The following is a 71,818-nucleotide window of genomic DNA, read 5'->3' as shown; positions in this document are numbered from 1 at the left end:
AAGACATACATCAAGTGTTCTCAAATCCTTAAAGACTCAATCCGATAGGATAACTTCAAAGGGAAAACTCAATCCATTACAAGAGAGTAGAGGGGGAGAAACACCATAAGATCCAACTATAATAGCAAAGCTCGTGGTACATCAAGATCGTGCCAAATCAAGAACACGAGAGAGAGAGAGAGAGAGAGAGAGAGAGATCAAACACATGGCTACTGGTACATACCCTCAGCCCCGAGGGTGAACTACTCCCTCCTCGTCATGGAGAGCGCCGGGATAATGAAGATGGCCACCGGTGATGGATCCACCCTCTGGCAAGGTGCCGGGACAGTGTCCCGATTGGTTTTGGTGGCTACAGAGGCTTGCGGCGGCGAAACTCCCGATCTAGGTTATTTTCTGGAGGTTTGGGGATTTATAGGAAAGGTTGGCATCGAGAACAACTCAGGGGGGCCCATGGAGAGTCCATGAGGCACAGAGGCACCCCCCAGGGGGTGGGGGCGCCCTCCACCCTCGTGGGCCCCACGGGATTCCCCTCCAATAACTTTTCGTTCCAGTATTTTTTTATATTTTCCAAAAAAAATCTCCGTTGATTTTCAGCGCATTCCAAGAACTTTTATTTCTGCACAAAAATAACACCACGGTAGTTCTGCTGAAAACAGCATCAGTCCGGGTTAGTTCTAACCAAATCATACCAAAAGCATGTAAACATATTATAAACATGGCATGAGTACATCAAAAATTATAGATACGTTGGAGACGTATCATGGCACCGGTGGGCCTGGCTCCGGCACCGTCCACGCTGAGGCCTGGCTCTGACGCCATCCATGCTGAGTCAGAGTCCTCCTCCTCCTTGATGGGGGCACGGCAGCGTGGCAACTTGACGTCCTCCTGGGCAGGGGCTCGGCAGCGTGGCGCCGCACTCTCCTCCTTGGTCTGGGCACGGCGACGTGGCGGTGCGTCATAGTCATCGTCGCTCATGCTTCCCTCGGAGGAGGCGTCGCTGCTGTCGGAGATGTCGTAGTCGTTGCCAAGGGCAAGTTCACCGCAGAGGGCGCCATCGTCGTCGGAGAGGTGGTTGTTGTCGCTGCCGTTTCCCTTTGGGTAGCATCTCAAGTGCCTGTCGTCTTCCCCGAAGATCTTAACGAAGAGCGTCGCCACCCCGACATGCTTGAAGTGGATGGTGTGGCTACCCTGCAGGCCGCGGGCGTGAGCAAATGTTTGCCACCCGTGGTTCAGGAACACATTACCCGCGGGGGGGTAACCTTGACCTCCACCCACGAGGCCTCACCACAACAGCCATTGGTGTGCAGGCCCTTCGGCAGGCAACGCCTCCGCCAAGACGCACGGGAGTTGGAGCCAGGTGACTGTCGGCCTCTCCGCCCACACCACAAACTCTTGGGTCGCATCGGCCGAGTGGGATTGCGGGCGGGGCGGCCGAACTGCCGCCACAAGCTTCCCCCCTTGGCCACGGCCACCACGGCTACTACAATCGCCTATGTGGGAGGGAGGCTTCCCACAGCTACCGGAGGCAGTGCCAACCTCCACGGGGGTGTGCCCGCGCCCTCGGGGGACCACCGTCGGTGTCGCGGTGTACTTGCAGGGTCGGCCGCGGCCCCTCTTGGGCGGTTGTCGGTGTCAAAACCGGCAGATCTCGGGTAGGGGATCCCGAACTGTGCGTCTAAAGCTAATGTTTACCCAGGTTCGGGCCCTCTTGATGGAGGTAATACCCTACTTCCTGCTTGATTGATCTTGATGATATGAGTATTACAAGAGTTGATCTACCACGAGATCGTAGAGGCTAAACCCTAGAAGCTAGCCTATGATTATGATTGTTCTTGTCCTACGGACTAAACCCTCTGGTTTATATAGACACCGGAGGGGGCTAGGGTTACACAGAGTCAGTTACAGAGAAGGATATCTACACATCCGAATCACCAAGCTTGCCTTCCAAGCAAAGGAGAGTCCCACCCGGACACGGGACGAAGTCTCCAATCTTGTATCTTCATAGTCCAACAGCCCGGCATAAGCATATAGTCCGGCAGTCCGAGGACCCCCTAATCCAGGACTCCCTCAGTAGCCCCTGAACCAGGCTTCAATGATGATGAGTCCGGCGCGTAGATTGTCTTCGGCATTCCAAGGCGGGTTCCATCTCCGAATACTTCATAGAAGATCTTGAATACGAGGATCGTGTCCGGCTCTGTAAAATAATTTCCACTTACCATTTTAGAGAGCATAATATTCCACAAATCTGATTTGCTGACAACTCTTCATGGCGTGACATCACGCTGCGACGGGGTTTACTACGAACCGTTTTTTCCCAGCCTGCCACTACGTATCGCGAGGCGGTTTAATTGGCACATCTTGTCGAAGCAGAGATCCTGCTCCCCTTATTACGGGATTCTCATCAATACGGGTGTGGGCAACCCAACCGCGGTTGTTAGTACGATACCTCGATTTTAGACAAGTTCCAAACGGTCACGCGGAGGACGCTTGATATTCGCCCCTTTATAAAGGAACCAAGGCCCGTCCCTTTCTTCCCATGCCCAATCCTTCCTTCACCTCGAGTTCCAACACCCAAAGCTCAGGCCTAAGCACTTTCAGACCTTCAATCATGTCCGGATCCAACCTTCAAGGTCGGTGGATGGCCTCCTTTGTCACAAAGGAGTCACAAAGGAGGACATCAAGAAGCTTAGGGAGGCCAGGTATCTAACTGCCGAAATCCCGCATAGGCTGCCTGCTCAAGGGCAGGTCATCCCCACTCCCGAACCCAACGAGAGCGTTGTATTTGTTTCCCACTTCCTCCGGGGCTTAGGCTTTAGTCTTGATCCCTTTGTGAGAGGGCTCATGTTCTATTACGAGCTAGATTTTCACGATCTAGCTCCGGATTCCATCCTCCACATCTCGTTGTTTATCATCGTATGTGAAGCCTTCCTCCACATCACCCCACACTTCAGCCTATGGCTCAAGACCTTCATTATAAAGCCGAAGGTGATCAACGGGCGACACGCAGAGTGCGGAGGCGCTACCATAAGCAAAAGCATCGATGCCCTATGGCCAAAGGGTTTCTTCTCGGAGGTGTCCGACTTATGGCAGCGGAGGTGGGTTCTATATCACAGCTCCAGAGGCACAAAGTGGGCGGCCGCCCTTGCCTTCCACTCGGGCCCTCCGCCTCAACTGGCATCATGGGTCAACAAGGGACTGGACTGGGGGCGAGCTAATGACGTACTGACATTGCAAAGCCACATTCGGGATCTTCTCAAGAGGGATGTCAGTCTTGTCAAGGTAATGCAAGTAATGCTAGTTTGTCGGGTCCTGCGTGCCAACGTCGATCTCTCCGTATGTGGGAGTTCAACCCGGAAGGACCACGAACTATTCAACAATTCTTTGGCATGACGCTCGAAGGGATGTACAGGTTGTTCTTCGGATCACGAATAAAGTGTCCAGACACCACTGAGGATGCGGGTCTCAACTGCAACCATCCGGATACCCAAGTAAGTAATTCCGCGACTGAACATGCCGTCTTTATATTTGACACAACACCAATCTGAAAAATTGCTCTCGGCCAGGACTGGATACAAAAGGCGGAGAGGATCAGGTGTTCGGCCCCTCTTCCCGAAGGCTCGCCGGATCTTGTACTAGCCAGGATGCTTGAGCGTGCACCCTATCAAGTGCCATCGGGAGAGGATGAAGGGAGGAATAGAGGAGATGAAAGCGGGATTCATACAATGCACATCCAAACTGGGGAATTAATGTCTCCACAAAGAAGGATAATCGGGGAGGCGAATCTAAAATTCCCTCCCCCACGGGAAGAAAAGGGCCGCCTCCGAAGACTGGAAGCGGAGGTGTCCAAACAAGGGAAGAAACCCTCGCTAGGGGGCCTTGCCCCAGAGGGCGTCCTTGCCGCACAGCGCCCACAAACGGGCCAGCCCTCCACCGAGTTGTAAGTGAATTAAAAGTACTTTGATAAATATATCCTGCTTTACCTCTAAGAATAATAACCGAGACCTATCTTGCAGTCCGAATCATAGCCCTTCAACAGAGTTCGTCTTCAGGAGATCTTCTTCCGGAGATGATGGAGAGCGAAACGCCTCCTCCTGCCTCCCCTCCCCATGGGGCGGACGACCCTGAAGTGTCGTCACGGAGGATTTCTCCTGATCCACTAAGGCCAGAAGTTAATGCTTCAGCCGCCCGAAGCCCGGAGTATTCGGCTCCCAGGGAGAGCAACGAGAAGAGTTCGGGATTGTCCAGCACACAGCCGGACACACTGACGGGCCTTCTGGAGCGAGCGGCTATCTCAGAGGCGCATCATACTTTAATGGGTACGGTGTTTGAGAGAATTTCATCCGCCAAAAGCGGGTTGAATGAAGCTTTTATGAGCCTACTCAAAGGCTTTGAGGTACGCAAAGTAATATGGATACTTTCGGCTGTACCGCACATGCTAGGTGTGCTCCGTATAGATAGTAGCCCCTGAGACTCTGGTTGCCAGCCCGAGGCAGCCAACGGAGGATCATACTCCCAAGTAATGATAGCGCTGCGTTATGTGCAAACGGCTGAGGGTCCGGCGGTTGACCGGACTGCTGAATTTGCTGAACTGAGGCGACAGCTTGATGTGGCGGATGCCGACATCGCGCTTGTGAACAAGCGGCTTGACGAGGCACAGGGTATGTATGTGTTTTTTCGGATTGTCAGCAAATATTAAGAGGATCATGATGCTAGTATCTATAATATGTTGTGGCTGCAGATGGAGTTGCTTCCGTGGAGGCCCTTCGAGCAGAACTTGCCCTAACCAAGGAACAAACTAGGATAAGTGATGCGGCCGCCCTAAAGGCGGCCGGAGAGTTAAGAGCCGAGCAGGCTACTCATCGTCGGAGCGAAGATAAAATAGCCAAGATGGCTGTTGAGCTGAAAGATGTCGCCGGCCAATATGAGCTCCTTGAAAAGGAGAGCTAAGCGAAAGCGGCTGACCTTAAGAAGGCCTTGGAAGAAGCCAAGGAAACGCGCTCTGAAATCAGAGCTGCACGGGAGGAGCTTCGACAAGCCGGAGATATCACGTATAAGAGGCCCTTTTTGTTGTGGATGAAGTTCGGAGATCCAAAGTATGCTCCTCTGGATCAGTTATGGAGTGCTGCAGACGTGTATGCGGACCTGGCAAAAAGTACTGCTGATGCGACCAAGTTTTTCAAAGATTAGAAAGACCATGAGGTGGAAAGGTTGTTCTGGTCGCAGTTCAGTTCCCCGACGCGTCCGCTGCCGTTGAATGAAAAGATGGCTGCATGGGTCGAGCTCCATAGGTTGTCTGGACTTGCTATGAGGTCTATCATAGATCATCTTTGGCCGAAGGGACCAAAGCCAGACAATTATTTTGGTTTAGTGCAACAATTCCTTGGTGCTGTGTCGCATATCGACGCTATGAAAAGGTCGGCGTGCATAGAGGGTGCATGAATGGCTCTTGCCCGTGTCAAAACATATTGGGCGGGTATGGAGACCACCAGTATTGCAACCCGGGGTCCGACGGGAGGGCAGGACCCACCCGAGCACTATTTTGAAGAAGTCCTAGAAGGCGCCCGTTTGATAGAGGCTCAGTGCTTGAAGAGTACCATGTTCGAGTGACATGTATCTCAGTTGTAAAAACAATGCTATTTTCATTATAAAGACTATGTTTATACTTTTGCCCGAAAGTATTATAGTGCCTCCTGTGCGGCCGTTTATGTATGTATATAACCTGAAAGTTTGCAGTCGTCGGCTTCAGCCCCCACGTATATAATGCGGGGGTGTTCGAAAAAGGCGCATAATCACACTTTATCCAACGTCTTGGTCCATTAAGGAGGTGATAGCGCGACGAACTAGGCAATCAAACTATATAGCTTTAACACTTTCACTTAGCCATAGGAGTTTGACGGTGGGGCTACGATATAGCCACTGGTACTTCCGCGTTCATCCGAGTACAGTGCGCCTATGTACATGACCGGGAAACCGGTCCTTCGTTAATGCGGAGGAATCGCAAAGATTCCGCAGAGTCATCAAGTGGTTGACCAGTCTCTCACTGTATCATGACAGTCTGTTTTCGGCTTTCTCTACTGAGGTGCTCATCCGGAATAACCAGGGCACAATCGCAGTAGTTCTCCTTTGGCTGCCTTAGCCGATAAAACAGAATGTAAGGTAGCAAAACCCAGGAGCCGGGCAAACCCAACATTTGACCAAAGACATGATTCGGAGCTGATGCATATAAGGCCAAACTCGCGATGCCGAACACTCCCTAAGGTATTCAGACTTTACAACATATAGTGGGTTGAGTAACGCCCTCGATAATGAGCCCTGAATTTCCAGATACGTGCATAGGTCTGTCGTGGCGAAATGCCAATAACGCCAGCATCCCTTTCGGGTCTGTTAAGTGCCCGGAGGGTGTCAAGCAACAAGAGACATTAAAGAAGGTTTACGCAGGGGCTTAATCTAAAGAGAAACCTTTGAGCGGGGCCCTGCTGCACATCTACGCGTTTGTCTCTGTTGTGCCGTATCCTGGAAGGGTGCAGCACGATGATCATCTGTAAAAACGAAAAACCCAGGTAAAAGAGTCTGGTGTAATCTTGCGAAAAGTTGGTTATTCTCAGTGAACCATGAAAATGCAATCTATTATTGTATGAATATTGTCAAGCCGAACTGTGGGCTTTTTTACATGCGCGCAGCCCCTAGCACCACCTATGGGAGTATATCCATAGACCTAAGCTCAGGTTTATCTGGGCTATCACCCCTGGCGGTGCACCGGACTCGTCTAACCGTGTCCGTGGTCTTGACGACCGATCATCTATTCTGGTTGGAGAGGTCGCTCAGTGTTCGGCTGCTAGAGCCGCCACATATTCTTCCGCTCGTAGGGAACGCTCTGTGTTTCCGCTAACTGTGATGACGCCACGTGGACCGGGCATCTTGAGTTTAAGGTAGGCGTAGTGCAGTACTACGCTGAAACGAGCGAAGGTCGCCCTTCCGAGTAGTGCGTGATAGCCGCTTCAGAATGGAGCGATGTCGAAGATTAATTCTTCGCTTCTGAAGTTGTCGGGAGAACTGAATATAACCTCTAATACGAGAGAGCCCATGCAGCGGGCCTCGACGCCTAGAATTACTCCTTTAAAGGTAGTGTTACTTTGGCTGATTCTTGACGGGTCTATCCCCATCCTGCGGACAGTGTCCTGATATATCAGATTAAGACTACTGCCACCGTCCATAAGGACTCGGGTAAGATGGTATACATCGATTATTGGGTTGAGCACCAAGGCAGCCGATCCTCCGTGTCGGATACTAGTCATATGATCCCTGCGATCAAAAGTGATCGGGCAGGCCGACCAAGGGTTGAATTTGGGGGCGACAGGCTCTACAGTGTATATGTCTCTGAGTGTGCGTTTGCACCTTCTCTTCGGTATGTGAGTTGCATAAATCATATTCACTGTTTTGACTTCTGGTGGGAATTTTTTCTGTCCTCCAGTGTTCGGCTGGCGAGGCTCATCCTCGTCTTCACTTGGCGTCTCCCTTCCTTTGTGTTCGGTGTTTAGCTTGCCGGCCTGCTTGAAGACCCAGCATTCTCTGTGGGTGTGGTTTGCAGGTTTTTCGGGGGTGCCATGAATTTGACATAATCTGTCTAGAACCTTATTTAGATTGGACGGTCCATCTCTGCTGCCTTTAAATAGATTTTTTCCGTTGATCGGGTCGAGAGCCCCTGAATCCAACATTGACCACCGTGTTATCTGGACTGTCTCCATTGCTTCGATGTTTGTTTTTATTTTGTCGCGGCTTCCCGTTGACATCCCTGATTTTGGATGTGCTTGGGTCGCTGGTGCCGCTACGGGCCAACCAACTGTCCTCTCCCGCACAAAAGGGGTCATAAGGCTTGTTAGGGCTGCCATTGTCCTCGACTTTTCTTGGCCGAGGTGTCTGGCGAGCCATTCGTCTCGGATACTGTGCTTGAAAGCCGCTAAGGCTTCGGCATCCGGACAATCGATGATTTGATTCTTCTTAGTGAGAAATCTGTTCCAAAGCTTACGGGCTGACTCTCCGGGTTGTTGGATTATGTGACTTAAATCGTCTGCATCCGGAGGTCGGACATAGGTCCCTTGAAAATTGGCCCTGAAAGCGTCCTCAAGTTCCTCCCAACTTCCAATTGAGTTTTCGGGGAGGCTTTTCAACCAATGTCGAGCTGGTCCTTTCAACTTGAGGGGCAGATATTTAATGGCATGGAGATCATCTCTGCGAGCCATGTGGATATGAAGGATAAAGTCCTCAATCAAGACCACAGGGTCTGTTGTTCCGTCGTATGCCTCTATATTCACGGGTTTAAATCCCTCGAGAAATTCATGTTCCAGCACTTTATCAGTGAAGCACAAGGTGCGCGTAGCACCCCTGTAATTGGATGTGTCGTGGCATGCTGTCGACGGTTGTTGTGTTCGGGGTTGATTCCGAGTTGGTATTTGATCAATATGATCATTTTGGTGGCTATGATCTTGCGCCGGAGCACGTTTTCTAGATCCATAGATGGACCTGGTCGCACTGGCCTTTTTGTCCAGGAGCTCACGTAAATCATGTGCTGACCTGTGTGCGGCATCATTAGCCGCCCTGTCGCGGCCACAAGGCGGTCGGTCCGGCTGATCGGCCATATTATTCTTCGGCCGAATGGGCCCTATGGCTTCGTCGTCAAATTCGGGCAGTAGCTTGCGCTTTGGGTAGCTCTTTGTGTGGCGATCGTCACCGTATTTTTCTTCAGTGTCTGGCACTTTGTTCCATCTACGGTTGAGTGTATCCTACGCGGCTTTAAGCCTTTGCTTCTGCTTCTTCAGGCTCCTCGCGGTGGCAATAAGCCTTTTATGGAGGTTCTCTTGTTCCGAGTGTTTTTCCGGGATGATGAATGTATTGTCGTGCGGACTGTCCTCCTCCCCGAAGGTGGGTTGATGAGTTTTACCCTCGGGATCGCCGTCATTGGACATCTACTTCGGACTATGTTCAGCGTCCCCTGGTTCATCCTAGTCCATCGATGGGTCCATGGGGTCGTCGTTTCCTTTGGAGTCGACCGGGGTGTTATTTTTTCTTGCGTTGTTATCGCTATTTTTGCTGTGGCGGGATTTGGAGTGGCGCCTGCGCCATTGCTTTGGTTTGTGCCCGACAGGATTATCCTCCGTTGCATCCTTTTTGTCGCCGTTGTTTTTCTTGGGTGTGTCCACCATGTATATATCATATGATGAGGTGGCTATCCATCGCCCCATGGGAGGTGGTTCCCGTTCATCTCCGGCATCTTCGTCCATACCGTCGATGTCTTCGGAGTCGAAGTCAAGCGTGTCGGTTAAGTCATCGACAGTGGCTATTAAGTGGGTGGTGGGTGGGGAACGAACTTCTTCGTCGTCCGCTTCCTACTCAAGCCGGACATAGTTCGGCCAAGAGTCTCCTGATAGAGAGAGAGACCTCAATGAATTTAGCACGTCGCCTAGGGGTGAGTGCTGAATCCGCGGAGGTAAACTCCATGGTCGGTGCCCAATCAGATTCGATAGGCACGGACACGCGCGGTACGGAACCCGTGACCAGAAACGAGTCCGAGGGCCCAATGACATAGATCTATTTGGAGGTGAAGTCTGTGTTCGGCTCCAGATCTGATGAATGTGCGGCCTCCGTGGCAGGGTCCATCCACCCGTCCTTGGATGGCGTGATCTGCTCCAGATCGAAGGTCGAGGCAGCCGCAGGTGCGATATCCCGAACACCGTCCGATACCAGATCTAAGTCATGCCCGTCGTGACTGTTTGGCGCTCCTGACGTGGGCTCGAGTCCATCGAAGATCAAGTCCCCGCGGATGTCGGCTGTGTAGTTCAAGTTTCCAAACCTGACCTGATGGCCAGGGGCGTAGCTATCGATCTGCTCTAGATGGCCAAGTGAGTTGGCCCGCAGTGCGAAGCCGCCGAATACGAAGATCTGTCTAGGGAGGAAGACCTCACCCTGGACCGCATCGTTGTAGATGGTTGAAGGAGCCATCAATCCTTATCGCGATGACACAATGGAACTCTCAATGAAAGCACCAATGTCGGTGTCAAAACCGGCGGCTCTCGGGTAGGGGGTATCGAACTGTGCGTCTAAGGCTAATGGTAATAGGAGGCGGGGGACACGATGTTTGCCCAGGTTCGGGCCCTCTCGATGGAGGTAATACCCTACTTCCTTCTTGATTAATCTTGATGATATGAGTATTACAAGAGTTGATCTACCACGAGATCATAGAGGCTAAACCCTAGAAGCTAGCCTATGATTATGATTGTTCTTGTCCTACAGACTAAACCCTCTGGTTTATATAGACACCGGAGGGGGCTAGGGTTACACAAAGTCGGTTACAGAGAAGGAGATCTACACATCCGAATAGCCAAGCTTGCCTTCCACGCAAAGTCTCACACCCGGACACGGGACGAAGTCTTCAATCTTGTATCTTCATACTCCAACAATCCGGCATAAGCATATAGTCCGGCAGTCCGAGGACCCCCTAATCCAGGACTCCCTCAGCGGCGGCGAGCCTGGACCCACCAGGGGGGCATTCACTTTCTTGGCGGCAGAGAACCTCCTCACTGGCGCCATGACTGCTAAAGTGGCGGCTTGGAGTGGGGAGACAAGAAGATGAAGATGGGCTAGGTGCTTCGTCTTCCTCGCCCACTTATAGTCGATTGGAGGCCAACCGGCGTCCCTCCGCATTCTGGGCAATGATGGCCCCGCATCACGCGCTAGCCTTTGTCAGCCAGGGCTGTTGCCGAGGCAACATGGGGAAGTGGAGGCGTCTACATCTCGTCATGCGTTATGCGTAAAGCCTAGCCCGCAGGTGATTGGGCCCCGTGGCACTTCGGCCTCCCTTCCATGGCTTCGCCTCGAAGCCTGCTCGAGCGCGCCTTGATCCCGGGGGCTACTGTCGGTGTTCTGGAATCGGGGGTACCCAGACTTGCCTGACTATGGCCCAGCGCGTGGGCTCATTGACGGCCCGAGATGGACCAACTACAACAACTCCAAGACAAGACACCCGCGAGGACCCCAGCTCCCCAAGGGGAACGGCGCCAAGACCTCCAGAGGAGAGGCCTTCCCAGGCTGCCTCCTGAGGGCTGAGACTTCTATCCAGGTACCCAGCTTCATGAGGCTGCGACGACGTGAGCCATGATGACCAAGGCCATGCGGCCGCAGAAGGGATTGTTTCCTCTTTGGTGCTAAGGGGACAAGGACGTACGCAGGTTCCCAAGGAATCCCCCAAAGGTTTCCATTTCAGTGCAACAAGACCAAGACAACGAGCTCGGCAGGACGGATGTCATCGCCGAGACCACCTCTGCGTCACGTCCAGAAGCTTTGCAGGTGAAGACCACCTTTCATCAGGATAAGATGTACTCCTTGTCCCCTTTAAAAATAAGCCGTTGTGGGATCCCTTCCTGCCTGTGCGATGAGGGAAGAGGACCACGGCCACTATAAATAGGGACTAGCCTACACCTTATAGGGGGATCAAGTCATTCTCTCATGAGAGCCCTCACGAGGTTGCTCTACCACTTTACTAATTCATCCCTAAACCTCCTCACGAGGCCAGTCCACCAAAAGCAGGAGTACACCGCAAGGTGGCCCGAACCTGAGTAAAACTGTCGTGTTCATCTTCTTCCCCGCTCGCGCGAACCCGACGAGGCTAGGCCGTGGGGTGGTGAGCTTGAGATCAGAGTTGGTCGAGATCTTCGCACACGTCCCAGAGTTCGAACCTTCTTGGGTCCGCGGACCCTCGATTCCGACAATTGTAAGATCCAAACATATGGGATTTGATTATGGCAAATCGAACATTTTCGATAGCAATTTAAGTGACATGAGAATGACAAATTTAATTGACATGCACGGTAATCTTTTGGCAAAAAATACACTATACACAAATATGTCATGCTTGTCAACTAAAGTTGTCATCCTTGTGTCACTAAAATTGTCATCGAAATGTTTAACTTACCATGGTCAAATCCCAAACATTCAGATGTTATAGTGTCCTTTTTCTTTTAATTCTTCACCAATTGGGCCGGCCTTTGTTCACGTTCTTACTATGGTCATTCTCGCCCAGCTCCCTACTACTCATATTGCTTTCTTATAGTTGTATGTTGTTTTTTCTTCTCAGTTGCATGTTGTTTTTGTCCCAAAAGAATAAGTTGCATGTTCTTTTATTTCGATATTGATAGTAGATCACAGGCTGATGTCCAATAGAAAAGTACACCAAACGCCATTTTGTGTGCACGACTAAAAGCATATTTCGTACTATAAAAATGTTCATTGATTATAAAACTATTCATAAATTTTTAAAAAGGTTATGAAATATAAAATGTTTGCAAATTATAAAGAAGACAAATGTACGTAAAAAAACTTGTTAATTTAATGATTGTTGTGTATTTAGAAAATGTTCGTTGTGCATATAAATTTGTTCGAGAGTGGATGGTGGACTTGCAACTTATGAAAAAAGGTCAGACCCAATTAAATGTTGAGGGTGGACATTCAACTAGGACAGAAAAAAGGGTATGTCCCAGTTGAAAGTTGAGGGTGACTTTGTAACTAAGGCAAACAATGGATAGGCCCGGTTCGAGCCCATTTACGAGTTGATGGTGAACTTGCAACTAGGACAAAAAATGGTCCAGTTGCGAGTCGAGGGTGAACTTGCAACCAAGGCAAAAGAAAAGGTGAACTAGTTGTGAGACTAGGATGGGCTTGCACTGATGTATAAAAAAAGGCCAAGCCCACTTGCTAGTCGATGGTGGACTTGCTATTGAGGAAAAAGCTTCGGGCCTGTTGTGGTTCGAGGATGAACTTGCAACTATGACAAAAAAATTATCGAGAAAGAAAAGGTCGGGCCTATCTCCCTTCGTCCCTGATCGTTGTAGCATGGGTGAAATGAACACCACTTTTAAGGTGCATCCACGAGGGAAGACCCCTTAATTATCATTTAGTAACCGGAGCGAGGATGAATGGTAGTGGTCTATGTGATACTCTTATTTCAAAAAAGCTACAACCAAACCATGTGCACTTGCAAACCATCAACTCTCTGTGAGCTCTCTCCATTTTCTCGACCATGTCGCCATTGCCGTCTCTATATCTGATGTGTTTATCTTTCATTTACACTCCACTTTGGGGGCAATGACCATGTCACTTCCTCCACATAGCCTTTTCTCATCACTTTCATGAGCAGACTTCCCTTCCGGCGGCACGGCAGAACGACGTTTCTCCTTCGGGAATGCTCGCCGAGCAGAGCCTCCCGTATCCATTCACACTTTGTACAGTGCAATGACCCCTCTTGTTTTGAATGCTCGATACCACGAGCATGTGTAATGGCACAACAACTTGATGTGACCACCCAAGGTTCCCCTCTCGGTTGTTGCAGCATTGTCTTGTGGACCTATCATGTCTGTTCTTCAAAGTTTACCCGTCTGCTCTCTCCTGGCATGATGTGTTGCCTAATAACATCCTCTCTGCTGCTAGTGGAACGTAATGTGTAGTTTATGTCAGTACACTATATCATTGCAACCATGCGCCTAGATGCATCTGCCCTTTAGGTGGATGTCCTTTCGCATGTTGTTGTAACCATGTACCTATTTTTTTAATGTTCTTGATGTATTGCCCTTCTGGCTGTTAAAGTTTTGATCCGCTTTGCCGTATACGCTAGTAGGTCTATCTCTTTTTGAAGCGAGATCATATTCGGTGGGATCCTTCATTGTTTGGAAGGAAAAAATCTCAACAGAAAGTTTGATTATAATACTAATCTCCCTTTGTTAGGAGGCACTTTGTATTCTGCGAATCGGTACCCTCGTGTCACAACCGCGGGGGCACGCCAGGGGAGCCAAACCCTACCGCTGCCAGCCCCTACTCACCGATAGATTCCTATTGCCATTGCTGCCAATGTTGGCCGCTGCGGGCCCGACGCCAAAGGTGCTAGGGCAAGAGGGCTGCGACAATTCCCCAATGAGGCGGCCAGGGCGGCTGTGCGCAACTGTCAGGGCATAGGAATTGGCTGTGCGGGGTGGTTGTGCGCAAGGTTTAGGGCATATCATCAAGCTTGTAGATATGGCAACAGTGCTCAGGTGGCTTTGGCTGTTTCATGTATTTATTTGGTAAGGCTTTGTTAGACATCTACCTATAAAAACATGTCAATCCCGCGCACCCTCTCACCACTAGGAAAAAGAAGCACCAACATGTGATACTAGAGCATCAATATAGTACACTAGTGGACCCGTTGCGCCAAATGGCGCAGAGACCCACTAAAGGCATATGTCCGGATTGAAAAGAAAACCCATGGTTTAACTATAACAACAACAACAACAACAACAAAGTCTAGTAGAGAAACATAGCCTGGGCAAATGTTTCAGCAATAGGTGATTCCCTAAAGTTCAATAGAGAAACATAGACCCACCAAAATATATCAAGATTGTCTTAGCAGACGTGGTCATCATTTCACAGCTTTTGAGTTGGTTTACAAAGAATATATTGGATAGTTATAGGTTGTACAACAAAGATTAAAGAACCAGAAGATAATATATTGTTTGGCAGGGAGATCACAAGAGAACACAATTTCAAAGTTGTATTCCAAAGTTTTACTTACAGAATGTGCATACAGAATCAAGCAACCGGATCCCTCTTCTAGCACACATATAACAGATGCATCATCTGCTACCATGCCTCAATCAAAGAAGAGATTCCTATATAACACAGATTGGATCGCCGACCTTGATGCTTTTCCAGGTGGAAAGTGCCATCCTGGAGAAACTTATAAAGAAAAACAATAAGAAAAAATGGCCTTCAGAAGAGTTCAAATAGTTTCCAAAATAATAATTTGAACAACAAAGTAGCAAGATAAATGTACAACAGCGGAGACCTGACGATGGACTAAAATAAATGCACTGTGACAACTAACCAGTATACAACAGAAACATACTTAAGAGAGTGAGGGCCCCAACTGGAAAAAATGTATTATGTGTAATATTACTAACCGATCTCACTAGCACAGAGCATAATAAATAATAAACCATATGTTAAAATGTTTTCGGTCATACAAACCGCATTTCTGATCCTTTTTCCATTATAACATAAACTCTCACTGATCACAGCTACATAATTGTGTGTCATAAAAATAAATAATCTCTAGTGGAATTTGAAGTTTTCTAAAACATGTCGCCAAATGGTGTATCATTATCAAGAAAATTTGGACGAAGGACTGCAATTCGGCACAACATGTGTGAAAGGATCGATATGGTTGACTAGAGGGGGGTAAATAGGCAACTAACAATTTTTAAGATTTTCTTTAACAATTTAAACCTTGCGACAAAATAGGTTGTCTAGATATGCAACTAAGTGGACAACCTATATGATGCAATGACAACTAGCACACAAGCAAGCAATAGATACAACACAAGTAAGCTTGCAAAAGTAAAGGCACGAAATAACCAAGAGTGAAGCTGGTGAAGACGAGGATGTGTTACCGAAGTTCCTTCTTTTTAAGGGAAAGTACGTCTCCGTTAGAGCGGTGTGGAGGCACAATGCTCCCCAAGAAGCCACTAGGGCCACTGTAATCTCCTCACTCCCTCACACAATGCGAGATGCCGTGATTCCACTATTGGTGCCCTTTTAGGCGGCGACCGAACCTTTACAAACAAGGTTGGGGCAATCTCCACAACACTTGGAGGCTCCCAACAACACAACGAAGCTTCACCACAATGGACTATGGCTTCGAGGTGACCTCAACCGTCTAGGGTGCTCAAACACCCAAGAGTAACAAGATCCGCTAGGGATTAGTGGGGGGAATCGAATATCTCTTGGTGGAAGTGTAGATCATGCCCTTGTCACCCAATCCCGAGCAAATCAACAAGTTTGATTGGCTAGGGAGAGAGATTGGGCGAAAATGGAGCTTAGAGCAACAATGGAGCTTAGAGGTGGAAGAGGTGGTCAACTAGAGGTAGGAGACGCCCCTTTTATAGTCATGAAGCGATCCAACCGTTATCCACATGTTCAGCTTGCGACATGCGGTACTACCGCTCCAGGAGCGCGGTACTACCGCAAGGCAACGCGGTACTACCATGGAGGACCATGGTACTTCCGCGGCAGCAGTAGAGGCCGGGACTTGCCTGACTGAGTGCAGTACTACCGCTTGCGCGGTACAACCGCTCCCCCTTGCGGTACTACCACAAGGCAGGAAAGTCCAAGCCTACGAAGAGCGCGGATGAAATAAAATACATCCGTGCCTACTTCCGCTGAAAATGAAACAGTGCAAAAATCCGACGCGGTACTACCGCTATGACGCGGTACTACCGCTATGACGCGGTACTACCGTAAGCTAGCTGAGCCAGGCCACGTGCGATACTACCGCGCACGAGGTGCGGTACTACTGTAGAGGCGCGGATGTAAAAAATTACATCCGCTCCTACTACCGCGATGCAGCGGTACTAGGTATGAGGGCCACGGTACTACGACTCCAGGGGAGCAGTACTACCGTGGCCACCCGCGGTACTCCCGCGCTGGACGTGTGGTACTACCGTGTGGGCGCAGATGTAAAAAATTACATCCGCCCCTACTACCGTACCGGAGCAACACTAGGCCTGGGAGCCACGGTACTAAGGCTCCAGAGGAGCGGTACTACCGTGAACCCCAGCGGTACTACCGCAGATGCTTGCGGTACTACCGCTCCATGGAGCAGTACTACCACAAGTACAGTAGTAGCCGTCAGAGCAAGCACAAAGAGGATAACAGAGAAACGCTCCAAAGTGCAAGGGAAAGGTGGAGGCAAGGAAGGAAATGTGTACGTGATGATTCTACCCGAACCTTTCCGACGCGGACCCCCTCTTAATAGTACGGCTCTCCTACGACTCAAATCCACCAAAGAGAAACGTAGAACAACGTTGTCTTCAATAGTCTTTGAGGGGCACCGAATCGTCTCGTCCCTAGTGATGAAGCGTCTGAGAAACTCAAGGCACATGATTAGTCCGCAAAGGCATTGTCATCAATCATCAAAACACCTAAGGGATAAATATGCCCTTACAATCTCCCCCTTTTTGGTGGATTCATGACAATACGGGATTTGCACAAAGATGAGATAATATAGGGCAAAGGCAAACCCCTCCTCTCTAGAATATAGACGGGCTCCCCCTAGATGTGTGCAATCTAGATAGATGCTTTGGACTGCATAGCACACAAACTAGGATCAACACTCCCCCTATATTTTAGAGACAAAGGCAAGAAAGCTAACATCTAAGCAGAGCATAGCACAAAGGTAGCACAATATATCACAAGCCTGCTAAGATAGATAGAGTGCATATGTCTTACACCATATGAAGTAAAGCAACCCAAAGCAACTGAAACGAGGAACAAACGAGGTTCAAATGAGAAAGCAGCAAACACACCGAACACGAACGACGACACACGACACGCAAATCCCTACACTCTCTCCCCCTTTGGCATCGAGACACCAAAAAGGCAGAGAGGACACCTACACACAAGGGATGGCTCAAGCAGGGAACTCATCCCAACCCTCCCCGTCGGACTCCTTGGCAGCAGGGATGGTCTCCTCGATGTCCTCCTCAGAATCAGTCCACCTGTAGCCTTGCTTCTCCATCCACTCGGCCTCTGGAGTGATGCAATCCTCAGAACCGCCAGACACATCCTCGCCATATAGCTGCAAGATCTTCTTGTCCCGGCGACGACTCTCCTTGGATGCCACGTGAGTCCTGTACTGGTCCTTAGCTTCCATGCAGAAAAGAGTCTTCATCTTGTCCTTCAGCTTCTTGGCCCATGAGGGCATAGAGGAACTATGGGAAGGCCTGGCAGCATGGTCCTCAGAAACATCCTCTGCGCCAGCATCCTCCTCATCAACAGCAGCCCTAGCAGCAGACGCCTCAGCACGAGTAGTAGTGTTGCCCCAGTTGGATTTGACACGGAGACAGATGGGATCATGTCGAATCCAGTCTGGAGCAAGGAACTCCTCACTAGGGAACATCTTCTCCCAAGTCTTCAAGATCAGCAGAAACAGATAGGGCCCATAGATAGGCACCTTGCGGTTGAACACTACAAACCGAAGCTCACACCACATGATGTGTGAGACATCAAGTGGCTGAGTTTGAGACACATTAGCCTCCTCGCATAGGAGCATCATATCCACCATATAGGCATGAACCTCGTCCTTCTCACCAATGCGAGGGAACAAAGAGTTGCGGAAGATGCGATACATGATATCCAGAAAGGAGTTGAGCACCCACCCTGTCTTGCCATTGGGAAGCGCCTTCTCAACATAGAATGGTTGAAGCTTGTCCTTGTTAGCAGACTCAGGATTAGCATGGGGGTGAACACCCACGGGAGTGTCGAGCCCGTCATCAGGAACATGTAGCAAATCCATGAACTCCTTCCAGGTAGCAGTCAACTTACGTCCATTGGTTATCCAGGTCATCCTCCGCTCCTCATCAGGGTGAAAGTAAACTGAGGCAAAGAACTGACAAACAAGCTCAGGGTCATAGTCAAGGTGAAAGGAGATCACATGTTCAATACCAAACTGCTCCACCAAATCCAGAGCTTCTCCAAAGTACTGACGGAACTTGTCCTTCCTCAGGTGATGCATTTCTATCCATTTGACATCCACGTAGGTATTCTGCTTGTTCTTGATGACATCCAGATAAGTGAGAGTCTGTTGCTTGTTCCAAAACAGTTCACAGCCTCTGACGGTAGCACGAGGATGCACATACGGGTTGAGCTTCCTGAGACGGACGAACTCAGATAGGGGTATCTCGTCCATGCCCTTGCTGGGTTCCTTGTGCTTACTAGCGGATGTCTTGACGTGGCGCTTGGGGGCAGAGGAGCCCTCTGGTGCTTCATCTGGATTGCGCAGACGCTTGGAACCAGTGTCACGACTGGGATTGGAACGGCGAGAGCCACCACCTGAGACACAAACGCAAAAACACCCACGACAAGCAAAAAGGATCAATGCAAAGACCACGACAAAGCACAAGAAACACATAAAAAGTATACTTGAAAGTTGCCATGAGATAGAGGAGAACCACGGTAGTACTGCCAGGGCCTGCGGTACTAAACTTTTAGTACCGCTCCAAGTCGCGGTAGTACCGTGCGAGTCACGGTAGTACCATGGTGGGGGCGGTAGTAAAACTTTAGTGCTGCAGCGAGTGCGGTAGTACCGCGCAAGACGGGCGGTAGTACCGGACAAGCGGTAGTACCGCGCCAGACGGGCGGTAGTACCGCACCGCGTCAGATCCAAACGACGGTTTGAATCTGAAAAGAACCGTGAAACCACGGCGGTGCTACGGTGATCAAATCTAGCACGGGACAAAAGACAAGTATAATTCCTACGCAATACTACGCTCCTTCATCCTACTCTTGCATAGATTTACCCTAAGAATCTCTAGAACACACAAGTCTCCCCCAAAAACCTAGAGACAACAAACACAACAAAAACAAGGAGTTGGGGAAAGACCTTGGTCCATAGCAAGAGCACGTGGTGGGAAGCTATCCCACCGGACGGAATCACGGGAGGGCAGCCGGAGGCGGAGATCCGGCGATGGACGCCGGCCCCGTTCTTGAGCGAGGGAGAGAGAGAGACGAGGTGGGGAACTGGCGAATGGGTATGGGGGAGTTAGAACTCCCCCTGCTCGTCCTTATCCCCACGCGTCTGTGACGTTGTGGTAGTACCGCATGTCATCGCGGTAGTACCGCTTGGGCGGAAGTACCGCACCGAAGCGGTAGTACCGCTCTCCCAGGCGGCAGTAAAAAATTACTGCCGCGTGTGGGCGGTAGTACCGTGCTCCCCTCACGCGGTAGTACCGTAGCTGGCTGCGGTAGTACCGTGAGCTCAAGAAAAAGCAGGTTTCAAACAAAAGAAGAAGGTGTTTGCAAGGAAACTTTTAGCACAAAGGACACCACAAAAACACGCACAACCCAAAGGCAGAAAGACAACAAGAAGCAACCACGCAACACTAACTCTCAAAAGGAGAGGGCGGTGGCCGGAGCCACCTATGTATGAGTTAGTTGGTATGGCACCGCGAAGAATTATCCTTGGGCCCATGACCAAAACTCGTCTTTGAAGCACAAGTACCATCAAAAATGGCTAATGTGAAAGAGTTGATCAATTTATGCATAATGGGGGGAGGGAGAGTTCATTGAGAGAACAACACTCCCCCTATGTCCATGCCTGCACCTAAACTAGACAACAAGTTGAGTGTGGTGGGGGTGCAAGGGTTCAAGTCATATTGCTCGAATCAATGATATTTAGCTCATGCCTTAACTCGCGAAATCTTGCTTCATCCAAGGGCTTCGTGAAAATATCTGCAAGATTATCATGAGTGTTGACATACTTGAGCTCGATCTCCCCTCGCCTAATGTGATCCCGGATGAAGTGATACCGAATCTCAATATGCTTCGTCTTCAAGTGTTGCACCGGGTTGAGAGAAATCTTGATGGCACTTTCATTATCACACCAAAGAGGCACTTTGTCACAAATGACACCGTACTCCTTTAAAGTTTGCCTCATCCATAAGAGTTGTGCACAAGAACTACCGGCCGCCACATATTCCGCTTCGGTGGACGAGAGAGACACACAACTTTGCTTCTTGGAAGACCAACTCACCAAAGAGCAACCAAGAAATTGGCACCCTCCGGAAGTGGACTTCCTATCCACCTTGTCTCCCGCCCAATCAGAATCTGTAAATCCTTCAAGCTTGAAGTTAGCTCCTCTTGGGTACCATAGGCCAAAGTTTGGGGTATGATCCAAATATCGAAAGATTCGCTTGACCGCCACAAAGTGGCTTTTCTTTGGTGCGGCTTGGAACCGTGCACACATTCCACACTCAACATGATATCCGGTCTAGATGCACAAAGGTAAAGCAAGGAACCAATCATAGAGCGATATACCTTTTGATCAACCGCTTTACCATTGGGATCAATGTCAAGTTGGCACTTGGTGGGCATCAGAGTAGAGGCCGGCTTGACATCACTTAGCTTGAATCTCTTAAGCATGTCTTGAGTGTATTTGGCTTGGTTGATGAAGGTACCTTCTCTTCTTTGTTTGATATCAAAACCAAGGAAGAACTTCAACTCTCCCATCGAAGACATCTTGAACTTAGAGGTCATGAGAGCGGTAAATTCTTCATTGAAAGCATTGTTAGGGGAACCAAAGATAATGTCATCAACATATAGTTGGCACACAAACAACTCCCCTTTGACCTTCTTAGTAAAAAGAGTGGGGTCAATTTGCCCAACTTCAAATCCACGATCTTGTAACAACTCGGTAAGGTGGTCATATCACGCACGTGGGGCTTGTTTAAGGCCATAGAGTGCCTTATCGAGTTGATACACATGATCCGGGAAGTAAGGATCCTCGAACCCGGGGGGTTGCTTGACATAAACCAACTCATTAATAGGACCATTAAGAAAAGCACTTTTCACATCCATTTGTTGTAACTTAAAGTTGTGATGGGAAGCATAAGCAATCAATAAACGAATGGATTCAAGGCGAGCAACGGGAGCAAAGGTTTCACCGTAGTCGATACCCTCGACTTGGGAGTAGCCTTGTGCTACCAATCTTGCCTTGTTGCGAATGATATTCCCATGAGCATCTTGATTGTTCTTGAAAATACACTTGGTTCCAATGACGTTATGGTTCCCCGAAGGCCTTGGCACCAACCTCCACACCTTGTTGTACTCAAAGTTGTTGAGTTCTTCATGCATGGCATTGAGCCAATCCGAGTCTTCGAGCGCCTCATAGACCTTTTGGGGTTCAACACAAGAGACAAACGCATGATGTTCACAATAGTTTGCTAATTGTCTACGAGTGCTTACCCCCTTTCTTAGGCTTCCAACCACATTCTCCATGAGATGGCCTTTGGTGGTGAGTTTGGAAGCAATCTTCGCGGCACGACGCTCTAATTCCTCCTCGGATGTGGAAGGAGGAGGGTTAACTTGATCATCTTGAGCACCGTCTTGAGCTTGTTCTTGATCTTGAACTTGCTCGAGGGGGAGAACTTTGACCTTGGGCATCATTTGGAGGTTCACCACCATCTTGAGATTGATCTTTCCTTTGGTCTTGTTCACGAGGTTGAGGGCCTACACTTTGTTCTTCGGAAGCATGTCGGTCTTGAGTAGGTGAAGGCTCCACTTGAGTGGAGCATTGTCCTTCTCCTTCGGCCACAAGGGGTTCCTCAATGGGTAGAGTATGACCAATACCCATTCTTCTTATGGGTTGGGGAGGAATTTCATCACCTACATCACAAGTACCACTTTGCTCCACTTGGGAGCCGTTATTTTCGTCAAACTCCACGTTACACGTCTCCTCAATGAGTCTGGTGGACTTGTTGAGAACACGGTAAGCATGAGAGTTTGTAGCATAACCAAAAAATATGCCCTAATAAGCTCTAGCCTCAAATTTAGACAAACGAACACCTTTCTTGAGAATGAAACACTTACACCCGAACACCCGGAAGTACTTGAGATTGGGTTTGTTTCTGGTGAGTATCTCATAAGGAGTCTTGTTCAAGCCTTTGAGGACATAGAGCCGATTGGATGCATGACATGCGGTGTTGATGGCTTCGGCCCAAAATTTGTATGGAGACTTGAACTCCGCCATCATGGTCCTTGCCGCATCCATCAACGTCCGGTTCTTCCTCTCCGCAACACCATTTTGTTGAGGGGTATATGGTGCATAATATTGATGCTTGATCCCCTCATCACTAAGAAACTCATCCAAGGTGTAGTTCTTGAACTCGGTGCCGTTATCACTTCTTATTGTCAAGATCTTTGCATTATGTTGATGTTGAGCTTCATTTGCAAAGTCGATAACGGTTTGTTGAGTCTCACTCTTCTTCTTGAAGAAGTATACCCAAGTGTATCTTGAATAATCATCCACAATCACCAAGCAATACTTTCTACCCCCAAGACTATCAAAGGATGAAGACCCAAAGAGGTCCATGTGAAGGATCTCCAAGGGTCTCTTCGAGTAGATGATAGTCGTGGGAGGGTGAGCCGTCTCATGAAGCTTTCCTTCGATACAAGCACTGCAAGCACGATCTTTGGCAAAACTAACATTTGTTAGTCCACAGACATGGTCCCCCTTGAGAAGACTTTGCAAAGATCTCATATTGACGTGGGCTAAATGGTGATGCCAAAGCCATCCCACATCAGCTTTAGCCATTAGGCATGTCGCGGTCTTAGTGGGTTGCTCCGAAAAGTTAATCACATAGAGACCGTTCTTGACATGCCCAACAAAGGCTACTTTAATAGTCTTGCTCCACAAGAGGGCCACGGTATCAATATCAAAGAAGGTGGCAAAGCCCATGAGTGCAAGTTGACGAACGGAAAGTAAATTGAACGCAAGGGACTCAACAAGCATGACTTTCTCAATCGTTAGATCGTGAGAAATGACAACCTTGCCAAGACCCAATACCTTGAAATGTGAGGCATCACCCCACTCGACATTGGTGGGCATAGATGGGATCTTTTGCATGTCCACCACCAAGTCCTTGCTCCCGGTCATATGATTTGTTGCTCCACTATCGAGCAACCATGATCCCCCACCGGAAGCAAACACCTACAAGAGATCAATGCTTGGTTTTAGGTACCCATTAAGTAATGAGTCCTTTGATGTTAGTAACAAGGGTCTTAGGAACCCAAATAGACCATTCAATGTACTCATAAGAAGAACCAACAAATTTAGCATAAACATGCCCATCACTAGCACGACACAGCACATAAGAGGGGTTAAAGTCACCGGCTTTGTTGGGAGAGATGGCTTTGCCCTTTTTGGCATCACCACTCTTCGCATTGTTCTTCTTCTCCTTAGGAGCACCCTCTCCCTCCTTCACAAAAGTTTGCTTGAGCGGGGGAGGTCGTTTGGTCTTGTTGTTCTTCTTCTCGTTCTTCTTCTTGTTCTTGGACTTGGGTGAGAACCCAACTCCCTCCTTGCCCACAACTTCCTTTTGATTGCTCAAAAGGTCATTTAGGTTCTTCTCACCTTGTATGCATGACACAAGACCTTTCTCGAGTTGTTTCTTCAACTTGGCATTCTCCTCCACAAGATGCACATGCTCACAACACAGGTTAGTAGCATTTGCATTATCAATTAAGACCATGTGAGGAAATGTGGCATTTTCCTTGGTTAGCTTAACTTGGAGTTGAGCATGAGACTCCTTGAAGTTTGCATGAGCACCTTTCAAGACCTTATGGGCCTTGTCAAGTACATCAAACTCCTCCTTGAGTCTAGCATGATCAACCCCAAGTTTAGCCTTCTTGAAAGTTAGCACACGAGACACAACAAGAGCATGATCAAGATCTTTCTTTAATTTGGCATGGTCATCGTTGTCTGACTCCTCAAAAGCCAAACGATGCCCACGCTCTTCCTCAAGAGCATTAGAGAGATCTGATATCTCATCGGCATAGTCACGACTATGACCTTCCATCTTAGAGATGGTTTCTTCATGAGCCTCGATCATGTCATTGGCTTCACCCAATTATTCCAAGAGAGCAATGAAGTGCTTCTTGGATTTGCCCTTGAGCTTACTCATGAAGGAGTCAAATTCATTTACCTCCTCATTAGACCCCTTACCATCATCAAAGCCAACGGTCAAAGAAGGATTAGGAATAATGGTGGTTTTGATGTTGGGGGTTACCTTGTTGGTGGCTTTAGCCATGAGGCACTTGACGGTGATGTTCTCGTTGGGTGAGTCGAAGAGAGACACCCGGGGAGTTGTGGCAATGGCAACGGATGCCATAGCCATTGCTTCACTATCTTCATCATCATCGTCATCCTCACGGTATTCTTCTTGAACCACCAACCCGCGAGTAGGAGTCTTCTTGGTGAAGTTGTTCTTGTTGGGGAAGGACTTGGCTTTGTCTTTTTGGATGAACTTGCCACCATTGTCTTCCCGCTTCTCGTAAGGACAATCCGCAACGAAATGGCTCGCATTGCCACAGTTGAAACAAGTACTAACTCGTTGCTTGCCCTTGAGGCCACTTGAGTTGTTCTTGTTGAAGTTGGGTCTTGTATTCTTCTTGCTCCAAAATTGTCTTGAGGCAAAAGCCATGTGCTCATGATAATCATATTTCGTGTCTTCAGGGTTGCTCTCCTCATCTTCCTCTTCTTCCTCTTCTTCCACACTAACCTTGGCCTTCAAGGCAAGGTGGGGCTTCTTTGCCCTTTGAAAATGGAGAACCGCATTGTTGGCGGTCTTGTCCAAGATGCTCATTGCAAAGAACTCATCCAACACTTCACTTGAGGTCATGGAGTGGAAGTCCGGTCTTTGACGAAGACGGAGGACATGGCCTTGTTGTAGGGCATCATGGCCTTGAGGAACTTGCGCTTGATCCAATTGTCATCCGTGTGCTTGCTCCCATGATCTCGGAGTGCGACCGCGAGTTTGGTCACTCTTCGAAAGAGCTCATGAGGTTCTTCATCTTCTTTCATTGCAAACTCATCGGCTTCATCTTGCACCACTTCATAGTTGGAGCATTGAATGCTAGAACTTCCTCGATAGAGAGACACAACACATTGCCATGCGTCTTTAGCCATGGCATGAGGTCGAAGATGAGGGAGATCTTCGGGAAGGATTGCATCTTGGATGATGAAGAGAGCACTCTCATTGAATTGATTGTCCACGGCTTCTCGAGGGGTGAAGTTGCTTGGGTCATGTGGATAGAAACCTTCTTCTATGATTCTCCAAAGATTAGTATTCACACGTTTTAAATGACGCTTGAAACGATAAATCCAAGCATCAAAATCCTCATTTTTCATAATCTTAGAAGGAGGACCGGCATGATTTAAATGAGTAGAGGGAATCGGTCCACCATAAGTAGGAGGTTCCACATGGGCATAGATGCCGGTGCCATTTCTACCACTAGTAGGACCCTTTTCACTATTAGCTTCCCCCTTGTCGGAGTTAGCATCCGTCACCTTGTTAGTGGGATCACCCACTTTCATCGGCGAGGTGGATAGTTTAAGTCCTTCTAGGAATTTAGTAAACATGCTTTCAACCTCGGTCGTCATGGAGGTTTTCAATGTGTCTAAAGCCGCATTGAACTCCTCACGGGAGACCGAGGTTCCCCCATCGGCCGTAGACGAGATAGAATTCACACCGGAGTGCTCCTCCGCACCGTCGTTGGTGTCAACCATACTCTTCGGACTGCAAAGTCCTTAATAAAGAGACGATGCTCTGATACCAATTGAAAGGATTGATATGGTTGACTAGAGGGGGGTGAATAGGCAACTAACAATTTTTAAACTTTTGTTTAACAATTTAAACCTTGCGACAAAATAGGTTGTCTAGATATGCAACTAAGTGGACAACCTATATGATGCAATGACAACTAGCACACAAGCAAGCAATAGATACAACACAAGTAAGCTTGCAAAAGTAAAGGCACAAAATAACCAAGAGTGAAGCCGGTGAAGACGAGGATGTGTTACCGAAGTTCCTTCTTTTTAAGGGAAAGTACGTCTCCGTTAGAGCGGTGTGGAGGCACAATGCTCCCCAAGAAGCCACTAGGGCCACCGTAATCTCTTCACGCCCTCATACAATGCGAGATGCAGTGATTCCACTATTGATGCCCTTGAAGGCGGCGACCGAACCTTTACAAACAAGGTTGGGGAAATCTCCACAACACTTGGAGGCTCCCAACAACACCACGAAGCTTCACCACAATGGACTATGGCTTCAAGGTGACCTCAACCGTCTAGGGTGCTCAAACACCCAAGAGTAACAAGATCCACTAGGGATTAGTGGGGGGAATCGAATATCTCTTGGTGGAAGTGTAGATCGGGCCCTTGTCACCCAATCCCGAGCAAATCAAAAAGTTTGATTGGCTAGGGAGAGACATCGAGCGAAAATGGAGCTTGGAGCAACAATGGAGCTTAGAGGTGGAAGAGGTGGTCAACTAGAGGTAGGAGACGCCCCTTTTATAGTCATGGAAGAGATCCAACCGTTATCCACATGTTCAGCCTGCGACATGCGGTACTACCGCTCCAGGAGCGCGGTACTACCGCAAGGCCACGCGGTACTACCATGGAGGACCACGGTACTTCCGCGGCAGCAGCAGAGGCCAAGACTTGCCTGACTGAGTGCAGTACTACCGCTCGCGCGGTACTACCGCTCGCGCGGTACTACCGCTCCCCCTTGCGGTACTACCGCAAGGCAGGAAAGTCCAAGCTTACGAAGAGCTCGAATGAAATAAAATACATCCGTGCCTACTTCCGCGGAAAATGAAACAGTGCAAAAATCCAACGCGATACTACCGCTATGACGCAGTACTACCGTAAGCTAGCTGAGCCAAGCCACGTGCGGTACTACCGTGCACGAGGCGCGATACTACCGTAGAGGCGCGGATATAAAAAATTACATCCGCTCCTACTACCGCGACGCAGCGGTACTAGGTATGAGGGCCACGGTACTACGACTCCAGGAGAGCAGTATTACCGTGGCCACCCGCGGTACTACCGCGTTGGACGTGCGGTACTACCGTGTGGGCGCAGATGTAAAAAATTACATCCGCCCCTACTACCATACCGGAGCAGCACTAGGCCTGGGAGCCACGGTACTAAGGCTCCAGAGGAGCGGTACTACCGTGAACCCCAGCGGTACTACCGCAAGTACAGCAGCAGCCGTAAGAGCAAGCACAAAGAGGATAACGGAGAAACGCTCCAAAGTGCAAGGGAAAGGTGGAGGCAAGGAAGGAAATGTGTACGTGATGATTCCACCCGAACCTTTCCGACGCGGCCCCCCTCTTAATAGTACGGCTCTCCTACGACTCAAATCCACCAAAGAGAAACGTAGAACAACACTGTCTTCAATAGTCTTCGAGGGGCATCGAATCATCTCGTGCCTAGTGATGAAACGTCTGAGAAACTCAAGGCACGCGATTAGTCCGCAAAGGCATTGTCATCAATCATCAAAACACCTAAGGAATAAATATGCCCTTACAATGTGTTTAATCTTGTCCAATTGTTTAAACCCCTAAAGCAACTCATACTATATCCTTATCTTCAAATATCATTTTGGATGGGAAAGAAAAACCAATGCATTAACCAAGGATTCTTTGTATGACCTACGTATATATTCTAATTTATATTCATAGCACTACAAATATTCTCTGTATGACCTTCATAACACATAATAATAATATTCCATTAAACTTTTCTCAACATAAGAATTCCAATGATTTTGTTCTAAACTCCATAATGAAGCCAGATACATGCATGAATTTTAGTATTTTGCAATAGCAAACTGTGTAACTTTTCTCAATAAATATGAAATAACTGGAATGGCAGGATGATGTTTGTTCTCCCCTTATTTTCAGCTGGATCTCAATAAATCAACGGCAAAGAGTACATCACCATGGTTTAGTTCAGGAAGTTGCTGCATTTCAAGAATATGTAGCCTATTCTCATGTACATGCCAGCAAGCTCTTTTTGTACTGAACACAATTGGAAAAAAGCCTGATGTGCGAAAGCCATAGACAAAAACCTTTTTTAGAGCTGGCGATATACTGATATACATATATAGTACTCATCTTCTTTTGCTAGATGCCATGTTCCGAGTAAAGGAAGGTATGCCGTTTCCATTTGATTATAAATTGTGCTCTAAAGGCAAGGAAAGTATATGCTGGTTTAAGAACTATAAATAACCTCAAATTTAATCACACAACTGTATATTTATACTGTCAATGATTTCAAAAGAGTTACCTGTATGGAGTCATCAACGTTCCCTGTCTAGAGGAGTACTAAGAGCAAGCCTCTGAAACAAGGCACAGAACTAAGCATACTATGATGAACCAATGATGAATATCTTACAAAGTTAGACATTTACAATAATTGTAGCACCAAATAGTTCGATGCCAGCCAATAAAGCTACTAAGTAAATCATGGCTCCAATCCAACGCCTTGTCACCTACACATTAAATTAGTGTAACTATATAAGAAAATGCAGTAGTACTACAAATAACCTAATAGTATATCATATAACATGACAATTATCTTCTTATGAAAACTACCAGTTTACATGACATCTCCAACCATATTTCTTACAATTGTTCAATTTCTGTATTAGTATATGAAATATGCAAATCTTTCTACACACACAAAAACATTATCGTGATTGGTGTTTCCAAACATAAATCTACAAATAATATTCAGATACAGATTTATAACAATGGCAAACAAACATTCTCTATGCTTCCTTAAAGATGGTGCATAACAAATGAACGACATAGTAGAAAATATATTGTAATGGTGCCATACTACCAAAAACGCATTCTTGTCCATTATCTTGAGGAACATGAGATCTGAAAATAAGACACTGCAATAAAGTGACCACTCCGACAATGTTTAGCTAAGAAGAAATTAGTGCATACACCGTGAAGTGTATAATGAAAAAATACCTGCCCAGTGTCTTCCTTAGTTGCGTCAAGATAATTTCTACATTTTGCGGATCAGGTGTTTGAGCTGATATACCAAGTTAAACTATCCATGTTTAGGGTCATCCCATCAGGGCATTTGAAAAACTGTTATGAAGAAGAGTTAACTTCTTTAATCAACCCTGTAGAGCGATGTATTTATTAAGGAACGGAACAACATTCAGGGTTGTACGAATATGCAGAAAACTACACAAATACAGAAGCAATCAAGTTGTTGTAAAGCAAAACTCGGATGGGGTAAAGTTACAGGACTTTAGTTACCTACCCAAAAGAGTGAATTAATATGCAGTATAAAGACAAACTTATGGATAGGAAGGCCCATCTTGAAAATCCTACAATTCAAAGGAGGGAAACACATCAAGCAAAGGAACAAAAACCTCCTTTATAAAGGGGACAGGAGCTCCAGGACAAATTGATCCCTTTCTTGACAAGGAAAGAGCAAGGTACCAAACAAACTAAGAATGGCAACAAAAAATCTTTCTATGACTCTAGTCAGGCCAGAGAGCATCTCCTGAGCAGGAACAATAATCCCATTTGCAGTAACTTATCCGAGGCACACAACAAATTTAAAAGCTTAAAAAATTCTATATGGAAGCCTAGCTAGATCTGAGCATCTGGTCAACAGTAATAAACAAAAAAAATTGCTCATAGACTGGAACCAACAGCACAACCGGAAGGGTGAAGAAGCTCACCCAACAACACAACCGGAGCATAGACTGGGCCCTATCACCCTGCATCCCCGGAGCCTCCGCTAGCACACTCGTTTTCGCCTGGGTCTCGTAGTCTCCCTCCAAATCTCAATCGGCGGTTGAGAACCACGTAAGGACGAGCCCCCCCCCCCCCCCCCCCCCCCCCTTGCTGAAAGAGATAAGATGGAGATCAGCAATGGAGGGAGGTGAGGGAATGTGCAAACCTCATGCAGGTTGCTCTCCTTGTCGAGTTGAGGAGCACCTCGGCAAGATTATGGAGGAAAAGGTTTCCAATCCTCGCGCTCCTATAGCCCACACCCTCCTTAGTTACGGGGATCCAATGTAGCAGTCCTGATTACCAATAAAAGCACCTACGGGATTTTAGCCAGTGCTAAGCTATCTTGCACACCCAATTGCACGCCATTTTCTTCTAAAAGCAAGCAAAACTTGTAACGACACAAGATAGCAAACCAATCATCTACGAATCGGAATCCAGAAACACAATACCAGGCCTGATCCTGACATGAAGAATGCATACACTATCCGATTATCAACGCGACGACATGCTTTGGAAATAATTTAATACTGGCAGGGCCTCCAATCCAACCCAATCCGTCTATTTTTCGTTGAGAATACCACGAGAACGGGAAAATTTGGGAGTAACCCTAGCCAGCCATCCGTACCGCAGGAGCCAACACTAACCCACGACAAATCACGAAGACACCTCCCCAGAACCCGCCCAAGAGCGCCGCCACGGCACCCCACTGCGACGGATCGGACGGGCGCGCCGCCCCTCCCAGAACGAACACGAATCGCACCCCCGACACGAGCCAGGGAGAACAGCGCGAGGGAAAATCCATAGCGGGGGCGTCGGAACCTCGGGGCAATCGGCGAGGCGCGCGAGCAGGGGCCGAGAATGGACGCGGATTCGAAGAGTACTGGGTTGGGATTCGTCGTGCTCACCTCGGGGCGTGCGTTGGACGAGGAGGCTTCTGGAAACGCCGGGAGAAGAATGGAGAGGAGGAGGAGGAGAACAACTACCGCCGACGCCATGCTCTCTCTACTCAGCGCCACCGCCACCTTCGCCGACATCTCTCTTTTCCCAGCGCCGCCGTCCCCATCTCTCTCTGCCCAACGCCGCGGGCTGGACCGTCGCCTTCCTCCTCTCCCAAGTTCTCCATGGCTTTCTACCCCTACCCATTGAACTGGCCGCCGTCATGGAGCAGCGACGGGAGCCCGCCCACATCCGCCGCTCCACCAACCCCTGCTGCGCCTCCACCCCGACCCGGCCGCCGGCATGGGGCCTAAGTGACGGGAGATGGTCTGCCGTGATGACGAATGAGAGAGGATGGAGGAGGAGGGAGGAGGGGGGTAGGCCGGAGGTGCGGGAAGGAGAGGAGGCGGCAGAGGCGAGCAGGGGGAAGGGGGCGGCAGCATGGGGGAGGATAAGAGCGAGTGGGGAGGAGAACGAGGCGGAGTGGGCACGAAAAGGGTTGGCGGCTAGCAGGGGCGGAGCCAGGATTTGGATATAGGGGTGGCGAAGAAGCAAGGATCAAGTCTCACACTCACGAACATACGTTTTTGAATAACATCACATGTACAATTTGTCTTAGTTATACAAGTCGCAACAATAAATGTTGTGTATTTGCAAATAAATAAATAAATAAATGTTGTCAGACTTATTGTTTAAATTTAGCTATGCACACATTTATCTATAAGATTATAAAAGTTACTCCCTCAGTCCCATATAAGTGTGGAGAGAGTATAATCTGCATTGTTCTTAATTCCTCTCAAGGTTAAACTAGATAATATTGTATAGCTAAATGGAAGAACAGATAAATTAGATCTATATCTCATCTCAATAAATGTAGTAATTAACTATTCTTATGAATTAGGTTATTTAAAATTGGTGCATCAAAGAGTAGATTAGCTGTATGTATATACCTTAAGAAACGATAGCCATGGAGTTCGCTTAACGGCGCCATCTGCGTGCGGAACGCCGCCGGCGGCAAAAAGAGGCCGCCGTTGCAGGACTACTAAGTGGACAGATTGGAATACATAGATGCTCACAGCAGGTCTCCAATCTCTTGGCGTCCCTCCGTGTGCTCGTATGTGATTGTGGACGGCGGCGAGGCGAACGGCGGCAAGTGGCCACGGGAAGCGCACTTGACTTAGACTCCCATATAGCAGCGAGACGCAGATACACGGTCGATCTGATCGGATGCCGATCTGATGATTCTGATTGATGGCAGGGCAAAACAAACAGCACAAGGCAAAGCCACGATGTCACATGTGCTGGGCTTTTAGTTCTGTGCGTTGTTGATCAATCTTGGGCTAATTAAGTTAATTATTACTCCCGGCCATTAGCACAGCAACAGTGCGTACGTAGATAGTACCATACTACTCGCTTAAAGTTGTTGGGGGGTGCGATCGGTTGGGGGGTGTCTAGCCCCTGCTCGCACCCCCTGTCTTGAACTTAGGTATGCTCTTTCCTTTTGTCGAAGTGGAATCGTAGAACAGAATGTGATACGATGAGATAGAATGCAATAGAAATAGAAATATTCCTTTTTATTTCTCATCAAACGAATGGCATCTTCTTCTGGAAATCCTAGCTATTCTTAGCATGATTTTGGGGAATCTCCTTGCTATTACTCAAACAAGCATGAAACGTATGCTTGCATATTCGTCCAGGTTAATAGGGAGGAAGTTTGATCGGAATAAATATAAATTCTTTTCTTATTTCTATTTTATGATTGACCAATATAAACATCAACAACTTCAAATTGCAATCAAATAGATTGTCCCAAGGGCGCCATATTCTAGGAGCCCAAGTTATGCTATTGAAAATTCGTTCCTCTAGCAGTTCCGGTTTGAGCATTCCGTTCCCTTTTTCAAACTCCACTTCTTTTCATATATTCCAACCAGATCCTTTCATTTAAGACTTGGATTTTTTTTATTTAATCCCTTTTTAATTTCTTCAATGATTAATTGGAATTCCAATTAATTATTTTGGCTGACTGTTTTTACATAAATAATAAGTAAAAAAGAAGTAGGGGAATTATTTTGTCCGAAAGAAAAAGAAATACCAAAGTTTCAGAATTTACGCTCTATTCATTCAATATTTCCCTTTTTTGAAGACAAATTTTTGCATTTGGATTATCTATCACATATAGAAATACCCTATCCTATCCATTTGGAAATCCTGGTTCAACTCCTTCAATACCGTACTTTTCCGTACTTTGTATCTGGCGTACTTCACCTAATTTCCTCCGCAGTCTTAGGCTTCGGTGGCATTTATCACGCGCTTCTGGGACCCGAGACTCTTGAGGAATCTTTTCCATTCTTATTCCCCGCCTACCTTTACTTTATTTTGAATCTTTTTTTTCTTCTTAATCTTTCTATTCAGAATTCAGTTAACGACGAGATTTAGTATCCTTTCTTGCATTTTCATAACTCGTGAAATGCCGAGTAGGCACGAATTCCCCCAATTTGCGACCTACCATAGGATTTGTTATGTAAATAGGTATATGTTCCTTTCCATTATGAAATTAAATCTTTATGTACTGACTCCTAAGCGAATTATTTGGGATTGTGAGGTGAAAGAAATCATTTTATCCACTAATAGTGGCCAAATTGGCGTATTACCAAACCACGCCCCCATTAACACAGCAGTAGATATGGGTCCTTTGAGAATACGCCTCCTCAACGACCAATGGTTAACAGCGGTTCTGTGGAGCGGTTTAAAGTCTTCGTAGACCTCTTTCCGATGAAAAATCTTTTTTGTGTAATTCCAAATGTGAAGCAAGTCTCCGTATCTTATTGGTGAAACTGAATACTTGAAATTCAACAACGGTCGGTTATTAACGGAATTCCTTGTCGGCTTTCCGTGAAATACTCGTTTGGCCTAGGACTTCCAAACACGTCATAAGCTAAACCCGTACTGACAAATAACCAACCCGCAATGAATAGGGAAGGTATAGTAATGCTATGAATAACCCAGTATCGAATACTGGTAATAATATCAGCAAAAGAACGTTCTCCCGTGCTTCCAGACATGCTGAACTCCCAAAATTTTTGTACATTCAAAAAAGGAATTGATTCCGTAAAAGATGGGATCGACCAGTAAATAGAAAATTACTGATATTTCATCCTTGTGAGGCGGCTAGGGTTTCGACGCGCGTGCGCACGCCATGCGGTCGGCCGCACCCGAAAAACTGGCACCCAGCCAATCCGATCCAGCGTGAGGCCCACACGTCATTCCCCGGCCAGGATCTACCACACGATGAAAATGCACAAGTCAATCCGCATCGAAGATCCAACGAGCAGGAACGAAAAAAAGACCACGCTGACCACGATCGAACGGCCATCGAAGGAAGTGATCGGGGGAGCCCTGTCTATGCGAGTGGGCTAGCTTCTGTTTTGTTTTAAATGCAACCATTGACGCGGAAAATTTCCACACATAAGTATGAGTTGATTAATAGATAACACAGAATCATACCATGAAAGACCCACCAAAACACGGCATTATAAATAAAAATAAAATACACTCCATTATCTCCCTCAGCCGCCAAACCAAATATTCCCTCAATTTTAAAATTTAAGGTGTATTAGTTTTCTGAAAAGACATATTTCTTTAACTCTGACCAAGTTCAGAGCATAAGTATATTGATATCCACAATACTAAATGAATAAAACATGAAAATTCATTTCGTGATGAATCTAATGATATCGATTTGATATTATGTATATTGATATGTTTCTCTTAAATTTGTTCAAACTTAAAGAGTTTGGACTTTTCTAAAAAAAGCAATATATCTTATATTTTGAAATAGAGGGAGTGAAAAAATTATGAAAACCCAGCAAGACCGACGGCGCAGCAAAGCGCATCCAACCCTTCAAACATGAATGTGTGCGTCACTATGTAGATGTCCGGGGTTATCCTCCTTTTTCAAGAAAAAAGTCACCCTTCTAAGGCAATTGATTTATTGAAAATTAAGTCGAGACAAACTAACAATGAGCAAGTTGTGCGAAAGACATAAACGTACTTGAGCCACGGCAATGCTAGACTCACAGAGAGAAGAATTACGGGATTCACGGACTAGCAAACGTGGGAGCTTGAGATTGGAGGAGGGAGGAGGATGGGCCCCATCCCGCCTGAAAATCAGGAGGGAGATAGATTAGTTAGAGAGAAAACCCCGTAACAGCTCCGTAATAATCCGTGCGTCTAGGATTATTGCTTGAGCCATGTCGACCTATCATGTGAGAAATCAAGTCCGTGATCAAGCAAAGGTGACGGAGATTGGGCTCCGCACAGTGTGCTTCTCGGATACCCACCGTAGAGCACCTTGCACCACCCTTGCACCACTCTGCCTCGGCCACACATATACCGAAAAGATCATCTCCTGGTTTGCTTCGATGAACTCCAGCTCCCTCGGGTATACGTCCACGCTTACGGCGCTACTCGGCATGTCGATCGCCGCGTAGTACACCGAAGGCACCTCCCCGACGTTCTTCACCTTGCGCCCCACGACCACCGGGGCCGTCGAATTCCAGGACGCCGGGAAAGCGACCGAGATCGACGGGTAATTCAGCAGGCGGTCGCTGATCACGACGGTGGTTAAGCAATCGATCCGCCGGCGCGCGACCACCGAGACCTGCTGGCTCGTGTACATGCCACAGAGGTAGCCGATGTAATCCTCGGGAGTAATGTCATAGACTAGGCCAGGGTCAGCGGCCTTCATTGGGTCGACGTGTCCGGCCCCGGTGGCGAAGAGGTTGGCCGTCACGTGCTGCTCGTTGAGTATGGGAATGCTGGAGCGGTCGGTGATGTCGGCCGTCGTCATCATGGCCGACTTGATCGCCGCCGGTGACCAGTCCAGGTGCTTGCTCTTGATCAAAGCGGCGATGCCAGCGAGGTGCGGTGTCGACATGGACGTGCCGGAGATGATGTTGAAGGTCGGCCCAGGGAGAACCGGCGCCCACGGTGGGCCGACCTGAAACGGCCATGCCGCGAGCACGTTCACTCCGGGGCCCGTGATGTCGGGCTTCAGAACGCCAGTGCCCTGGCGGCTAGGCCCGCGAGAGGAGAAGAACACGATCGACGGAGCAGGTGACGTGCCGAGTAATGTACCTATGAAGCCCATACGCGCCACCGGGTTCGGCGTGGAGCTGAGGTAGGATTTGATGGCTGCGCCCGCGAGGTAGTCGACGCTCGACGCCGGGAGGATGTTCGCCTGGGCTAACTTGTCGTACCCTCGGAAAAACGGGCTCGCCAAGATCATGGCGACGCCGCCGGCACTCTCCACCACTTCACCTTGGTTGAGCACCGTGATGTCTCGCGTGAGCTCACACAGCACTATCTTGCCCTTGACATCGAAGCCGTCTAGACTGCCGTTTCCGCAGAGCTCGGCGAATGGTTTCCCGCTCGCGCCCGCGGACACCAACGGGTAGAAACCTGCATCTGGCTGGTAGAGTGACTCACCGAGGAAATACGCGCCGTTCCCCAGCTGCACCGTCGAACGAATCGAGCGGTCCATGGTACTCGCGGCGACAGTGAGCATCCACGGAGCCTCGTTTTGTAGAGTGCTCTCTTCCGGGCCGGAGTTGCCAGCAGCCATGCTCACAAAAATGCCCTTCTCGATGGCGCCGAACGTCCCGATGGCCATAGGGTCTAGGTGAAAGGGCACCGACGGCCCGCCGAGAGACATGGAGAGGACGTCGCAGCCGTCGCCCACGGCGGCGTCAATCCCAGCCAGTATGTCGGCATCCTCGCACCCTACTACGACTTTTCCGTAGCACACCTTGTACATGGCGATGTGCGCACGGACCGCCATCCCGGCGGCGGTGCCCCATGCGTTGCCGAGCACGTTTGCGCCCGGCACGACTGCTCCAGCGGCGGTGCTTGCGGTGTGGGTGCCGTGCCCAAACTCATCGACCGGCGGCACCCGCGCGGAGGTGCCGTTCGGGCCGTTGAAGGAGGCGACGAAGTTGCGCGCCCCGATGAGCTTATTGTTGCACGAGGTGCCGCTGAAGTCGCAGCGCCCCTTCCACTTGGCCGGCGGCGGCGCCATGCCCTCGTCGCTGAAGGACGGGTGGTCCGGGAAGATGCCGGTGTCGATCAGGCCGACGATGACCCCGGCGCCGAACTCCGACGTGTAGTTCCGCCGCCCCTGCTCCACGTTCAGCCCCAGGAACTCGGGCGTGTGGGTCGTCAGCGTCGTGTAGGTCCGGGCACGGGTCGCGCTGAGGAACCCGGGCATGGCGGACAACTCCTCGAGCTCCCGCCGCGTCAGCCGGGCCGCGAACCCGCTCGCGACGTGGTGGTACGCGTGCACGAGCCGGCCATGGTCGGGGAGGAATGAGTGGTACCACGCCTTCCGGTCGTCCGCGGTGACAAACACGCGGTTCTCCTCTGCTTGCACGTGGACGATGAACGTGCTGAGCTCGCCACCGGTTGCCACGGCAGCGATCGCGAGGAGAAGGAACGGAAGAAGAGAGAGCAAGGATAGCCTTGTGGCTTCCATTGCTTTCTTGCTTGAGATGTTGTTCGTGTGGGAGCATATGTACTATCCTACGTGCTAGGCTCCAGTCACCGTGCCCAGTAGTTGCTCCAGCTTTTTTCTGACGGGCAGTAGTTGCTCCAGCTTTGTGAATGCGATGCCCGGTTAACCAACGAATTGGGGCGATACGAACAATGGGCGTCGATTGTTTTGCATGCGAATCGGGTGTAGCGGACGTACGTACGGGAGTAGTGGGGCTGCAGGCTGGCAGCCTCCCTTGACGTTTACCTTCGATCGAGACCAAGCATATCCACTGAGAAGCATCGAGTAAACTATAATTAACATGCTCAAAATTTTGATTGGAAACACGACACTTTGTTGTTTTCTGTTTTGTTCTTTTTTGCGGGTGACTTTGTACTAATCTGTTGGATGTGTCTAAAACTCATCTAGACTAGTAGAATGTTGTGCGTTCCTACGGGCACATGTCGAATGTTTGTGCATTGCTATAGAATAATAACAATAAATATTATAAGCATGATGGCATCTGTTCTCCATCATACATCAACAAATAGAAACTCTATTCCACTTCTTTCCTTCTCGGCAATCTTCGTGTCTTTAACCAGCCGTATTGCTCGCCACCAAAGAATTATTATTTTTTTGAAACGGAGGCAAAAGCTTTGCCTCATCCATTAAATAAGAGAGAATAGAGTTAGTTGCAAACAACCCAAGTATACGGCATGCGGATTACTCGCGCAATAACAAAGACCCTAGTTTTTTAGCACCGACGATGATCCAAAGGTTAGCCTCGGTGGCGATGGAGGAAAGCAGCACTGTCGGAGGGGCACACTTATGCCTGAAAACTCGCGCGTTTCGTTCATTCCAAATTGTCCATGAAACAAGCATGGTGAGGGATGCCTTGGCTTGTCTGTGCGGATAGCCGTCGTCGCAAGTACTTGCCCACCAAGATTGGACCGAGTCGAATAGGGGCCAGGTGGAAATGACGAAGTCGGGGACGTGGTACTTGTCAATGACCAAGGACCAAAGCCTTCTAGAGAAGCGGCATTTGAAGAATAGGTGACTCCCACTCTCTTGTTCCCTCTTGCAAAGGGGGCAAAGATCACAGTTCGGCCACCCACGCTTTGCCAATCTATCCGCGGTCCAAATCCTGTCTTGGAGAGCCAACCAAGCAAAGAACTTGACTTTTGGGGGAGCCCAAACTTTCCAAACCATCTTGTCCATGGGGGAGAGAACCAATCCTAAAAATTGTGCCTTATATGCGGAGGCCGCCGAGTAATGCCCCGAGACCGAGTGCTTCCAAAGGATGTCATCCTCGGAGAGTTCGTCAAGATGGACCTCATGAAGGAGCATCCAAAGCGTGAAGAATTGTGTGACATGCTCGGCGGAGATAGAGGTGGGTGGATTGATCTTGAGGATCCATGCGTTGTGCTTGAGGGCCTCCCGCACCTTCCAATTCTTACGCATGGAAGCTTCATGGATGAGCGGGGCAATATCCTTAGGCTTGCGCCCAAGGAGCCAAGGGGAGTCCCAAAAGGGGGTCTTCGCGCCGTTACCAATGGAGATGGTGGTGGAAGCATAGAAAAAGTTAAGGTCCTCCTCGTCACAAGGGTTTCCCAATCCGACCCACATCTTGGTAGGATCCTTCCATTCGTACCAAGGCCACCGCAGCCGTAGGGCGCGTGTAAACTTGTTGGTGTTGAGGACCCCAAGTCCCCCATATTCGAGTGGCCGGCAAACAATCTCCCAGTTTACTTTGCATTTCGCCCCTGTCGTTTTGTCTGTTCCAGACCATAGGAAGGCTCTCTCAAGTTTGTTGACGGTGTGTAGGATGGAGGGCGGTATGGCCACCAAAGAATTATGACCGGATATATACCGTCCATGAGTAAATAGTACTCCCTTCGTCCGGAAATACTTGTCATCAAAATGGATAAAAGGGGATGCATCTAGACGTATTTTAGTTCTAGATACATCTCCTTTTATCCATGTTGATACATCTCCTTTTATCCATGTTGATGACAAGTATTTTCGGACGGAGGAAGTACAAGGTACACAAAGCTTGACAATGGCTTAGACTTGTAATGCACATCTTAATTTTAGCAATAATAACATCATCGATGCAACCTTCAATAATAAGTTGATTGTAAATAGAAAAGGTTCGGTTTATCTTGAATCAATACTTCTTTTACAATGCCATGAACCTGGTGTCAGTAGAAAACTCTAAAACACATAATGCAATGGAGAAAAAAAATTGAATACATCATTTTTTTAGAGGAAAAGACCTCATGAAGATCAAGTATTCACCACCTCTCTTCAATTCATACGTGATTGCCTCGGAACAACAAACTTACATAGGGATATTGATCAAAATACGATTGTTTTTCACGTGAATGAGTGTAGTGCGTTGGTTGTGAGTGCTTGAGTCAAATAATATACTCCCCCCTATCCATATTACTTGTCTTCAATTTGTCTACATACGGATGTATCTAACCTAGACTACAAACTTCAGAAGTGGCACGCGTGGATGACCCGACTACTAACAAGATTACATCACAAAAAACGATATAACTGTGGAGAGGAAGCAAGGAGCCACAGAGCAACAATGAATAGTCGAGCACAACACCTAGGACATGACAGTTTCAATTTTGCATACGGGCTTCATAGGAGAAGGTTGCAAGCCACGCAACGACGTAGTTCAACGCAACATTCGGGGAGCACCGCTTGCTGAAAACTGTCCTCATAGAGTCATCGTTGCCGCAGTCGCCTCGCCGTCCGCAGCTCCGACTTCTTTGTGACAGTCAGAAACCAGCAAAGGCACACCCATGGGTGCACCGGACCTTCAACGCAAGAAGGACAAGACGCAACCCCGCTCTGCTCGCCGCCATCCTCGTTCAGGTGAGTGTACTGATTGTATATACATGAGATATTCACATGTACGCCAGAAATTCACTATCATAAATAAAGCACTTAGTCTACAAATGGACATCAGATAAAAAAGAAGCAAAATGTATCGTGGGCTTATTAATGTTTTGGCGAAAGAAAAACAGAACAATTTACATATGTAAGACAACTTTCGCATCACAAACCTAAGGCACCTGAGGAGACATGGATGACAACAGGAGCGTGTGACAGTAATCCACTAATCACTGCTATGTACAGAAATAAATCTTGAATCTGCACAAACAATTGATGTCATGAAGTGCAAAAACTAAAGCTTGAAGCTTTGCAAAATATCAACTGATTTAGATAACTAATTCGGTAGATTTAAAACAATTACATGGAACAATATTCAGGAGACACAGTTATCCATTCAATTAAACAATCACACAAACAGGGAAGAAAATACTCATATCCAGAGATCGGCTTCTCTCAACATTGAGATTTAAATGAATGAGAACCCTTAAACCTATGTCTGTATTTGCCTGTATTTTCATAGATGTGCCCGCAAACTTGTTTAGTCATCAATTCAATAGATATGCATTTCCATTGTAAAATTATTCCTTGCAGGATCCATCTGTGCAACTAACAAGTATTTCTAAACACCCGCAAAAAAATAAGTATTTCTATAAAACAAATATCACCATCTAATTACTAACATCCACATCAATGGCCAAGTTACAGAGCACAAGGGAGGAAGAGTGGTAGGAGAAGGAAACCGGGAGATTTATCGAGCCGGCGAGGAAGTAGAAAGGATCACCAACCACCAGCTGCTAAGCTGGCCATGAAATTTACATGCATAGCAGGAAGATGACCATAACATATTGGGAGAAAAAAGTACATAGACATTTCCAACATTTACTGAAAGAAAAATATACTTCAGAACATACTCTAAAACAATGTCTAGAATTATGTATAATATCATTGATTGTGTTTTTTCTTACCCTCCTAAGGTAAATAACAGATTCGTTGCGGTGCTCGGTTATAACAAATACATGCTAGGTGATGGATTATGCAAACAAAATGTAGTACATGGCATCATCAATAATAAGACCTCATCGCATGCATCATAGACGGCTCCATTAAATGGGGTCTTGAGCTTCACACTCATTCCTCTGTTAAGAATCATAATAATGTACATTAGCACTTAATATTTTTTAAATGTTGATATGCACGTAGTGCAATGCCAGTATTTGTGTTAGTCGCTGTTAATAATCTTTGACCTATAATTAGTCAAATAAAGCATAATTTAAAGTACATAAAATAGACACTCTTATATCCATATTCAAACTCACTTTCGTATATTATGATTTGTAACCATGGACTAAATATTTTATGAGAGATTTATGAACAATAAAAAATGCCTTATATTTTAGAATATATTTTGATATGGAGAGAGTATGGTATATTTCGAGAAAATGAAACTAAATAACCCCCTTCATGGTACATGTGTTGCACATTTCATGAACACCACGAAATGAGGGCCGAACAAACGAACAACTCACCCTGACACCCCGTCCGCCGAGGACCGGGACGAGATGGAATCATGAGATTTGATCTCATCTGATTTCCTATTCACGTGTACTCGCAAACCACCACCAGTAGGATCTCACTAATTGCTGCCAATTTGCTCTTTCACCCAAAACTTTGTGAAGAACAAACAGCCATCAATACTCCCACTCCCACCCCGGCCCATAACTGAATAACTAACCAACGAGGGGCAAAACAGAGGATGGATTATTGAATCAACTTGCTGATGTAGTTCTTTTTTTAGTACGACCCTTGAGGACACTTTATTATTTGGAGTGAAACTTATAGGCATGACATGAGGAACCTGTACTTGTTCTCTTGACACCGGCGCAAATTCCACTTTGTGTAGTACCTGAATTTTCAGATATGCACCGATGAGTATCTCAAGGTTTTAAAGCTCGCAAAAAACAGGAAAAGAAAATTGAACGGAAGATGCTATATTATGCCCAAGTTAATGCAGCTAAATGGTATGAAATGGTTGCATGTAGAGTCTAAGTCAAAATAAATGATCAACAACTCAATAGGTAAATACTTCTTCGCCTCGAAGCATAAGTGCATAACAGAGCCTTGTTAGTTAGTAACAATGTACTCTTGACTCTTCAGAGTACAGAGACCATTGACATTGCGCAATCTGATAAAAAAGGGACTACAATGAAAAATGCAGAATTACGAGCTTAGGTGCTTAACTGCTTTTGATTCTTCTAACTAAAGGGATTAAGAAATCATTATGAATAAACAAACATGCATTTGACAGTGGCGTAGTCAATGCTGACGACAGTTGCTGTAGCGTATTCAGTTCAAAAGTACATAGTTATTTTTCATCAAATTAGTTCAGTACATTCCAAAGATGCAGGTTGCTCCCATCCTATTATGAAGTCCTACTACTGCGTGTAACATGGATTTAAAGTAAGACATCAGGGCATCAGACACTTACTAGTTAAATACTTCGCCTCACAATATCACAGAAGTTTTCTCATCAGTAACAATGTAGTACTTTTTTTAGACCAATGATGAACCAAAACAACTGCAAGTGAGCCAAAAAAAAGTAATGCGCAGGAGGAAGGTGAGACGGCGAGGGGATAGGAGTGATACCTCTCGCGAGGATCGGGGACGTGGTATGTGGGCGGCGGCCCTCATGCAAAATTTAAAATACGTAGTACCTGGCTGCACTACATTTCATCGGATATGTCACGTACCACAAAACGTTGTATTCCTCCTCTTCCATGGTGTTAATTCTTGCTCCACTTTGTATATCACTTGCTTAACGAGGCGGAGAAAGTGCAGCTCTAAAAAAATGAAAGCCTAAGGGAGGAAAGTGCATCTAGTGGAGCAGAGATGAGTGGAGCCTGGGTCATTACCAGTGAAGGGGCATGGCGAGGGAATTGGCGTTGATTCAGTACCATGTGCCACTCTCAGAGGTAGCCAACGGGCGGGTCAGCACTCGACAGCCGCTGACATCGCCTCTGCAAGTGTCGCTCCATATGCTCCCTGATCCAAGTCGCCTCTACAAGTGTCGCTACTTATTGACAGGAAAGCTCACTTGATGCAGCTTATATTTATTGGCATGTGAACAAGTCAGAGACATCTTTATAAATTAGAAGATCTTTTTTTTGCGAATATAGAAATTAAAAGATCAATAGGTCACCAACACGGACGGTCATCGATTTTACCAGGGAAAAATGGATACAAGTCTCAAAACAATTCCTTGATGCTGACCAGGAACATCTGATATATTATAAGATAAAAGATCAGGTGCCCATATTCAAAATCTCTACCATGTAATTTAGAAGTATATACGGTAGCGCAGATCTCAGCATGCTAAAAACGTAAGATTCAGGATGGTTTTGTTATGTCTCTGGAACACATTCTGATATTTGAATCGGCGAGAATTACATCCCTACTCAATACTCACTTTTTCATGCAACTGTGTCGGAATTTCACATATTATGGATTCCAGCCTTTTACATAATGGTTAGACAAACGTGTCCATTTGTAGATTTGAAAGAAAATCATCGACTCACAAAAATACATAACAGCATTAAAGAACATTGGGCTAGTCATTACAAAGTCGCAACAATATTGTGGAAGATAGTGGATGGAACTGGGTAGCGGCGAGAGCAGAGGGAGAGCTCACCGGCGTTGATGGTGATGAGGAGGGGTAGCTTTCAGTGGCGGCGGAGGTCGTACCTGCCGACGGTGGCCAAGATTGCAGAGCACACCCGCCGAGGTTGTGGTCTGATTGGGTGCTGCTGCCATGCTACCAAGGAAATATAACCTGATCTGCAAAATGCATATCACTCATCAACGCTTCATCTCACCATGCATGTGTGTATAGCAAAAGTTACAATCTTCTAAATGTAGGAAGTAATTAAGCATCAACTTCACAGATGCAATCATTGCAAGAAAGGCATAACCTGAAAACTGAAAATAGTTTATTCTAGTACGAATGTTAGAAAATAACTCCCTAGTTCACATGCATTTATATAATATTTAACAGGGAAGCAAGGAACTTCTTCGTCATAAGAGCAGATAAAAGATGAAGTATACAATACATTTAAAATGTTGATCGAATGAAAGTTAAAACCTTGGGTGAAAACCAGGATAAAACTCTGGACAATTTTGAGTTCGAACAACATATATCAGCATACTCAGATGCCCTAAAAATACTTGGTCAGCTATTCACATGTTCTAGGTGAACACCAGGGGTCACTCGTGGGCTAATCGTGAGCTCATGAATTAGTCCCCAAATAAAACAGGGGTAAACCACGTTTTAATGAATTAAAGCCAGACTAATCACCAGTTGGTCACCAGTTGCCCTAGAAAAAAACAATGAAAGCAAAACTTGATAGAAATTCAACTCATAGCTTATTACAGGCTTAGAGAGGTTGTGATTTGAAACTCACCTATATACCATAGACCAAGATTTTTGCAGATTTACCTTTACCCATAAAACCTATAAAAGGTAAGTTAATACGATACCATCAATGGAGATAACTGTAAAATACACAACAAACCTTGTATACCGACCTTCTCACTACAAAATAATTCAAAACTATTTATCCATATCCTGCAAGCAAACGAAACATCTTTTTAGGAACAGTGTGTTGTTCAGCTTTTGAAATGCTGGAATTCTGACATTCTGAGATTTTCAAGCCAAACCTCTAGGATTGTGAAGTGATAACTCACAAGATGGCAATCAACACAATGGTTCAGATGCCCAACAACATCATTAGTGGTTTTTACAAATAATGAATCAGGAATTTACGAGAATCATATGCATGGAGAAAAAAGCGGTTACCTTTGGAGCTTGCATTTCTGGGGAGACACTCCCACCATTAAATTGCAATATCGGTGAATTGTGAGAATTAATTCGCTCGGCTTGGTCAAGAGCCCTATGGTCCATCCACAAGATGATGTTCCTTCTCGAATCGCCATTCCAATAAATCGAGACAGGGGAACCATGAGAACCCATAGCAGCTGCATGCACCATCCTCTGTTATTAAGTTGGTAAAAGCTCTACTCACCTCAAACACAAAATTCTCCATTCAACCCACAGAATGCACACGGTTATGTGGAGAATCAACAAAACCCTAATCTGCTACTATTAATTGCTGCCGAAGTGTAGAAACATAGTTACAAGGAGATTGTTGATGGGGTGGTGGATGCTTACGGTGGAGAACAACTTGGTCATGACCTCGTGGGAGAGGCAGTGGAAGTCGATATAGGCGAAGCTACAGCCGCTGGTGCGCACGAACTCAACGCCGGCGACGCAGCCGATGGAGCCGAACACGACCTCCAGGTCGGCCGCAGACACGCCCTTCGCCAACCCCCCCACGTTCAACGGGGCATATATACTCTAATGGTCCAACACCAATATCATTGCAAATACAAAAAAGTTTCAACAACATGACATATCTGCAAAAATTTTGAAATGCAACAATCATAATAGTACCTATGAGGCAATGATGAAAGATAGAAGAGGAAACTGACTTTGAGCAGCCTGCCATAATCTACTAACAGTGGGCTCCAGATCGAGAAAGAGGCCCTTGAAACGTCCTTCCTAAATGTGTTAAATGCATCTAACAAAAAGCAATGACACGTGTTGAGAAGATTGTTAGTAGGATTTAAGCAAGGTGCGCCATCAATTCATAAACAATACCCAGATGCCTGCTAAAATTAAACCGGACCAACAGATCACCCAACAAAAATCCGTGAACATTACACCTTTTCATCACTTGCCAATGCAATTCTGAAAAAACAAATCATCAATAGATGATATAAAATAGTAACAGGCTGCTGCTTTTGGGTTGTAGTTAATCTATCTGATTGTTTCTTTAGGGAGCAAGTGCAAAAGGTACGTACCCAATACTGCAAACGGCAAGACACATCTTGTTCACTATTTTTGCTTTTAGACCAGGGCCACAGAGAGAGCCCCGTCGTTCATGGCAAGAACCGTTCTCGCAAGGAATGAAAAGAAGTCAAGTCCCTCCAATGGCGATGGATCCTAGCGCTAAATCAGTCTTCTAATCTGCTGATTGTGCAGCCTTAATCGCACGACTATTGGCGGCGCTGCCACCGCCGGCCGAACTCTATGTGAACTTATTATCGGATCCCAGGGGAGTGAGCGGTCAGGATAGTACACACCTATACGCGCAGCATTATGGAGAGTTCACCAAAATATCCCAGAACAGCTGGACGAGCCGCCGCTGAGTTCTCCTTCCACGCTGGCCCAGATCGGTCGGACGTCCTGCTATCGTTGGTTGAGCTTCTAGCCCCGTAGCACCTCAATAACCTAGGTTGTATCCGGCGAGGGGGGGCGGCTTCCCTACGTCCTTCAGATCATGGCTGCCGAGTTCCCCAACCTCAAGGCGCCGATTCTCCGGGATCGACGGGGAAGGGGGCGACCATCGGGGAAGGCGGGCGCGGCGGAGAGGGCAAGTGCAGCGAGCGGAGGGAGAAGCAGTGGGTGGAGCGGCAGGAGGTGGGGCTGGGCGAGGAGCTCCGGTGCGGCGGCGACTCAAGGAACCCTAGCGCACGAGAGGGCGAAGGATTGGATCGGCCGAGGCACAGGGATGGATCGGCCGCCGAGGGGGCGACGGGGTGGATCGGGCGTGCGGAGGGCAGGTTGGGGGCGGAGAACGATCTGCTGTGGGCTCGATCCGATGGTTTTTTTTGGCACCAATTTTTTTCGCAGGAGGGTAGCGAGTTAACATGCGTGGGAGGAAGACGAAAAAAAATGAAGGTGGAAGGATGACGAAAATAAACCAGCGAAAATAAATCGCGCGGACTATTCACCAACTGCTTCATTATAGAAATAAAGATATGACATAGTTACGTGACATCATTTTAAAATGATGTGATCCTTATTTTTGATTTCGTTTTCCTCCTCCCAGCAACCTTTCGCTTGTATGGTTGTCCCATGTTCATTGTTTTTGTGTTTTTTCTCTAGAAATGATTAATTCTAAACGTTTGGGATTTGATCATGGCAAATCATATATTTTTTATGGCAATTTAAGTGACACGAGGATGACAAATTTATTGGAAAATATTCCCTTCAACCGATCGATTTTGTGTGAGCGTCCGCCATCTATATGTCCGCCGGATGGAATTTTAATCAACGGTGAGGAGCTAACCCCACCGTGCCCACTTTCTGCTACCGGTCCATTGTTTCAGAAAGGGATTCTGCAACTAGCCCCTTGTTGCAAACCGGCCAACGGCTAGATAATGTTGCGGCTCGCACTAGGGAGGGCAATATTTTCTGCAACACCCATGTTGCAAAAAAAAAATCCCGCAATACAATCTATGTTTCATAGAAAAAACGCAACATAACTCATGTTGCAAATGTTTTCCGCGCAAAGACCTTTGCTGCAAAGTAGAGAAAGACGTTTGGCAGATGGATTGGATCAAATACAATGACTCACGATACTGTTGCGGCTCACACTAGAGAGCACATTTCTTTCTGCAACACAACCCATGTTACAAAAAAAAACTCACACTACAACCTACGTTGCAAAGAAAAAAATGCAACATAACACTTGTTACAAATGTTTCCGCAACAAGTCCTTTGTCGCGAAGTAGAGAAAGATGTTTGGCTGACCGATTGTATCAAATATAACGGCTCGTGAGCCGACGGATCTTTTAGAAACATCAGCCGGCGAACGCGTAGCAGTCCCGAGAAAGATTTCCTTGAACAGATCGAATTTGTGTGAGCGTCTGCCGTCTATATGTCTGTCGGATGGACTCTTAATCAACAGTAAGGAGCTAACCCTTTGTGCCAACTTTTTGCAATTGATCCATTGTTTCAAAAAGGAATTCTGCAACTAGCCCCTTATTGCAAAGAAAAAAAGCAACATAACCTTGTTACAAATGTTTCCGCAATAAGTCATGTGTTGCGAAGTAGATAAAGACGTTTGGCTGACCGATTGTTTCAAATCCAACGGCTCGTGAGCCGGCGGATCTTTCTAAAAAATCCGCCGACGGACGCGTAGCAGTCCCCCAAATTTATTGACACGCATGACAATTTTTTGGCAAAAAATACATCATACGTGGATTTGTTATGCTTACTAACTAAAGTTGTGATCCTTGCTTCACTAAAACTGCAATAAAAATGTTTGATCTGCCATGATCAAATCCGAAACATTCAGGTGTTACCGGGGTCCTTTTTCTTTTACCTTTTCACCAAATTGGGCGGGCCTTTGTTCACGTTCTTACTATGGTCCTTCTCGCCCAGCTCCCTACTAGTCATATTGTTTTCTTTTTTTCTTTTTTTTGGAAAAGGGGAGATTCCCCGGCCTCTGCATCAGAGAGATGCATACGGCCATCTTATTAACCAAATAAAGTAGTGCCAACATGGTTCCAAAGGTCTCCAAAAGTAATAAAAAAACACAGAAAGCTCACACAGAGCCAAAAAGGGCTAGAAACACCAACTAGCCAAGAAAGGACGCCACAACCGGCCGGCAAAAACTAGATAGAGATACTAAATGCCTATCCTATTACATGACCGCCATCCAAACCGGTTGAAGATATCCCGAGCTACCATCTCCCAGCGAAAAGACCCAGTAACCAAATGCTCCCTGGCCTCCGTCTAGGTGAGTAGCGACCACGAACGTATGAGTGCCATGGGTCATATTGTTTTCTTATAGTTGTACGTTGTTTCTTCTTCTCAGTTGTATGTTGTTTTTGTCTCAAAAGAATAAGTTATACTCCCTTCGTCCCAAAATAAGTGTCTCAACTTTGTATTAGCTCTAGTACAAATTTGTACTAAGCTCTAGACACTTATTTTGGGACGGAGGGAGTATGTTGTTTTATTTAGATTTTGATAGCAGATTACAAACTGATGTCCAATAGAAAAGTACACCAAACGCCATATGTTATGTGCACGACTAAAAGCATATTTTGTGCTACTAAAAAATGTTCATTGATTAGAAAAATATTCATAAATTTTTAAAAAGTTCATGAAATATAAAATGTTTGCAAATTTGAAAGAATTTTGTGAAACTTACAAATATTAATGTATGTCAAACTAAAAAAAACTTGTGAATTTAATGGCTGCCAGGGATTTAGAAAATGTTCATTGTGCATTTAAAATTGTTCACCATTAAGCCGAGAGTGGATGGTGGGCTTGCAACTTAGCAAAAAAGGTCAGGCCCAGTTGAATGTTGAGGGTGGACTTTCAACTAGGACAAGAAAAGGGGGGTTTCCTAGTTGCAAGTTGAGCGTGACTTTGTAACTAAACAAAAAATGGGCCGGGCCCGATTTGAGCCCATTTGCGAGTTGACGGTGAACTTGCATATGGAACAAAAAAATCGGGTTCAGTTGCGACTCGAGGGTGGACTTGCAACCGAGGCAAAAAGAAAGGGTGAACCGGTTGCAAGTCTACGGTGGGCTTGCAACTGATGTAGAAAAAAGGTCGAGCCCACTTGCTAGTCGATGGTGGACTTGCAATTGAGGAAAAAAACTTAGGACCCGTTGTAAGTCGAGGATGAACTTGCAACTATGACAAAAAAAAGGTCGAGAAAGAAAAGGTCGGGCCTATCTCTCTTCGTCCCTGATCGTTGCAGCAGGGGGTAAACGAAGACCACTTTTAAGTTGCATCCACAAGGGAAGACCCCTTAATTATCATTTAGTAACCGGAGCGGGATGAAGGGTAGTGGCGTATGTGATACTCTTATTTTGAAAAAGTTACAACCAAACCATGTGCACTTGCAGGGCATCAACTCTCTGTGAGCTCTCTCCATTTTCTCCACCATGTTGTCATTGTCGTCTCTATCATTGACGTGTGTGTCTTTCATTTACACTCCACTTTGGGCAATGGCCACTCTTCACGGAGATATTTTCTCTAGTGGCATCCTCTATGATCATGTCACTTCCTCCACATAGCCTTTTCTCATCACTTTCATGAGCAGACTTCCGTTCCGACGGCAGAGAACAACGTTTCTCCTTTGGGCATGCTCATCGAGTGAGAGCTTCCCATCTTCATTCACACTTTGTATAATGCAATGACCCCCCCCCTGTTCTGAATGTTCGATGCCACGGGCATGTGTAATGGCACAACTACTTGATGTGACTACCCAAGGTTCCCCTCCCAGTTGCTGCAGCATTGTCTTGTGGGCCTATCATGTCTATTCTTCAAAGTTTACCCATCTGCTTTCTTCTGGCATGATGTGTTGCCGGATAACCTCCTCTTTGCTGCTAGTGGTACGTAGTGTGTAGTTATGTCATTACCTATACTACATCATTGCAACCATGCACCTAGATGCATCTGATCTTTAGATGGATGTCCTTTTGCATGGTGTTGTAACCATGTACCTATTTTTTCTAATTTTCTTGATTTATTACCCTTCTGGCAGTTAAAGTTTCGATCCGCTTTCCGTTATAAACTAGTAGATCTATCTCTTTTTGAAGCAAGATCATATTTAGGTGGGATCCTCCCTCATTGTTTTAAAGAAGAAGAAAAACTCAACAGAAAATTTGATTATTATACTTACACTAGTGCAGAACCTGGCTTTAGCACCGGTTCGTAAGGGCCTCTAGTGCCGATTCTCGAACCGACACTAAAGGGTGGGGACTAAAGGTCCCCCCCTTTAGTACGAGTTCGGCACGAACCGCCACTAAAGTGCCACCACGTGGCACGAGCCAGGGTCGGGTGCAGGGAGACCTTTAGTGCCGGTTGGTAACACGAAGCGGTACTAAATGTTTGGGGGGGTTTTGGTTTTATTTTTTTATTTTTCCTTTAGTTTTGTGTTTTCAATTTAATTTAGAGATTATTTTTACATTATAATGAGTTGTTAAATCATTAGGTGAAAGTACCGCAGATTAGTTTCAACTGGATGCATGCATGGATCCTAGCTAAGTGATCAAAGTATATATGCCATATCCATATTACTTGATCACTTACATTAGGTGAGCAAGTAATATACTTGATCACTTAGCTAGCTAGGATCCATCAAGTTGAAACTAATCTGCGGTTTCTTTCATAAATGATATAATAACTCATCATATTAATATAAAAACTATTGCATCATATATCATCACCAACAAGTTAACTGTATACTAGCTAGCTAGCTAAAAATCATTATAGTCGTCATTACCACTATTTAATCATCATAGTCATTACCGCTATCTAATCACCACCAATACTAGCTTAAAGAAGAAACATTCACTTGTACCAGAAGGAAAGATATCATCGAGTTCAACATGGTCATTATTATAAGCGTTCATATATAAGACCACAAAAGCAAATCACTCTTTGAGATTAAGTTCAAGACGAAGAATACGGACATGAGAAGACAAGTACTAAGAGCATGCTAATCACTCCTGCTGCTCACTCTCAGATAAAATAGCATAGAACATGTATAGCTCTCCTGATTCATCATATTGGAGCATGCATATGAACCTATCTCCTAATCGTGGTTTGCACTTCTGATTGCTGCCCCCTAGTACTTCTCTGCGATCATGGACAATTTTGCTCTAGTCTTTCACTATTAAGCATTCCTTGCTATTAGAAATCCTGAATGCACTAAAGTGCATTGTAGGATGTCTTGGCCGTAAGCTAATCATTCTCATGCAACCTTTAGTCTCGATCCACTAAGGCACAACATTCATTGGGAGTCCCTGTTGAAAAACATCAAATAGTAACATACTTAGAAATGAAGTTTAGCTTAAAAATAATGTATGCAAAAGATGCACTGAGGAAAAAAAGTAAAAAAATATTACCATCTTTCCTAAATAGATTTGACCATAGTTCAATACGATCACTGTTAGTTGCACGTTTTGAGTACTAAGATTTTCAAATTCAGGAAAATAATTTCTCTTGACAGCATCAAGATTCTCAAGTCATGAAACATAATGACTTATCTCCTCGCAGTTTACTTCAGCCCCGGGACAGTGGACGGTCCTGTCTACCAAGCGTTGGACATGTTTGTTTGAATGGAAATAAGTTGTCAATAGAAATTAGGTGTCAACTATTTTTGAAAAAACAATATCGAAGACATAAATATGATTGAGAAAATCACATAATGGTAGAATTGGAGGCGTCTGCACATCTACCCAAATGTATCTATTAACTTCAATATCATCTTCGGGACAAATATCAAAGTTGATAAACATATCAGGCTCAAATGCATAAACATTGCATAGTGCTTGCCAAGTTTTGCATTTAAAATGGGTGTAGGTGTCTTGATTGTATAATTTGACGTCGAAGGTATAACCATGCTCGGTCTTCAAGTAAACTCTCTTTACCTTCATAGTTTTGTTAGGACTTAAACCTATCTTATCCAAGACAAAAATTCTTGCATGGCAGGGAATACACTAGTAGAATAGTGAAAAATTAAAATAATAAGTTGAAGCAAATGAAACATATATAAGTCATGCTTAATTACGAAAAAGACTTGTCGTTGTGACTTACTGTATCCACTTCGAAGGTCTCATCCAGCTTGATGATGAAGCGCCTATCATCAACTAGGAATTTTTTGTCGCACAGGCCGCATTGGTTTTCGCAGTTTTCGCACATAATGAAATCGTTTTCATCGTCAGACGACATTTTCTATGTTCATAGGTGAAACATTAAACACTTATTAGTTATATTAATTTAACTAATTAAACTAGTTCTATTAATTCAACTAGCTAGTTTAACTAATTAATTCAACTAAGCACTTACTAAAAATATACCTAAATAAAGTAGCTCCTAATTCAACTCATTCAACTAACTAGTTCAATTAATTAAACTAATTCAACTAAACTAGTTCTATTAATTTTCTTACTAAAAATAAAGTAGCTAGTCCGGTTTGTAAACGAAGTGCATTCAATTTTTGTCGTAACCCTTTCTACTTTTTTGCACATGCTATGCGGGTGAAATGATGATACCTTGCCAAGTTTCAACCTTTTCAGAGTTCATTTTGTAGTGCTTTTCAATTTCACGGTCATTTAGCTCTCAAAACAAATCAGTAAATGCATCGAAAATAGCAAATTACGTCAGAAATGGTTGAAAGTTGATGACGTGGATTTGAATTGTGCATTTGAACGCAAAAAAGTCCGGAGTTGTATTAAGTTATTAAAATTGTGTAAACATGTAAAAATATACATAAAATACATTGATCAGTATCGTCTTTCAGCCAAAACGCGCTACTGCTACAGAGAAATACATCAAAAATACATTGATCATCAATGATCTTTTTGTGTACAATCTGAATTGTCAATATGAGTCCTCACCGGTTTAGAAACCGGAGAAGACTCATATTGTGGCCACAAATTCTACACATAGAGTTCAATGAAGACCAAGTGGTTGTGATAGTTTGAGAAGTAACATATTTAAGGTGGTAAAAACTCTGTTAGCGGAGCGAGGTGGGACTAAAAAACCGCTGCAGAATGAATCAACTAGAGACCTCTAGTACCGGTTTGTGGCATGAACGGGTACTAAAGGTACTGGTGGGGCCCCAGCCTGAGCACAGCCTGCAACAGCCTCTTTAGTACCGGTTCGTGGCACGAAAAGGTACTAAAAGTTTGCCACGAACCGGTACTCATGATCTCCGCCCCCCTAGCCGTTGGGACCGGCACTAATGATCACATTAGTGCCAGTTTTGTTACAAACCGGGACTAATGTGCTTCACATTAGCCCCTTTTTCTACTAGTGTTATCTCCCTTCATTAGGAGGCTCTTTGTATTCTGCGAACTGGTAATCCCCTCGTGTCGCAACCCCAGGGGGACATCAAGGGAGCCAAACCCTACCGCTGCCAGCTCCTACTTCCCGGGAGATTCCTACTATCGTTGCCGCCAATGTTGGCCGCGGTGGCGGCGGCGCCTGACGCCAAAGGTGCTAGGGCAAGAGTGTTGCAACAGCTTCCCCATGAGGCGGTTGGGGCGGCTCGTGTGGGGCGGCTGTGTGCAACTGTCAGGGCAAAGGAATTGGTTGTGCGGGGCGGCTGTGCGCAAGATCAGGGCACACCATCAAACTTGTAGATATGGCGACAATGCTTGTCAGGAAGGTGGCTTTGGTTGTTTCATGTATTTATTTGGTAAGGCTTTGTTAGATATCTATCTATAAATGCACTATGTATGTTCCCTAAATTGTTAAGGCCTCACAATTGAGGTATTCAATTTGAAATTGGGTGATTTTATCTGCGTCAACAATTTCTCAAGGAGCTCTCTCACTCTTTTAACTAGAAGATACCCCGCGCGTTGCCGCGGAAATTCTTGCCAACTTTTAGAAATGTGATGAGTTACGAAATAAAAGAAAATTGAGCTAAAATGTACTTAGTGTAATAGCTGCAATATATGAAACAATATTTTTTTAGCATTCCATCATTAATTTATTTCCATGAAGAAAGTCACCGGTTATCAAACATAAGTAGTACTAACGTGTAAAGACAACGTCATGTGATGGCACGTATGGAAGCATTAGATGGTTGTAGCTGGCATATATGGACAAAAAAAATTAGTTACCCTTACCGGCGAAAGTGCACGTATGGAAGAATGATGAAATCTCAGGACAGAATTCGCCAAAAATAAAAGAATCTCAGACAAAAAACATGAGTTACACTTAACTGTGAAAGTGGAGAATAGCTATGCACACACCAGGAACATGAAGAAAATAATATTATCAAGAGAAGTGAATAATATAAACTGCTATCTGGATACCTATGTCACTTGGTACCGTAAAGATCAACAAAGTCTATCACCACCAGTAGCCGGACATCAAGGCAGCAGATGTGATGCCATCATGAAGTATCGATAATTCTATACACACGGAGTAATACGGGCCTTTACGGACCCTGTGTTGTTAACTAATCGCCCCCCCCCCCCCCTGATTTTCAGGGGGTGTGGGGCCCCTCACCTTAATTCCTCTAATCATATTATCTCAGCTGGGCCTCTCCGTGAACTAAGTAAAAATCTGTCCGTGCATATAGCATTGCTCATGAAGTATAGGGCATGGAGCTCTACAGCAGCAAATCAGCGGATGTAATGCATAATCGATTGAGGTGGCGGTTACTGCATGCATTTTTGCATGTTTAGACGTCAGTAATTGAAATGCGTTGCTTGTGTGCGTGCATGCGCTTGGTCCAACGGCTAAAGTGCAAGATCGGATGGCCATTGTAGACCGATCTAGTATATTCAATGGTTGAATTAATTTAGGTGATGTGGCTCAAGAGAAGGCAGAGAATTCCTCGTAGTGAGGGCTAGCTATTTAGATATATTAGATTAACTATGCTCCGTAACTTTGTAACTTATTCGATTGAGATATTTAATCTTGAATTGATTTATGCTCCCTAATTTTGAAGGCCTCATAATTAATTATGGTCTTCAATTTAAAATTGGGTGACCTGATTTACTATGCTGGTTGGTCATTTGATGCATGCATCGATCTCTTTTTGTTTTTCTTTTGATGAGATTATGTGTACAACATGCAGTTCGATTCTACGATGACGTGGTATAGCTATTTGTTTCTCTAGAAATCGAGCATGCATGCGCGTAGATGATGCAGGCGTACGTTTTTGGCGAAGGAGAGGATGCGCGTACATGATACAAGCGATATGTGAAAAAACAAACAAACAAATTCATAGTCCAGCACAATCGCACAAACAAACAAACAAACAACCAGAAAAAGGGAAAAGCCTAGAACTTAAGACTGATTACAATCCAATAGAAGAAAAGATAGTTAACGGGGCTAATCTGCTTATGATGACGTTAGCCGATGAGACTTCATCTGGACGGACCCATTGATTTATTGGAAATTAGTCGAGACAAACTATAACAATGAGAAAGTTGTGCGAAGGACATAAACGTACTTGAGCCATGTCGACTCATCGTGTGAGAAATCAAGTATGTGATCAAGCAAAGGTGATGGAGATTGGGCTCCGCACTGTGTGCTTCTCGGATACCCACCGTAGAGCACCTTGCACCACCCTTGCACCGTTCTGCCACGGCCACACGTATACCGAAAAGATCACCTCCTGGTTCGCTTAGATGAACTCCAGCTCCCTCGGGTAGACGTCCACGCTTACGCCACTGCTTGGCATGTCGATCGCAGCATAGTACACCGAAGGCACCTCCCCGACGTTCTTCACCTTGCGCCTCACGACCACCGGCAAAGCAACCGAGACCGACGGATAATTCAGCAGGCGGTTGCTATGACCAAGGTGGTCAAGCAATCAATCCGCCGGCGCACGATCACCGGCACCTGCTGGCTCATGTACATGCTACAGAGGTAGCCGATGTAATCCTCGGGGGTGATGTCGTAGACTAGGCCAGGGTCAGCGGCCTTCATTGGGTGACATGCCCGGTGCCGGTGGCGAAGAAGTTGGCCGCCATGCGCTGCTCGTTGAGTATGGGATTGCCGGAGCGGTCGGTGATGTCGGCCGTCGTCATCATGGCCGACTTGATAGCCGCCGGCGACCAGTCCGGGTGCTTGCTCTTGATCAGCGCTGCAATGCCGACGAGGTGCGGTGTCGACATGGACGTGCCGGAGATGATGTTGAAGGTCGGTCCGGGAAGAACCGGTGCTGACGGTGGCCCGACCTGAAACGGCCATGCGGCGAGCACGTTCACCCCCGGCCCCGTGATGTCGGGCTTCAGAAAGCCAGGGCCTTGACGGCTAGGCCCACGAGACGAGAAGAAAACGATCGACGGAGCAGGTGACGTGCCGAGCACTGTGCCGCTGAAGCCGATACTCGCCACCGGGTTCACCGTGGAGTTGAGGTAGGATTTGATGGCTGCGCCCGCGAAGTAGTCGACGCTCGACGCCGGGAGGGCGTTCGCCTGGGCTAACGTGTCGTAGCCTTGGGCAAACTGGTTCGCCAAGATCATGCCGACGCCGCCGGCACTCAGCACCACCTGGCCTTGGTTCATCGCCGAGATATTTCTCGTGAGCTCACAGAGCACTATCTTGCCCTTGACGTCGACGCCGTCCAGCAAGCCGTTCCCACAGAACTCGGCCAGTGGCTTCCCGCTCGCGCCGGCGGACACCAACGGGTAGAAGGCACTGGGCACACCGGCGTTTGGCTGGTAGAGTGACTCGCCGTGGAAATATGCGCCGTTCCCCAGCTGCACGATCGAACGGATGGAGCGGTCCATGGTACTCGCGGCGACGGTGAGCATCCACGGAGCTTCTGTCAGGCCCGTTGAGCGTGTAGTGTTATCTTCAGTTAGCTGTAGCTGTTAGGTTCAGTAGTGGGACGTCTAGGATCGCTCCTTACCTTTTCAACGCTCGTCGCTAGCCGTTAGATCTTACTGTTCCGTTTCATGCCGTTACTGTTACTTTTCAGACTGTTGCCAGTGAGGCTGTCCACCTGTAAAGGTAGCCGGGTTGTGGCTGGCCAGGGTATCGAATCTTCTATGGCATTGCCGTGATGGCTAAGCAAACATACACCTAATACAAATATCTCAGATCTGGGCTAGTTTTTCCCCATTCTTTCCTCCTAAATTTCCTAGTCTGCTATCTGAATTATAGTCCGGTCCTGACAAATTGGTATCAGTAGCTAGCGATTCCTTGGAGATAGCGTTCCGGCGGACAGCAATTTGCTTTTCTCCAAGTTTTCCCCACCCAATTCCCACCCTCTTCTCTGATGTCGATGGCAGCATGGTGGCGGCGATCGATGGCGGCGTAGGCGGCGGCGTTTTGTTCGAGTACAGATCAGTCGAGCCGGAGCGGTTGGTTGAGCTCACTGCTCAATTGGTAAAATTCTGCGTCTGAAGCACTGATCCGTGTACTTTGGCGGAGTGGATCGAGGTGGCGGCAGGATCTGGAGCGAAGGAAGGTTGCGGGAACACCGTGGTAAAATCCCTTACTTCTTCTTCAGATCAAGGCGATGGGGTGTGCTAAGGCGATCGACGAGGCGAAGCTGCAAGACTTGTTGTCCTTAAAAGATGATGTGGGAATCATGCAGAAAGACCAGTCGCAGATGCAAGCGGACATGGCCAAATTGCACGATGAGGTGCACTCCATCAGCTCCAAGCAAGGGGAGATTGCAACACAGGTGGGCAGTGTCGAGCAAGTGGTTCTGGATCTGGGCAAGCAACTTTCCACTATCAACTCAGTGTTACAAGCCTTGGTCAAAGCACCAGTTCAGGGAAATCCTACGGATATTCCTTCAAGCTCCCAACAGAGGCCTAGATCACCAACAGTGTCGCAGGAGCAGTTGCAAAACCAAACACTCAGAACAGAGCAATTAAAACAGCAATTGGAAGCAGAAAAAGAGAAAACAAGACAGATGGAAGAATTACAACTCCACAATCTTCCTCCAGTCAGAATTAACAAACCAGCAGTTCCTCCTAGATATGAACAACAGGCAGAACAGAGCAGGCAAGTCCTCTTGGTACTCCACTCAGAACACATCAGCCTTACACTCCTGCATTCCAGCAGTACAACCTCCAAAACAGGGATAGGCAGTTATGGCAAGGATATGCAAAAATATATAAACAAGACATGCAATGTCAATTCATGAAATCTATAACAAAGGGACCTAAAATGGATTTTCCTAGGTTTGAGGGAGAAGACCCAGTGGGATGGATAAGGCAGTGCAACAAGTATTTTCAAATGTCAGGATCACCAGAAGAATATAAAGTCTCTCTCGCCCAATTATACATGATAGGTGAAGCAGATGTATGGCTCAGAAGATCGGGGTTATTAAAGAAGAAAGTATCATGGAAGGAATTTGGCAGTCACTAAAAGATTTTCCACACAAGGCTCTTATGACTTAACTGAGAAATTCAACTCAGTTAAGCAATCAAATAGCAGTGTGTCCGAATACACAAAAATATTTGAGGATCTCATGGCTGATGTTCAAGAGGAAAATCCAGAGCTTGGAGAATCTTGGTTTGTCAGATGTTATGTCAATGGGTTAAGAGAGGGAATAAAGTTCCAAATCAGACCTCTGAGACCCCAAACACTAACAGATGCCTATTGGTTAGCTAGGGATGTGGAACCCTGTCATCCACCTGTGGCAATTACTGCAAAAAGGACAATTGTTCCTTACAACAATTACTACCAGAAGAGCAATACAAATTATCCCCCCAAGGTGAATGTTGTTCCTGTTATACAACAACAACATCCTGCCAGACACACTGAACCTCCTGTCAGTAATGTTCAGAAAATCAGGAAAGTGGGAGAATGCTGGAGATGTGGTGACAAATGGGTACATGGTCATAAATGTAAATTAGTACCCAATGTCCAGGCAATGCAACAGGAACAAGAGGAACAAGTCACTTATGACATTGAGGAACAACTGTTGGAGGAGCAAATAGAACAAGTGACAGAAGCTGATCAAGCTATGTTCATTTCTGCTTTTGCAATGGGTCAGCAGCTTGCAGTCCCAACACCTATAGTAATTATCCATATAAATGGAAAAAGAGCAGTTGCACTGTTGGCTTCAGGTAGTACCACATCATTCATAAATCAAGACTTTGCAGTTAAAGCAAACTGCAACTTACTACCTGTCAAACCTAGAAGAATTGCAGTTGCTGGGGGAGGCATACTAACATCTTCTGCAGTTGTCCCTAATTGCCAGTTTCAGATATCTAAAATGACACTTTCACACAGTTTTAGGACTCTGGCATTACCTAGTCATGATGCAATTTTGGGATATGTTTGGTTTACTGCAGTTAGCCCTGTTTCCTTTGACATTCCTGCAAAACAGTTCAGTTTTACACATGAAAGAAAGCAGACTGTATCCACAGCAGTATTCACTACTCCTGCTAGTCTGAAAGAGGTACCTGTTAAGAAAGTGAAAAAGCTGATGGATAAAGGACCTGAGATCTTCTTGTGCCAAGTCAATAACATACTCATGGATGCACCAGAAGATTTTAAAATTCCCCCACAAATATAGAAATTACTGTTGGAGTATGCTGATCTATTTGAAGAACCTAAAACTTTGCCTCCTCATAGGGTCCTGGACCACACCATTCCTCTGGTGGAGGGTGCTACACCACCACAAGTTGGACCTTACAGGGTGCCTCGGAACCAAAAAAGAGAAATGGAGGAGCAAATCAAAAAGTTGCTGGCTGCACATCTTATTAGACACAGTCAAAGTCCCTTTGCAGCTCCTGTCATACTAGTCAAAAAGAGAGATGGATCAATGAGACTGTGCACAGACTACAGAAAACTGAACTCTCTTACAATTAAAAACAAATTTCCCATACCTGTCATAGAAGACCTTTTGGATGAGTTGCATGGAGCAAAATATTTCACAAAACTGGATTTAAGGCCAGGCTACCATCAAATAAGAATGTCACCAGCAGATGTCCATAAAACTGCATTCAGAACATTCTTGGGTCATTTTGAATTCCTGGTTATGCCTTTTGGCCTGTCCAATGCTCCTGGCACTTTCCAGGAATTAATGAACACCATATTTGGTCCTTATTTGAGGAAATTTGTGTTGGTTTTCTTTGATGATATATTGATCTTCAGTAAAAACCTCACAGAGCACTTGGAACATATCAAGCTGGTACTGGATGTTTTGAGAGAACATCAGCTGTTTGCCAAAATGTCCAAGTGTGTGTTTGCAGCTCAGAAAGTGGAATATTTAGGGCATGTGATCTCTGCAGATGGAGTAGCTACTGACCCACAAAAGATCTCTGCAATAGCTGAATGGCCAGTCCCTGAGAACATCACTAAACTGAGAAGCTTTTTGGGCCTAGCAGGCTATTATAGAAGATTTATAAAGGGCTATGGTGTAATTTGCAGACCTTTGCATGATCTGCTTAAAAAGGGAAATTTCAAGTGGCAACCTGAACATACCAATGCCTTTCAACAATTCAAACAAGAACTAACTACTGCTCCAGTTTTGGCCCTGTCGGATTTTTCCAAACCATTCATTTTGGAAACTGATGCATCAGGAAAGGGAATTGGGGTTGTCCTAATGCAGCAAGGCAGACCAATTTCTTTCTACAGCTCATCCCTATGCCCAAGGAATGCAGCCATGTCCACATATGAAAAGGAGGCCTTGGCTATTTTAGAAGCACTCAAAAGATGGAGACATTATCTGTTAGGGAAAGAGTTGATCATTAAAACAGATCAACAATCTCTCAAATTCATTACTGATCAAAGGATCACTGAAGGAGTCCAACACAAACTAATGATGAAGTTGTTGGAATTTAATTTCACTATCCAGTACAAAAAGGGAATTCAAAACAAGGTGGCTGATGCTCTATCAAGAATTCTCCCTAAATGCATGCTATCTCTGCAGCTACACCTACTTGGGCAGAAGATTTGGTGGCAAGCTATCAGCAAGACCCTACCGGCTTGCAGTTGCTGGAAAAACTCCTCATTCAAGGGAGTGATAAATTGCCAGATTAGTCTCTAGCAGCTGGAATTATAAGATATAAAGGAAAAATCTATGTGTGAAACTCTCCTGAATTGCAGCAAAAACTACTGGCAGCCTTACACAGTTCTCTTGTAGGGGGCCACTCAGGTAGAAGAGCAACCTATCACAGGGTGAAAAGCATTTTCTACTGGCCTGGTCTAAAGGCAGTTGTAGAAGCCTTCATAGCTGCTTGCCCTGTCTGTCAGAGAGCTAAGCATGAGAATTGCTTGCAACCAGGATTGCTAGAGCCCCTACCTGTTGCTGATATGGCCTGGCAGCACATCTCAATGGATTTTATTGAGGGACTTCCCAAATCACAAGGGAAAGATGTGATCATGGTGGTAGTGGATAGGTTTACCAAATACTCTCACTTCATCCCACTGTCTCATCCGTACTCAGTACTCAGTGTGACTCAAGCATTTGTGGATAATATCATCAGATTACATGGCCCTCCCAAATTAATTATATCTGACAGAGATAGAATTTTCACCAGCCAACTATGGAGGGATATCTTCTCTGCATTGAAAGTGGAACTCAGATACAGTACTGCTTACCATCCTCAAACTGATGGTCAGACTGAGCGTGTCAATCAGTGTTTGGAAACGTATCTGAGATGCATGACTACATCTGCTCCTACAAAGTGGTTGTCTTGGCTCTCATTGGCAGAATTCTGGTATAACTCAACTTACCACACTGCCATTAAAATGTCCCCCTTCCAAGCTCTGTATGGATTTCCCCCTCCTCTCATATCAGAATTGGCAATACCTGGACCTGAGGATGAAGAAGCACATGCCTTTTTAACTGCCAAACAACAGATCCTACAGCAGCTCAAAGACAATCTGGTGCTGGCACAGAACAAAATGAAGAAGTATGCTGATACTAAGAGAGTTGAGAGAAGCTTTCAGGTGGGAGATCCAGTATATTTGAAAATGGCTCCATACAGATTAACAGCCTTTGGATTCAGAGGTGCTTTAAAGTTGAAAAACAAATTCTACGGCCCATTTTTGGTCATTCAGAAAGTGGGAAATGCAGCTTACAAATTGCAGTTACCTAGTGGGGTGCAAATCCACCCAGTATTCCATGTGAGCCAATTAAAGAAGCACATTGGGGATAAGTCAATACCTGATCCTAACCTGCCACTTGTGAACCAGGATGGAACAATCAGAAGGGGACCAGAGGAAGTGTTAGAAGTTCGACAAGTTCCTCGACACAACTTACCAGTGGTGCAGTGGCTTATCAAATGGATTAACTTGCCGACAACCGGCGCAACATGGGAAGACGCGGATTTTATCAAGTACACATTTCCGGAGTTCTTCAGCAACACTACGAAAGCATGGCGTGCAGCAGCAGCAACGCTGTGAGGACACGTCGAGACTCAAGGAGGGGGCAATGTCAGGCCCATTGAGCGTGTAGTGTTATCTTCAGTTAGCTGTAGCTGTTAGGTTCAGTAGTGGGACGGCTACGATCGCTCCTTACCTTTTCAACGCTCGTCGCTAGCCGTTAGATCTTACTGTTCCGTTTCATGCCGTTACTGTTACTTTTCAGACTGTTGCCAGTAAGGCTGTCCACCTATAAAGGTAGCCGGGTTGTGGCTGGCCAGGGTATCGAATCTTCTATGGCATTGCCGTGATGGCTAAGCAAACATGCAGCTAATACAAATATCTCAGATCTGGGCTAGTTTTTCCCCATTCTTTCCTCCTAAATTTCCTAGTCTGCTATCTGAATTATAGTCCGGTCCTGACAGCTTCGTTTATCACGGTGCTCTCTCCCGGGCCGGAGTTGCCAGCAGCCATGCTCACAAAGATGCCCTTCTCGATGGCGCCGAACGTCCCAATGGCAATAGGATCTAGGTGAAAGGGCACCGACGGCCCGCCGAGAGACATGGAGATGACGTCGCAACCGTCGCCAACAGCGGCGTCAACACCGGCCAGTATGTCGGACGCCTCGCAGCCTCCATTGAGGTCGCACACCTTGTACATGGCAATGTGCGCGCGGGCCGCAATCCCGGCGGCGGTGCCCAACGCGTGGCCGAGCACATTAGCGCCCGGCACGACCGCTCCCGCCGCGGTGCTCGCTGTGTGAGTGCCGTGCCCAAAGTCATCGACAGGCGGCACCCGCGCGGAAGTGCCGTTCGGGCCGTTGAGGGTGGCGACGAAGTTGCGCGCGCCGATGAGCTTGTTGTTGCACGAGGTGCGGTTGAAGTCGCAGCGCCCCTTCCACTTGGCCGGCGGCGGCGGCATGCCGTCGTCGCTGAAGGACGGGTGGTCAGGGAAGATGCCGGTGTCGATCACGCCGACAATGACGCCGGCGCCGAACTCCGACGTGTAGTTCCGCCGCCCCTGCTCCACGTCCAGCCCAAGGAACTCGGGCGTGTGCGTCGAGCATCGTGTACGTCCGGTCAGAGGTTGCGCTGAGGAACCCGGGCATGGCGGACATCGCCTCGAGCTCGCTGCGCGTCAGCCGGGCCGCGAACCCGCTGGCGACGTGGTGGTACGCGTGGACGAGCCGGCCATGGTCGGGGAGGAACGAGTGGTACCACGCCTTCCGATCGTCCGCGGTGCCGAACACGTGGTTCTCCTCCGCTTGCACGTGGACGATGAACGTGCTGAGCTCGTCGCCGGTTGCCTCGGCGGCGATCGCGAGGAGAAGGAACGGGAGTAGGGAGAGCAGGGAGATCATGCTTTCCATGGCTTTCTTGGGATTTCTGTTCGTGTGGCAGCATGCCCTTTTATATGACGAACTACTACTCCCTCTGTCCGGAAATACTTGTCATTGAAATGGATGTATCCAGATGTATTTTAGTTCTAGATATATCCATTTTCATGACAAGTAATTCCGGACGGAGGGAGTACGTGCTAGCTCCTGTCATATTACACGTCAGATTGCTCCCAAATGCCAGCTTTGTCCTCTGACTCCTGTCCAGGAATCGTTATGAACATGGCGGGCGTTGCAGCCGGCGGAGCTTTGTGCTGATTCTGGAGTTAATGCGATGCTGTGATTCCCGGTTAACAAACGGAATGGAGGCATGGAGGCTGGAGCGATGTTCGTGGCCTTGTGGCCTCCGCCCGTAATGTTTACCTTCGATCAAAACGAAGCATATCCATGTTTCTAGGAGGGTTAGAAATTTCACGTATTTCGGTGGGGTCTAAAATATCTGTAACCCAGAAATTTCGAGGCAGTTTCAAACTACTGTCAAAATAAATTTGTACTACTATCTTAAAGTTTATTTAAATTAAGTGAATTTCAAAAGCTCAAAATCCGAAAGAACTTTTGATGTTTTGCAAACTTCAGCGAGGTCCGGATTTGTTTTGTTTTCAAAATTTAAAACCTTCCACGGTCTCGAAAAGAAAAAGAAAAAGCATCCAAAGAGAAACATCGAGTAAATTCCGCTGGTCATCATGTTCTTCTTGGCACAGGGAGTTGACTCTTTACAGAGTCAAAATTTGGTGTTGCTAATTATTTCTATTTTTATTCAAATTTGGTTTTGCAGGTAGTTACCACTTACCACTAAAAATCTACCGAGACAAACACAATCAATAGGCAAAATGAAGGTACTTTAGAGCATCTACAGCCGTGGATAGCAAATCCGACCCCTCAAACCTCTGCGAATGTGCCCGGATTTGTCCGCGGACAGTGACCAGTCACGCATCAAATTTGCCCATCTACATCTGCATACCTCATACTACAAACTTTAGATCCATATACAAAAGCATGCAAACGATGAAATCCACATAGTACGTAGATCAAATAACCTATACTACCCTAATCCTCATCGGAGATGACCACTATCTCGTGCCCGGCTCCGGGTACATGTGCGATAGCCGCAGCTCCGGCTCCTGCAGCTCATTCGGCTGCTCCGCCTCCATCTCCATTTCCACCTCATCGAAAAGCGTGTTGGTCACTGCCCGCTCTTGTCGGATGAACTACCGGTTGACCTCCACATAAGTTTGGGCTGACGGTGCGGAGCGGGAGGAGGTGGATGTGGCTAGGGTTGGGGCACGCCAGCCGGCTTAAATAGCCGGATTTGGCATCGAGCAGCAAGTCAGGGCGGCACAACACGTCGTTCACACTCCCCACTGGACTAGACGTCCGTCGGACCGCCGGGTTCCCGGACGATTCCATGTGTGACCCCATCGTTAGTCTGATGTGGCGGACGCACCTGAGCACCCCCACATCCGCCCTAGATTCGGGCTGGATATGAGGGGTGCCGGCCAGACCAGGCGTTTGAGGCCCATCTAGGTCAGGTTTTTTATGATCGGGTCGTCCACCCGGGCGTTTGAGGCCGGTTTGGGGTGCCCGGCTGTAGATGTTCTCATAGATGTTTTGTAAGGACAGACAGTAGGTGATCTTCCATTGCACTAAAGATTAGGGTTTTACATGAAACGGAAAAAATGCCCAAAGGCACAAAATTCTTCATAGTGTACGTGTTAGTGCCCCCTTCGTAAGCGGCTTGGTACGTGTCACTGCGTTGGGTCAGTTCTTTCGTAGTGCTGGCTATGAAGGTCGACGAGTGCTCTCGGGTTGGCCGGCAGTGGGGATTTGGTTGTTGTGATGGGTGGGTGTCGGTGGATGAGATCGATCGATGTGAGCATTGTCGGTCTTGAGGTTCATCTCCCTAGGCGCTTCCACGAGGGAAAAAACCGGTCGGTGGCGTTGCCTTGCTCTGCTCTCTAGTGCGGCGAGCGGCTTCTCAGTGCCGTCAGTGTGGATCGGTGCTTAGATTGTTTCGTCCATCCACAACGTGTTTCCGTAGCCGATTGTGGGGTTGTTGTTGTCGGTCTTCATGCCGTCGAGATATGCTCTTGGTCGGCTGGTTGCATCCTTGTTCGCATCAGACACATGCTCCCATGAAGCCTTGTGTCTGCTGATGGATCTAGGTCAGATCGGCGGCAAGAATATTCAAGATGCACACTGAAACCGGTATCAAGGTGTATTTCCTCTCTTCTGTCCTCCCGTTACCCTCCTTTCTCCTCTCTCTATCTAATGGTCTTTGGCGAGTAATTAGGCTATCAAAGCACCATGAACATGGTGTTCTTTTGAGGAACTAGGGGGAGAAAGAGCCTCAATCGATGGCCACGTAGATGGTATTGGTGGCAGCTAGCCTCGGTCCCCTGCACTGTGTTTGAGGGGGGTTATAGGGGATTGTGAGGGATTAAATCCCCTATGAGTCAAATTCCTATCCAATCCCCTTCAAACCTTTACAAACCTCTTGAGGCCTTGTTTGGTACTAGCGTTTTTGTCGGTGTACCAGAGTAGGGGTACCCTAGTATCCCGAACTTGTGCACGGGCAGTTGCAGCACCCCGCGGCAAGGCTTGCGGGGCGACCGCCAAGGTCCTCCGTGGTTCCTTTGGAGCCATTCAAGAATAAAATATTTAAGCCAAGGAGACAAGGCCCCGGCAAGAGGAGCTTGCCGGGAAGGCCAACCAAGGCATCTCAAGGAACTTGCCGCGACGCGCCGCGCGTCCCGGCGAGGCCCGGTGAGCGACAAGCTTCCGGACGCGGCAAGACAACGACCGCGGCAAGGCGCTTGCCGCGGCAAGCTACCACTCTGTACCCGCGCTCCAGCACATCCACCAACGTGTCGCCCTGGGGCCTTTTCAGGCGCGCGTGGCAAGAGGCTGTGCAGCCAGCGGTGCGAGGTGGCAAGCGACGCTGACAAGATTGCCATCGTGGCGAGCGGTGGCGTCCCTGACGGTCCCTTTCTGCACTGTTTGGGCGACACAGACGGGCATTTAATGCCTTTGTCCCATGCCGTCAGGGTTAGGTAGGATACACTGTACAGGTAGTTGTACCAACCGCGATTCCTTTTCCATTTTTACCCTTGTCTACGTTGCCACCTGTCGGTGACCCCTTTAGCTTATAAAAGAAGGCCCATGCGCAATGTAGAGGAGGTTCGGCTCAGAGGCAGAAAAACACTCACGCTCGGTCTCGTTAGCAGCTAGAGTGCACTGTAGCACTCAGCGCTCCCGAGCAAGAACTCAATACACTCAGACATGCAGCAGTAGGAGTGTTATCTCTCCGGAGAGCTCCGAAGCTGGGTAAACTGCTCGTGTGCTTCGCCTCGATCCGCTCTTTGTGCGATCTCCGCCCCCCGCCGAACCGAAAGGGGCTCGGTCCGCCGGTCCCATAGGTGTTCGTGGATCAGCTTCCCCGACATCTTTGGCGCGCCAGGTAGGGGGCGTCGAGGTTGTGTGAACCTTATCCGGCGTTCACACGAGCTAGATCTTCATCTTCTTCATCGACATGCCACCGAAGAAGAAGGCTCCGGGGGCAACTGTTCCGTCCACGTCAATCCCACCACCACCGGAGCAATCGGGTGGTGGGGTAGACGCCGGCGGAAGAACGGGCATCGATGAGGAAGCTCACGGTGCTGCCAGGTCCAAGGACAAGGCTGCGCAGACCTCGGCGTCCGTACATGCACCGCACCCATCTCAGGAGGCGCAGGACCGACAGCGTCATGGTATTCGCAGTACCATACGTTTGTTGGACCAAGATCGAGCTGGTGGATCTCGGAGTGCTCAAGACCAGCATGCACGCCAACATGCAGGCACGAGCGAGACACGGTCACCTGGACGGGATACTGCTCCTTCTAACATAGTTAGAAGTCCGAGCATATCCCGCTCCTCGCACCGTTCGCCACTGCCCCCACCACTCCAGCAGAAGCTTTGGCGCGAGCTCAACTGCTCCTAGATTACCCTCCGACGGCAGACAAGATCGACGAATGGAGGGCCACCATTCAAAGTCTCATCGGCTTCGCCAACGGCGACACTACGCGGCAGCCGAGTACATCGCTGCCGCAGCAGGACTGCCAGGCGCGAGCCGATGGCGACGAAACCGATGGAGGTGCAACCACCATGCACTCTCCACCCCGAAGGCCAAGATCGCCGACTCGCCGGATCCACCTCGACAGCGACTCTACCGCATCGTCGGATCCACGAGCCCGTCGCGATCAGCGCCAAGTTCTTCATGAACGACAGCAAGAAGACGCTCGTACTCGCATCGAGCGCCGAAGAGAAGCGCGGCGTCAATCGGACCAGCGCGCTGGGCCCTCTGTCGACGTGCATGCGCCAGGGGAACCAGGCGACTTGCCGTACGCGGTAGGTTGCCCTGTGTTCACTCGTGAGCTGCGGCAAGTCCAGTGGCCCAACACGAAGAATTTCAAGCCAGACGTACCAGAGAAGTACGACGGCAAGTCGCATCCGTCGGAGTTCCTCAGCATCTACACCATTGCGGTGCAAGCTGTCGGGGGGCGGGACGACAAGATCCTTACCAACTACTTCCCGCTGGTGCTCAAGCCCAATGTCAGATCCTGGCTCATGCACTTGCCGGACGGCTCCATATCCTCCTGGGCAGACCTCTGCCGTCAGTTTGTCGGCGCCTTTACAGGCGGCCACAAGCCTCATGGCCAAGAAAGTGACCTTCATCTGCTCGCCCAGAAGGAAGGAGAGCCCCTGTGCAAGTACATTCAGAGATTCAGCCACGTACAGCACAACATCCCAGATGTCCACCCTGCCGCGGTAATCAGCGCATTCCATCAGAACGTGCGAAACCGCAGGATGCGGGAGGAGATGGCGATGTGCAAGATCAGAGACGTCAGTGAGCTATATGCCCTGGCTGACAAGTGTGCACGTGCTGAGGAAGGGAGGAAACTCCCCGGAGAGAATACAAGAGCAGGAGGATCTGATAGTGAGGATGCTGCCCCGGCAAAGAAAAACCGGCGGCGGAACAACAGGAAGAAGAAAGGCAAAGAGGTGCTAGTCGTTGAGCAGTCTGGCAAGAAAGCCAAAGCTTGTAGCTCCGGCAAGGAGATTGCCGCAGGCACCAACCACCAGGCTGTGGCGGTCGCCGACAAGCAGGACGGCACCAACAGGCAGTACTGCAAGATCCACCGCACCAAGGGACATGACCTCCAGAGCTGCAAGAAAGTCGAGCAGCTTGTCGAGCAGCAAAAGGCTGAATACGAGCGACGCGACAAGGAGAAGGCCCAGGAAGGTGCTGGAGGAGCCGGCAAGAAACGCCCCAGCCGAGGAGGACGACGCGGCAAGGCCAAGCAGCGGCAAGGAGACAGACCTCCCCGCGACCGTGACAAGGATGAAGAGGACGACGACGATGAAGATATGGATGATGATGAGACCAATGAGCAGGAGTTCCAGAAAGCCACAGAGATCCTGTGCGTTGACGGCGGTGCTTCTCTGCACACTTCACACCGCCAGCTCAAGCAGTGGGTGCGGGAAGTCAATGCAGCAGAACCACCCATCGAGTCACGCAGGCCTCTGAAATGGTCCAACACACCTATCATCTTTGATATTGAGGACCACCCTGATCGCATAACTGCGGTCGGGTGCTTGCCGATGTTGGTTTCACCAACTATCCGCAACCTCAAGGTCACTAAGATGCTAGTTGACGGCGGGGCCGGCTTGAACCTGATCTCCTCCGCGGTACTCCAGAAACTCCAGATCTCTGACAGCGAGCTCGAAGAGACCGGCACATTCCAAGGAATCAATCCGAGAAGAAGCAAGCCAAAGGGAAAGATCACGTTGCCGGTGACATTTGGCAGCGAGTTAAACTTCAGGACTGAGAGGGTCACTTTTGACGTTGCTGACTTTCCATTGCCTTACAATGGATACTCGGCCGTCCAACACTCGCCAAATTCATGGCAGCCTCTCACTATGCATACAACATGCTGAAGATGCCAGGCCCGATAAGTGTCATCTCTGTCCCTGGCGACAAGAAGGATGCTCTTGTCTGCGCCGACAAGATCTACCGGGAAGCAGCAGCCGCAACAGATCGCAGGTCACTTACCGTTGAAGCTCCCGGGGGGAAGAAGAAGAACAAGTCCGGCAAGAGTTCTGATGCCCACTCCGACAAGCGCACCTCTTCGGAGTGCTGCGCTACCGTCGAGGACGCACCATCGAGCTCCACCGGCAAGTGTAAGAAGACAATGGTAGATCCACTAGAGACCAAGAAGGTGTCCGCCAAGGAGGACGACACTGGTGGTACCTTCACCATCAGTGCCAATCTCGACCGTAAATTGGAAAGCGCGCTCGTTGCTTTCCTGCGGGCGAACGTCGACGTGTTTGCATGGCAACCGTCTGACATCCCCGGTGTTCCCAGAAAAGTCATCGAGCACCATCTTGCCGTCTGTCCTCATGCGCGACCCGTCAAGCAGAAAGTCAGGAAACAGGCAGTGGAGCGCCAAGAGTTCATCGCTGAAGAAATCAAGAAGTTGGAAACAACAAGCCTTGTCAGAGGAGTGCTCCATCCTACGTGGTTGGCCAATCCTGTAGTCGTGCGCAAGGCAAACGGGAAATGGAGGCTTTGTATCGACTTTACAGATGTCAATAAAGCTTGTCCCAAAGACCCATTTCCCTTGCCGCGCATCGACCAGATTGTTGACTCCACGGCCGGATGTGACTTGCTTTCATTTCTTGATGCATACTCAGGATACCATCAGATCTTCATGGCAGAAGAGGATGAGGAGAAGACCGCATTCATCACACCATGTGGCACATACTGTTTCGTACGGATGCCTTTCGGTTTAAAGAATGCTGGTTCAACATTTGCAAGGGTAGTCCATGACGCTTTTGAGCCACAAATACACAGAAATGTGGAAGCCTACATGGATGACATAGTGGTCAAGAGCAAGGACAAGGCGACTCTGATTTAAGATTTAGACGAAACCTTTGCAAATCTGCGCAAGATCAACCTCAAGCTTAACCCCGAGAAGTGTGTGTTTGGAGTCCCCTCCGGCAAGCTTCTCAGGTTCTTCGTGTCTCAGCGGGGAATCGAAGCCAATCCCGACAAGATCAAGGCCATTGAGCAGATTGAAGCACCAAAGCGCGTCAAGTATGTACGAAGACTTGCCGGTTGCGTGGCTGCTCTCAGCAGGTTTATCTCTAGGTCTGCTGAGCGCGCCCT

General features: G+C 47.3%; 2 protein-coding genes, 1 long non-coding RNA gene and 1 pseudogene across 52 annotated transcripts; all 4 read right to left on the bottom strand.

Moving 5' to 3' along the window:
* Positions 1-28,687: 28,687 nt before the first annotated feature.
* LOC123046350 (uncharacterized) lies at positions 28,688-30,273 on the bottom strand. The gene is made up of 2 exons (XR_006422228.1): positions 28,830-30,273; positions 28,688-28,757 (listed from the first exon to the last, which is right to left on the bottom strand). It is a non-coding gene; the product is annotated as an uncharacterized lncRNA (long non-coding RNA).
* Positions 30,274-35,404: 5,131 nt separating this feature from the next.
* Positions 35,405-37,648, bottom strand: LOC123041788 (subtilisin-like protease 1). Its single transcript, XM_044464346.1, has 2 exons — positions 36,749-37,648; positions 35,405-36,631 (listed from the first exon to the last, which is right to left on the bottom strand). The coding sequence occupies exons 1-2, from the start codon at positions 37,646-37,648 to the stop codon at positions 35,405-35,407; spliced, it is 2,127 nt and encodes a 708-aa protein (XP_044320281.1).
* Positions 37,649-39,877: 2,229 nt separating this feature from the next.
* Positions 39,878-47,283, bottom strand: LOC123046349 (uncharacterized). 50 transcript variants are annotated; one of them, XM_044469692.1, is made up of 11 exons: positions 46,059-47,283; positions 45,777-45,962; positions 45,405-45,583; positions 45,134-45,173; positions 45,045-45,059; positions 44,241-44,386; positions 42,411-42,458; positions 41,631-41,691; positions 40,726-40,813; positions 40,537-40,588; positions 39,878-40,388 (listed from the first exon to the last, which is right to left on the bottom strand). In XM_044469692.1, the coding sequence occupies exons 2-11, from the start codon at positions 45,795-45,797 to the stop codon at positions 40,385-40,387; spliced, it is 654 nt and encodes a 217-aa protein (XP_044325627.1). In that variant the 5' UTR covers positions 45,798-45,962; positions 46,059-47,283; the 3' UTR covers positions 39,878-40,384. The 50 variants fall into 50 exon arrangements, 16 of the variants coding, with proteins under 16 accessions (XP_044325627.1, XP_044325616.1, XP_044325618.1 ...); XM_044469681.1 differs by having other exon boundaries at positions 39,878-40,588; positions 46,059-46,355; positions 46,469-47,283; XM_044469683.1 differs by having other exon boundaries at positions 39,878-40,588; positions 46,059-46,185; positions 46,751-47,283.
* A 9,147-nt stretch (positions 47,284-56,430) lies between these two features.
* LOC123041787 (subtilisin-like protease 1) lies at positions 56,431-64,587 on the bottom strand (annotated as a pseudogene).
* Between the last annotated feature and the right edge of the window lie 7,231 nt (positions 64,588-71,818).

This window comes from Triticum aestivum, chromosome 2B, assembly GCF_018294505.1.
Source record: "Triticum aestivum cultivar Chinese Spring chromosome 2B, IWGSC CS RefSeq v2.1, whole genome shotgun sequence".
Classification (NCBI taxonomy): domain Eukaryota; kingdom Viridiplantae; phylum Streptophyta; class Magnoliopsida; order Poales; family Poaceae; genus Triticum; species Triticum aestivum.
The sequence above is the reverse complement of the archived record's forward strand: the minus strand, read 5'-3'. Positions and strand labels throughout refer to the sequence as shown.

Excerpts from the sequence above, each read along its gene's own strand:
- LOC123041788 (XM_044464346.1), bottom strand. The coding sequence starts at position 37,648 with ATGGAAGCCACAAGGCTATCCTTGCTCTCTCTTCTTCCGTTCCTTCTC. Across the intron at positions 36,632-36,748 it reads CCATCGAGAAGGGCATTTTT|CTGGGGAACGGCGCGTATTT; the intron begins GTGAGCATGGCT and ends TCGACGGTGCAG.
- LOC123046349 (XM_044469680.1), bottom strand. The coding sequence starts at position 45,797 with ATGACCAAGTTGTTCTCCACC. Across the intron at positions 45,584-45,776 it reads TGACCAAGTTGTTCTCCACC|CTGCTATGGGTTCTCATGGT; the intron begins GTAAGCATCCAC and ends TGGTGCATGCAG. Across the intron at positions 42,459-44,240 it reads CCTCATCACCATCAACGCCG|GTACTACACAAAGTGGAATT; the intron begins GTGAGCTCTCCC and ends CTGAAAATTCAG.